Genomic DNA, 72,089 nt, shown 5'->3' with positions numbered 1-72,089 from the left:
ATTATAAAAAAAAATATGTCAACAAGTATGTTTTGCCGCACAAACAGCATGTAGGCCTTTCTTACAACGAGTGCAAATAATTCGGGATCGCTTAATACTCCCTGTTTTGCTACACACCATGCACTGGCGTAAGCTACGTCCAGGCAATTTTTCCAGAGCAAATTTTTGGGTTGATGAGCATGGTTGTGTTGACACGCTATTTTTATGATTCATCCACTCTTTTTCGATAGCTTCGATAATTTCCGATGTGAATTGAAGCCGAGTAATTTGTTTTACAGTTGTATTTGAGACATATAAAATATAAGAGTTCAGCACCATTCTTCCAAATATATTGAATACTACTTTCTTCCAATATTTTAGGGTTCTTCGCTCGTCCAAATATACATATAACATTTTGTCCGACTCATCCACACCTCCCATGTATTTATTATAGTCATCAATCATGCTCGGTTTCACCTTTTCGTATTCAAAATTTCTTTTCTTTTTCTTGATCGTCACGTTATCAGTATCTGTATTGGATGAGATCAATATGACTGGATTTGGTTTGGACTTTTTGTCTCTAAAAGAACACATCAAAATATCTTTATGTGCTAAGTATTTGGCTTCTCCTACGGTTGCTTTCTTAGCTTCTGGAGGAATCTCTTTTCGATTGCGTCTTATTGTTCCAGTTAGGTATGTATTCTGTTTCAATAGGGATTTGGCCAGATGTAAGCTTGTGAAAAAATTATCTGTAAACAAATGGTAACCTTTGTTTAGATAATTTCCCATCAAAAGCAATTTTTCCACTACTGTAAATCCAAGACCATATTTTTCCACAGAATCTTTATCGTCTGTGCTTTTAGCTCCCTTGTAGCAGTAAAATCCCAAGCAATATTTAGAAACCGAATCGCAAAGCATCCAAAATTTGATCCCCCATTTATGATGTTTTTTGTTTGGGATGTATTGTTTTATGGCACTTTGGCAGTGAGTACCAACTAACGACTCATCGATAGATAATTGTTGGTTCGGTATATAATGTCGCTGGAATACAGTATTTGCGTGTTTGACAAGCACATCAAACCTGCCACATGGGTCATAATTTGGATGGCTTGGTTCAAATAATAAACTATTGTCAACCAAGTGAAAAAACTTCAAAATCAGCTGAAATCGATCCCTTGAAAACATTTTTCCAAACCATTGTATGTATCGGGAATTTTTTGTCCAATAACTATAGACTGTTGGCCTTCTCGTAATCCCCATTTCCAGTAATACTGCAATAAAGGCTTTTATTTCGAGTACTGTAGTCGGTTTCCACTTTTTTATTCGAGAATTGGCAGAAACTGCATGTGAAGCAAAAAACTGGGTAGCATTTCGATTTGTTTCCTTTACGATGGTTTCGAGCAATGGCGTAGTAAAAAATAAATTAAAATAGGTTATTGGTTTGGCATCAGGAGGAGGTGCCCATTTAGGTCCCGGAGTCTCGAAAAAATTATTTGTTGCTTTGGAAAACACTTTTGTCAAGGGAAAATTGCTGAAAGTTGGTGTGTCGTCTGTTTCTGAAGATGAATTTGAATTTGAAGTAGAAGACTCACTTACAATCCTCAATCTTCTTCTTCGGTGAAGTATTATACTGCTATCATCACTGTCCGTTGTTTCAATCTCCATACAATCAATTGAGATCGAATCATCATTCGAATTAGAAGCACGTGACATGGTTATTTATTGATAAATAATTTAAAATAACTGTAAAAACTTATTTTAAAAATTATAAGAAGACACTCACTCTTTGAATGGTACTTGACGACTAAAAAAGTAGAGCACAAAACAAAATAATAACAAATTGTAATCAAACGGATAAGGGAAAAGTAGAGCACAAAACAAATCACAAAAACTTAATATTTACTCTTAACTTATTACTCTCACGGAGCATCAAAAGCACACTAAAGAGCGCAGCAGTTTTGCGCCGCTTAGCATTTTTCGACACAAACTCTAAAGTCAGTTTTGCGCCGCTTAGCACTCTAACGGTTAATAATTTGAATACAGGTTTAATCAAACCTCTGGATATATCGATTTTTGTGTCCATTTCTGAATCGTTCGAACTCCAGGTAGCAGAAAATCTTTTTTGTACATTAATCGATATGCTTTTGGACTTGTTGCGCACAATATGATGGAATTGGCGATGTCTTCTTAAGCCCAGGTAGGTTTTTTGATATTATATTTTAGATTCGCAACCAGGTCCTTCCTGAACATGGTCTCTAGCTTCTTCTCCATGTTTTTAGACGTTGTTGCTCTATCTCGTAGACGTTCTTCTTGTTTTGTTTGTTGCAGCGCTTAACATAATTCACAGGTGTTATTGTATCAAAGTTGGTGAGCTTCGAGCAAACGCTATTGTCTACCCACTTAACTGCGAGGATATCGTTGGAAGTATCGTAACGATAATCGTAAGTTCCACGGGAACGCTTTTTGAAAATCTTGTTAACATCAAGCTTGCAATTTGAAATTCTGTTTTCGCAAACGGTACCAGTTGCTTTGAACTTCATGTTTGCTAGCTGTCTCATCAGGGAATGGGTGGTAAAATAGTTGTCGAAAAAAATTGCATGTCTCTCGGGATCTAGTGTTGAGTCTATCACTGCAGCTGATGCAGAGGCCGTCGATTTATTGCAATCAATCATATCCTCAACAATGTCTAGTTCAATATGTCCGGGCACATCTGTCGGCATCATATTGTCGTCTAAATTATCTTCATCAAACTCTTCCGTGTCAGTTAGTTGGTCTAGCTCCGGAGGAATGATGACCAAATCCGGAATGATATCATCATCACACACCTCTTAAAAGATCAAAACTTTTTGTAACTGAGTGACTTTGACGTATCACAAATGACACAATGTCAGTCCAATAACGGTAAAAAAAATTAATGGCTTAGATTGGACTATCAACTAACCACAGGATTGCCAACTTGATCGAAATCGATTAAAGTGTGTCCTAAAAAAATCTCGGAAAAAATCCCAATTTGCTGTACTTTATAAAGTACATCCGGCGGGAATGGGTTAACATCGAAATTTCCTGACCACCAACGAAACAATCTATAAGTTCATTCGACCTTCCAATGGTGTCATCTGATACTTTAAAACAATCAAATTCATTAAGTCTGCTATGATCGCAATGCGGTTTACATTCTTCGGCAACGAAGTGGATTTTGTTCGCGTCATTTCTTTTCCTCTTTACATTATTGCCGTTTTCATCATTTTGTTTCCGTTTGTGAGCCCTTGTCTTGCACATTCTAGCAAAATGGCCTACAAAATTACATTTGTTACATTTAACTTTTTTGGCTGGACACCCAACGCTGTCATTCATATGCCCTTGTCGACCACACCTGCTACATTCTGCATCCGTTTTCTTATCTGGGACCACCGGAGTAATTTTGTTAATGCTTTCTGGTTGCGAAGGCAATACCATAGTTTCTGATTGGGTTTTAATCTGCTTATACACCTGGCACATGCCAATTATTTCATCCAAAGAATACTCCTTTTCTAGCAGCCGTTTCCTAAGCTCAGTTGTCGTCCACGCGTCTATTAGTTTATCTTTCAAGTTAATTTGAACTACCTCTTCTTTCGCTTCCCCAAATTGACACTTAGCGGTTTGATTTCGTAGTCTGAGTATAAATTTGCTAAGATTCTCTCCCTCCTCAGGCTTTAGCGCCCGGAATAAGTGGCGTTCAAAGGTGGAGTTCCTCTTAGGAGAGAAATGCTGGTGCAATTTGTCAACTAAAATTTTAAACACATCGATCCCCTCCTTAGAATCTACAAGCGCACCAGGTATATTGTAAACCACTTCTTGAAGTTGCATTCCCCCTAAATGTAAGAGCTTGTTCTTCCTTTTCACGGGATCTTGGATGTCTTCGGCTTCCAGGTATAAACAGAAAGCGCGGTGCCACTTTTCCCATTCCGATCTGATGAGTGCTTTGTCAATTGCATTGCACAAAAATGGTGTTATTCCAGTTGCGTTCATCATTTTGCATTTTTCCAATATGCTTGGGTACTTAAATCACTGTATTGCTATGCTGCAAATTCCCATTTCTGCCGATAGAAGAAAGCAAATATTATTTCCCTTTCTAGTAGCAGATAACGCATGTTTATTACAATTCTAATTTAATCTTCTCTCATTCTTTTTCTTTTCCCCTTTTCCCCTTTTTTTTTAATAAACATTTATTTCTTATCCCGTTCAATTACATTCGTTCTCCCTCTTACAATCCCACTTACACTGCTTTGCTCCCGCTGCTGTCAGAACCAACCGCGTTTCTGTCAGAGCCAACTGCGTTGCCAGATCTCCACAAAAATTATGATGAGTCTATACATATGTATTGTCTTAGCCTAGTAGATTGTGATATTTTCTATTTCGGATTTCAATGCGTTATTGACAATGTTGATCCTCTCGATTTTACTACAGTCTAGGGCAGAAGCTCTTGGTGCTGATACTTTTTTTAATGGGTAAATTTACAGCATGTGTTCGGTATTATAATTAGGCCTCTTTATTTGCGGGTTGTGTGACCGAAGAATGAATGAAGCTCTCCATATTTCTAATACCTCCTCTTTTTGAGATTTATAACAGTAATTTCTACAGTTAATGGTAGCTGGATTGCTTCTTTGGCTTTAAGATCGGCTTGTCCGTTTCCTTTGATTCCTACGTGGCCTGGAATCCAAATAATTTTGATTATTTGGTCTTCATCATCAGCTGTTGGGATATTTGGTCCATTATAATCAGTCGTGCCAATGTATTTAATGGTACTCTGGCTGTCGCAACAAATTAACGTTTTTACCCTTGATTCAGCTGCGTATATATGTACAGTGGAAAGCAAAACTGTCCGGATGTTTTGCATTAAGAAAGAAAGGAAATGCAAACAATACAAATATAGGCATATTATTAAATATAAATATGTATTTTTTCATTTAATTGAACATTATTTTAAATTATAAAGCACAGACACTTATATATTAGCTTCAAGAAAAATAGAAAAAAAACAACAATCCCTTTATTCGGACAAACGAATAACTTCTCACTCAATAGTAAGATGTATGGCTTTTTTCAATTTGCAATATTTGCATTAAGTGAAACATATTTACTCAATTCTTCGCAACGCATACACGTATACCTATGTTAGTTCATAATTTTATATAAAACAAAACAGGTTTTCCGAAAAGTGTGTATAAATATTATTGTTTCAACTTTTTAACACACTCTAGACATTTTCTTAAACAGCATAAATATAAATATTATAATTTCCATAGCTTACATACATATTTCCTTAAAAGTTACAATATTAATTAAAAAAAAAAAAAATTAAAATTAACATATTTTTTAGAATTATTTGTGATTATTGCGTTTAATGCTCTTAAATAACTGTACTTAACTTGTTTAGTAAATTTTTGTATACTTACATATTATATATAATGTTCGCAATACATGCCCTGTGAGATTTTTCGTAACAACTGTATAAGTCTATGACTAGGAAAGTAAATAAACAAAAAATTTAAGAAAAATAAAAAATAAAAATAAAAAATAAGTAAAAATGAAAAATATATTCACCTGCAATAGATTGAAAAAAAATGCACGATTTCTTATCAAAACAATGTATGTAAGATAAAAAATTAACATTAAGAAAAATCAGTGTTAGTAGTTCGTTGAAAGTTGCATGCCTAAACTAAGAGAATCAAAGTGAATAAATAAAGAGCTAAGAAGAATTTTTAAAATACCAACACACAGAAAAATTAATGTGTACAATAGCCTATCTGGGCGCTTTTGACGAAAAAAACTTTTAACAGATTAATTATACTTAATAAGTAATTCTGAGTGAATTCTTATTAAAATAGTTTTGCAAGCTTCCAGCTGGGAATAATTAATAGTATAAACACAGCATTGGAATCCAATCGTTTGGTTCTTAGTAGAGAGGAAGCCGCCATTTTGTTTTGTCAAAAGTCCACAGATTAGGAGCAAAGGTTCTACAAAGTGGCGCAAAATTAATCACCCTCTAGGAATATTCACAATTTTTGCCAATGGCGTCAATGTACGCCAATCATATTTGACACTTGTGAACTAAACAGCTGCAGTATTCAAACAAAAAGCAATGGAGCAGCGCGTAATGTCATCACTCAAAATGATTTTCTTTTATCTAGTAAAAAAGTTATGTAAAAAAGTTAGGCAAAAACAAAATTGGATGATTAATTTTGCGCCACCTTGTATAATAGACTTCCAGCGAACGAACAGAGGCGATATGCTTGTACTGAACTCGGGTGAATATACACAAGTTTATACATAATATTGACATATGGACTACTTATATTTAAGATATGTAAATTGAAGAGATGTAATAAACATAAGTTAAGTGTACCAAAAAATATCGGATGTTTTTTGTTTGCTGTATGAGAGCTACTGATGTCGGTTACTATGGTTTGACAGCGGAGAATCGCAATCTGTATTTGTGGAACGTACATCCTCTTGTAGTCAACTCAAATCAAGCAAACAAAAATTTTTCATTAAAATAAGTTATTCCGCTTGCACTTACCTTTTTAACAAAAAAAAAATAAAATTAAAATTTGAAATGAAAAAGAAAAATAAATTACACGTTTTTATAAAGAAATTGATGAAAACAATATTTTTAGTGATAATTAATAAAAATTTTGAGATACATGCAAAGGTCAATATGTAAAGGAATATCGCTGTAAAATTTGAAGTTGATATCTTAATTACTTTTTGAGTTATATTCGACAGCACGAAAAAAAATGTATTTCGAGAAAAACGCGATTACAGTTTTTGTTCTAACTCATCTTTCGTTCGACGCTCATCACTTCACTGACTTTATAAGGACTTTTTAGACTGTCTGTTAAGTTTAAAACATTGAAAATATATTCCTTAGATTGTAAATTAATTTTTAAAGCAAAAAAAAAGAAAAACAAAATTTTAAATGTGAAAGTGCTGGAGGAGCTGTCCTCTTAATCAGCTAAAAATCGCCGACATTTTTAGCGCTTAAACAAATGCCACATTCAACAAATAAATGCTATGAAATTATCTACCAGATAATAATATTAAAAAATTTAATTCAACAACATTTTAAGTTCTCAAGCTCTCAAAAAAACACCCGATATTTCGATATTTCCGACAAAAAACACATGAAATTGGTTATCCTTATTTTTTGGGTGTAAAGCAAAAATGCATGAAACCCTTAATAACGCCGAAATATAAAAATTAGAAATATTAAAAATAAGCAAAATAGCCGAATAACTGAAAATTGTGAAGATCTCAAAAAAATTTACCTATTGCTAGTTTGCTGGAAAAACGTCATAATCAAAACCAAAAAAATAATAAAAAAAACAATAAAAAAATAATAAAAAAAACAGAAAAAACTAAAATAAAAGAAAAAAATAAATAAATATAAAAAAAAAACAAAAAAAAAAAAATAAATATAAAAAAAACAAAAAAAAACAAACAACAACAAAAAATTAAACAAAAAACAACAACAAAAATAATAAAAAACAACAACAAAAGTAATAAAAAACAACAACAAAAATCAATAAAAGAACAAAACAAAAAATTTTTTTCCAGAAATGTCCGTGGCTCTTTACTTCATTTCGTGTCAAATGTCATAGCGGCCTTTGCCAACACTATAACGTATAAAAAAAGAAAAGAAAATCTATTATTAATTAGAAAGCCATTTTAAGTATTTTTGAGTTACGGCGTTTTTCCAACAAACGAACAATATATTTATTTTATTTTGAATCGATCTATTGTGTGGATTTAGAACAAAATTTGGATTAGATACATCAAATTATTATATTAGATATATACATTTTTGTAAATTCAGCACTCAAACGTAACTATGGATAATACGATATTAACCTGAATAAAAACAGAAAATTGTAACTTAGCGAGTATGAAATAATCAAAGACCTACATATATTCATACATATGTATATATACTTAGTATATATATTTATACATGCATACATATACATATAAATGTATATGCTAAATCTCTTACGGCAACAATAATGCAATTAAGTATCTGCACCTAAATACACTCACTGAGTCACTCACATACTTACATAGTAATGTATATTAGACTTAAGAAAGTCATATGTTTATAAAATTATAATACAACAAGAAAAAGCAACAAAATACTCGTAATTTACTAAGAATGTATACACTTACATATATACATATAAGATATTTTGCAATTAAAATCATATGAAATATCTTTCAAATAAAAATGAAACTGTCACCTAAACCGATTGCTTTATTTGTTCTTGTTTTACAGCAAATTGATAATCAAGGTGAGTACAGGGTGAACGATATGAAGTGTTACCTATTGTAAAATTGTTCAAAAATGATTACGATTTTAACATATATTCACTTTAGCTCGATATGACCACCTTTTGCCTTGACTATAGCCTTCAAACGGTCAAAAAGTGGGTTGTATGCTGCACGAATGTTCGTTCATCCTGTATAAGTATATGTACCAGGTTGTTCAATAAGTTTTGCGGCACGATAAAAGAGGGCATTGCTACTTGCCAAGTTATTTTGGCGTAGTCAGAAATAAGAAAATATTCAGTAACGGACCAACTGTTAAGAAATTAATTAATAAAAGAAAAAGTAAACGCTTTATTACTGTTCGCAAAGCCCCCAGAATATGAAGAATTTAAGGAGAGTGCCCAAGTGTAAAGGTTTTGTTCGAAACCATTATTTAAATGCCAAATTACGTACGTACCTTCTGTCAAAAAAGTACGGGGAGTTGTTTCTCCTTCTACTCAAATAGGAACGAGACGTTATCAATAAAACGGTCCGCGGATGACATATGGCAAAAATAAATTTTTTGTTTTTTGGTAGGACTGTTATAAGCTTACATGGCAAATTTCAGCGTGATATGTCACATAGTTTGTTTTCTGTGCTACTGTAAACAAGTTAAGCTCGAGTGTGTTCTTCGAATTCTCGTTTATGACTTCAATTGTCTCAAAATGTTTTCCAACTTGCAACTTGAGCTTGGGAAACAGGAAAAAGTCACATGGAGCCATATCAGGCGAATACGGTGCTTGCGGAACGATATTCACATTATTTTTGTTCAAATAATCGCGAACAAGACGTGATGTATGAGCTGGTGCATTATCGTGATGCAAGAACCATGACTTGTTGTCCCACAATTCCTTCCCTTTAAGACGAATGTTCTCGCGCAAACGCTTTAAAACGTCTAAGCAATATTCAGCGTTAACCGATCGGCCTTGCGGAAGGAACTCCGAGTGCACCACACCTTCGTAATCGAAAAAAAACAGTCAGCATAACCTTAATTTTTGAGCGACTTTGGCGTGGTTTTTTGGGTTGGGATGTACGGCTCTCTTTGAACGATTTGTACCCATAGGTTGTCTGCAACATTTTTAAGGCGTCTGAAGACGAAATTTTGTTGGAATAACAAAATTTCAAACAAATTCTTTGTTCAACTTGAATTTCAATCGTTAAATTCGAAGAACACACTCGAGCTTGACTTGTTTACAGTAGCACAGAAAACAAACTATGTGACATATCACGCTGAAATTTGCCATGTAAGCTTATAACAGTCCTACCAAAAAACAAAAAATTTATTTTTGCCATATGTCATCCGCGGACCGTTTTATTGATAACGTCTCGTTCCTATTTGAGTAGAAGGTACACATATGTGTAACGCTCGTTTTTTAAATGAACAATTCCCGATATTTTTTGAACAGAATGTACATACATTTGTGTTTAAGGTATCTGATAAATTTAAAGTTTTGCATTTCAAAGAAATTACGAAATTTAACGAGAAAATGAAACCGCTTTGTTCTTCAGCTAAAACAGGTAGCCCAGTTCTTCCGCTGGAGCAATGGCTACTTGTAACTATTTGGACGCTTGCCAATCAAGACAGTTTTCGAGAACTGAGCTACAGATTTAATATGGAACAGGATGCTGCTGTGTACTCCGTGTTCATCAAGACAATATTAATTTTGTCAAGCCTAAATCCTCAAGTAATTGAATTAATCGGAAACGCAGAGCAACGAAAATTTGTGATGGAGGGCTTTAAATTTTTGAGGTTTCAACCTTTCCGTTTGTGCTGGAATGCTTAGATGGCAACCATGTTAAAATATAATATCTCAACGCACCAAATATGGCAGAAACTTTTACAATTGTAAGGGCGCACATCATATTCAGTCTCCACTTGACAGCGATCTGGTTGAAAAATCAACACGCTTGATACTGAAGCGTTCAAGATAATGCTTCAAAACGCTTTCTGCTCGGGTTTCGCCAACAACATGGCTAAATGCGTAATGAAGAGTATTACAGCGGCCTGTGATGCACCGATGAATAGAAAAACTGCATATAAATCGCAAAGTGCTGTTCACTGGTGGAATGAGAGAATTTGCATGCTACGTAAGGAATGCCTAAAGGCAAGAAGGTAATTCCAAAGGTCTATAGGGGGAATAAACTTTCTAAAACGTATGGAAAATTCTAAAGCAGCAAAAATGTGTTGTGTTTCAAAACGCTATAAAAGAAAGCAAGCGAAACAGCTTTTTGGAATTTTACGATGACGCCCTTTGGGTTCCGCTTACAGGATAGTAGTCAAAAAGCTTAAGAGCAACAAAACCGCAGTATCTACGTGCTCGACTTTCATGTCTAAACTCGTGGATACGCTATTTCCGAAACATAAACGTTTGGTGTCCCCAATCAACAGTACTAAGTTAAGCGAATTCGATTTCATTACAGCAGAATTCGTCTCGCTACAGACCAATATGTCTACCCGACTCTACAGGTAAGGTACTCGAACGTTTTTTATTAGATCGACTAGACGCGGAAGTCAGATCAAAGAGATGCCTGTCCGAAAATCAATTCGGATTTTGAAAGGGGAAGTCAACACTAGATGCAGTCTCTACAACAATCCAGCTTGCAACGAATGCCATCAGCGGTACCCGCTGGCTAAATGATACGAAAAAGTACTGCCTGATTATCACTCTAGACGTCAGAAATGCATTTAACTCTCCAAACTGGGCGAAGATTTTAGACGAATTGGGGTCTCCATGCACCTAAGCAGGATATTGCGCAGTTACTTTGATGGCCGAGTTCTATGGTACTGTACATCAAAGGGACGAAAAAAGGTTAAAATAACATGTGGCGTTCCACAGGGTTCGGTTCTCGAGGCATTGTTGTGGAATATAATGTACGAAGGTGTTCTCTGTGTCAAGATTCCAGAGGGAACTTGCCTCTGCCGACGACATTGCCGTTGCAATAACGGCCAAAAATATAGGCAATATCCGCAACAATGCGATCCATGCGTGCGATACAAAGTAATCTAGAATTAGCGCAGCAAAAGACCAAAGCAGTCCTTGTATCCAGCAGAAAAAAGCCCGGGGAGATTACTTTTAGAATCTTACACTTCAACATATCGACTGCTCCCGCAATCAAATACTTGAGAATAATGGTGGATAAAAGGCTGTCTTTCTAAGCACACTTCGAGTACGCCAAAGAAAAAGCATCCGCCACTACGACGGCACCGTCAAGGACGTACAAGGACCAAAACAAAATCGCCGTCAGTTCTCTGCTAATGTCGTGAAAAGCCAAATTTTGTATGGTGCATCAATTTGGGCGAATAAAACGCATCATGTACAATATTTTCGAGGTCTATGGTCTATCGACCAGTTGTGCGCACTAAGCGTATTAGCGCATTTAAAACGGTGCCCGACGATGCAGCCTTAATCATATCTCGCATGTTTCCGCTAGGCATATTAGCAATGGAAGCTGCCCAAATAGCGAGAGCACAGAGGTCTATAAGCTCGTACACTCGTGCGGCGTTACGAGAGAATTGTATCGATGAATGGCAAACAGGGTGGGATAACTCCGTAAAGGGGCGTTGGATGCATAAATATCATACATTCCCAATCTAAATATTTGGTTAACGAGGCCACTTGGAGATGTGGATTTTTATCTGACCCAGCGGCGAGAGGTGATGGAAATAAACAGGCTCAGCCTGGTTTCAGAAGGACACTTGGTAGCGTGCTACCACAACGCCTATGAACACAAAAAAAACACCCTATCATAACTGAAGTGCGTTATGTTACCTTAAAACCTAGTGCATTTTTTGAATTCAAAATTTAGGCAATTCGGCTATGGCGGTCGCCATGCTAGAGGAAATAGGATACCTTAATCGAAAACTTTACGGAACAGCCGCTAGGTGGCGCTCTAAGTAAACTCATTTTAGTTCTGTTTTTCTTTGTTAGGTTTCTACATCTGTGATTAACATTCATACCAAAATTTGATCGCCATTGCTTGACATTTGTAGAAGTTACGCCGTCTTGAGTAAATCTACCTTTGCGCGTGTTTTTGCGTTTTTACAGTTTTAAAAATGGATTTGAGTTTGCAACAGCAAGTTTGTATAAAATTTTGGGTTAAAAGTGGATTCAATGGTGCGAAAACCTTAGATATGTTGAGAAACTGTTTCGGTAACGATAATCTATTGTAAAGAAAATAGTCGTTTACGAGTGACATCAATGCTTCAGAAGAGATCGTGAGTCCATCGAGGATGACGGGCGTTGTGGCAGGGGCAAGGGGAGAGCTCCGAAGGAATCACTACCAAAAAAACAACGTAGTTTTCAGTCAAAAAAAAAACCGAATGCTCATGGATAAGAACGGTATTGTACTCAACGAATTTATGCCAGAAGGTCATGCAGTTAGTTTCTACTATTCCATGTGCGTTATGACAGGTTTACGTGAAGCAATTCGCCAAAAGAGAAAGGATTTGTGGGAAAACCATTTGTGGTTTTACACCATCACCGAATACCATCTAACAGGCATCGAATTCTTCTTCTACTGCTCTCTGCAATTTGTTTCTGTTTGATCGCATCAAAAAACTATTCCGCTGGCATAAGTGCGTTGCAGTTGATGGCGTGTACTTTGAAGGCGTAACTCGATTTATTTAAAAATGCAAAGAATGTTTGCCAAGGTTTGCCTTCGAGCTTGTGAGCTCTTCGTTCGCAAAGGGCGAGTCGGCAACAAATGTTGGGAGATTCTGCAGGTGTTGACATTACGACATCTTTCATTCGCTGCTCTTACAATTTTCTCAGAAAAAAAGAAGCTTTCAAGTCTGTAAGTCATCGGTAAATTTGGTGCCGAGTTTCGCTAGTTCATCAAATCTGCAGTTACCCTCAATGTCACATTTGTCAGGAACCCATGTTGCCTTTGGGTGTAGTGACTCAGCCATTTTATTAAGAGATGTGCGATAGGTGGTCGACTTCTTTTGAGGGATTTTTTTCTCGCCTGACTATTAGTGAAAATAATTATGTTATAGATATCGCACAATATCCACTAGTGGCACGTCTCTTTTATTGCCAAGTGAGCTTTACAGATGAGATCGATTTGAAAAAGAATGCACCAGATCTTATTTTAATAACTCCAAAATTAATTCTTATATATAGTTGCAACATTTAGCTTATGAGTTTTTGTATTAAGTAATTAATTAAATTTACAATTTTCACACTTCTTTCTAACTCTTTAGAATATCACGTCCCATTCAAAATTACTGCTGCAGGGCTGTAGCAGGTTATCAGCTAGCCAACAGCAGCTGTATTCTTTTGTAACCGACCTGCAAAAGAATATTAGGCAATTTAGCGAATTACGGAGAATGCAACAACTCTTTTGAATTGAAAAGATTTAACTATTTGCGACCTCAGTAATGGGTGTTGTAAAGTAAAAAATAGGGGAAATACTTGGGAATTTCCAGCTGAACGTCAAACTGCCGGAAACACAAATAAAACGGAACAAAATGGAGCAACTAAGTAAACTTGCGAAAAAGGTATAACACCAATGATATTCTATAGTATTTAAATTAAAAAAAAACAGGGTTCTTGGGATTAGATTATAATTTGAAGCTTAGGAATTTGAGTTGGATCCTCCTTTGATTATAACTTGTTGAAGTCATCGAGGCATCGATTTGATTTTTTTTTTATGATATTTTGATACATTTTTGACCATCCCACAATAATCGTACTGCTAAAGGTTTTAGCGCTATCAAACTGTCCTCCGATCTTGAACACCGATTAAGTCAAGGTTGCAGTCAGGCCATTCTGGTTGGTTGGTTGGTTAAAGTGGTGATTCTTCCAGAATCCAACTAGCGCTTCCGCGCCATTCTGTTGCCACATCCTCGGTACCAACTTGTTTATCGGTTATTTACAGCATAACTATATCCAGTCTGTGCGGTTAAGGAACCTTATTAGATTGTTAATGTCTAAGCCAGATAGTTGTTCGAGATTCTCGAGCAGCGGTTGGCCCAGGGTTAACATTCTGTCCTTTCATAGGGCAGGGCATTCACAGAGGAAATGGAAGATTGTCTCCTTTTTCTCCGGTTGTTTGCAACTGTATGTGTTGTGAGGGATGCCCATTTTGGCGGCTTGTTCTCCGATAGACCAAAAGCCAGTTATGAATGCCGTTAGTCTCCAGGCGTCCCGTCGTTTCATTCTTATTAATGCCGACGATTGCTTGAGGTTGTAGGTGGGCCATAACGTTCTGCTAATTTTGCATTTCGTCTGGACTTTCCACCTACAGTCCGCGATTCGGAGGTATTTTTGGGAAATTGTACTCTTGACTGCACCTAATGGTGTGAGTACCGATTCTGCAAGAGCGTTATTCATGACAGATCCCCCTCTTGCCAGTTCATCTGCTTTTTCGTTACCTTCAATGTTCCGATGTCCCGAGACCCAGATTAAGGTAACTTTATGGTTTTCACTCAAGATGGTGAGGCTATTCTCACTTTGTTCCACCACTTTAGAGGTTGTTTTAGCCGAACCCAGTGCCTAGATTGCAGCTTGGCTATCCGAGAGAATAGCGATATTAACCTTAAAAGAGAAATCTGCGATTAGTAGCCTACAGGCTTCCCCAATTGCCAGTACTTCCGCCTGGAAGACACTGCTGGTATTAGGGAGACGCACAGATTTCTCAATTTTAAGTCTGTGAGAATATATACCAGCTCCAACCCCGCAGCCTATTATACTTCCATCCGTATAGACTGTAGTGTCGAAGTTGTTTAGAGAGAATCCCTTATTCCATTCTTCCTTAGATGGAAAGAGAGTGGCAAAATTCCTATTGAAAGTTACCGTCGGGACGATGTCAGTTCTCACCGAGATTAACTGAGTTTGTCGCAACAATAGACTAGCGTGACCATAAGTTTTTTCTTTCCAGCGACCCGCTTCATTAAACTAAGTGCACTCATGGTTGCCGTCTTCTTTATATGTAGGTCTATTGCAATAACGTGTGTCAGTGCATTGAGAGCCTCTTCAGGACATGATCTGATTGCACCGACCGTTATTGCACATGCTGATCTTTGTATTCTGCCAAGTAATTTGGTATTGTACTCTTTCTTTAGAGCTTTCCACCAAACTATAGAATCATACCATAAAATAGGTCGTATAACCGTCTTATATAGCCATAATGTATGCTTAGGTTGAAGACCCCATCTTCTTCCAAGCATACGTTTACAGTTTCAGCCTTCCTTACCCGTTCTTCAACATTTAATTTCCAGCTTAGTTTGGAGTCCAGAATTACCCCTAAGTACTTTGCGCTGGGTGATAGTGAGAGATTTTGACCGTTAATATTTGGTAGGGTAAAAGTTGGTACCTTATATCTGGTGGTGAAAAGCATAAGTTCTGTTTTACGTGGGTTTAAACCTAGGCCACAGCCTTTGGCCCAAGAATTAAGCTCGCCTAACGCCCTTTGGATGATCCCACTGATCGTATTAGGACACAGTCCTGTCGCCATTAACACCACATCATCAGCGTACGCCACCACTTCTCCATTCCATGCTAAAATTGATATTTTTTTTGCTACCAGAAACTTTTTTGTTGCTTTGCAAGCATCAACGGCTGTGTTGTCATGCTGGGAAATCCACTTTTCATCGCAATTATCATCAAAAAAGTAATAAATACTTGGTTAAGTAGTTCTATATACTTGAATAGCGTCATTTTTGTGGATATGAAACATACGAGGTGTTTTGCCCTTGGCACTAATAACTGCCCACACCGTGACAGAACCCCCTCCGAAATTACGAGCCATTCTCTCCCCTTCCCCTTTTTCTTCCGTTTATCATGCCAATACATATGGAAATCATCTGATCCGTTCATACTAAATTTGTATTCAGCGTAAAAATTACGCGTTCCCATTAATTTTTCCAAAATTGGTACTTTTCTGCAAATGTCAATCTGTTTAAATTTAAACAAATTCAGGCTTTTAGAAGGAATGTTGGCAATCAAAAGACTTAAGGTGCGAACTTTTGTTTCTTATGCATCTAGTGTTCCAAAATATCTCTATCACGTCGAGGGCAATTATAAAGTCAGTGGATATTTTGATAGGCGATAGAACGCATTAAAGAAGACAGATATAGAATTAATTGAGTCTTCAAAAAAGTTTAAATTGGTGCTCATTTGATATAGTTCGAAATGCCAACTTCCTCACTCGCCGCTTGCCGAAGAGATTTTCTTGAGGTACACGAGCGCACGCAATAAAATAAATAGATTACGCACCATCTATATTAGCAACACATTTCTGAGAGAAGAAATAGGATTTAGTGCATTTTAAAAGAGTGGAGTGAAACACTGTAGCGCTCAATTTGGAAATTAAAACCGTGTGATTAACCTTATCACATATGCAATCTATCTTACTAATTTACTTACCTGATAACAATCAATTTGAAGCATATGCTTCACTTGCTTCAATAAAATGAACCTTCCTTACAGAATAAAGCGAATATGCTTTGTTTTCACCATTCTCTTTATTGCTTTGACTTTTTTTACACAACTTAAATATACTTTTTCATATGAATAGCGTGTATGTCTAGGTAGGTAATATAGTATTTTTCATTTTGCATATACATAGTATTAAAACTCATAACAAGTCAGTACACAATTGGGGTATTCACAGGCTCGAATTGTTGTTTGTCATAAACTTTAAATGGCTAAAAATATATTAAGGGGCTTGTAAGGTACCGTACAAGTCATAGTATGAATCGTCACACAATTAAAAAAATATATACAATGTGGCGCAAAATTAATCATCCGATTTTGTTTTTGCATAACTTTTTTACTAAATAAGAAAATAAAAAAAACGTGATTTTAAGTGATAGCAATCTCTATTGTGATCTTCACGTGCTCCATTGCTTGACTGTTTATGTACTGCAGCTGTTTGACGTACGACACCATTTGCAAAAATTATAAATCTTCCGATAGGTTGATTAATTTTGTGCCACCCTGTAGTTGGTTGTGGTTTTGATTCCACTGAATATTTGCTTAACCGTTAGAAACTCTACCACATAAGTCAACGTTGGATACTTACGACGCCTAAGTGAATCACCTAAACTTTTATAAATGCATATGTATGTATGTATGTAAAAAAAGGGCGTTCCTTTTATTGAAAAAAGAAACAAAAATGTTATGGAACTCATCTTCAGAAAAGGACATCTATTAATTTCAACTGTGAAAAAAAAAATCATTTCAAAAGCTAATTATAAACCGAATTCTACATTTTTATTTGGGTAATATTCGTTTGGGCGAAAAGGAATCCATTATTTTTGCGTAAAATTTTGGAGCAAATGGTTTAAAACTGTTTTATAGTCGATCGTTAGCTCTCGGGCGCTGCTACGACTACTAACGTGCCCGTAAGCATTGATTATTTCTTTGATTTGAACGACATTTTCGACATTATCGACATTTTCTTTAACATCAGAAATGCCGGAACGAAATCGGCGATATCAAAATTGGACGTAATTAGCTGCTAGAGTATCGGCACGATAAACACCATACACATTTTCAGCGACCCGGCTTGCATTTCCACTTTTATCAAAGGAAAAGTGTAAAATGTACCGAATTTCCTCTTTGTTGACTTCCATTGTGGTGTAGCTCAGAAATGAATGACACAAACAAAGAGCAGCAAAATATTTTTTTTAGTGTGAAATTTCACCTTGACAACGGTCATGAACTTTTAAATTGTTTGATCGATACTTTAAGAGAAATCGATCACTACGGAGAAAATAACGGGTTTATTTTTCCCCAAACTAATATTTCGGAATTTTCGGTTGCGTATGAATAATGAGCCATTTACATTACCATTTCTTTGGCCTGCAACTGCCTCTGTTGCGTGTGTCTGCACTACGAGAGTTAAAAATTATATGCCGACTAAAAGCAGACGTTTTTATAATACAGCTTTTCGTCCATATTTTACCTGTAATTGTATGCACCCGGGTTAAACCTGGAATAAGCAGATAAGTGCGAAGCAAGATGTAAAAGTAAAAAGATGTCGATATTCATAGTCTTGAAGTTAACTTTTTATTTATTCTATTGGGTGCTTTTTGGTTGCATGGGCTCTGTCGTTATCGATAACTATGCTTTGATAAGGTTTGGTAAGTCATCATGAATAATTCACGCTTCCAAATTATTCTAGAGTGAAGTGTTGAAGTAGAGGCCGAAATGTCAATTCGTCGTCCCTCTCAACTTGTTGGCCTTTGTTCTTCGACTACGCGGAAAATTTGAGGCAAGGATCATGGCTTACGTGCCTATAAAACACAGCTCGTGCAAGAATTTAAGCTAAACGACCATCGTTTGCGCCGAATTTTTACTGATTGGGCTCATTTAGATTTATTGGAAAAAGTAGTCGAAAATTTAACTGATCGAATAGACCATGTAGCTCGTAGCCAGAGCAGACATATGACGGATATCGGATTAAAAAAAATAAATGCTATGAAATGATCCACCAGATTATGAAAAAAAATAATATAAAAACAATTAATTCCACCAATATTTCTGCTTTGTATTTTCATTTCAAGTGGTTAAACTCTTAAAAGCTCTCAAAAGCACCCAATAAAAAAGAAAAGTGCGAATAAATAAAATGAAATCTTGATCATTGCTGACACTTCACCAACTCTAACGCGCAGCAGTAGATCTCGCGCGCAACGGGAAAACATCGATATAACCGCCGTTGTAAAATTATCGAACCACCCCACATATTGGCAAGTTTTCACTATTTTTTAATTTTTTATTTCAGTTAATTTTTTTTTACAAAACCACAGTTCATAAGAAAAACCAAATCAGTGTCCACGCTATAAAAATTTTATACAGAATTATTAAAACGAAATTAGGTGCACAGCTTTGTAACCCTTAAATTTTAGCATAATAAATTGCAAGTTTCTAATGGCTCAAATTTTCGTTGGTTAGGTTAGGTTGGCTGGCAGAAAGCCATCACATAGACCTATTGGCCCTTAGAGGTACCAGATGGAGCTTGACCCTTACGTTTCCTTTTAGTAGGCTTCTTGTAATAAGCCTGGGTCTTTTGCGAATCTAAGTAAACTCTGAAGCTCTAACCCTGACAGACATTCTAACATCTCATATCGAAGAGCTCCTAAACATTTTATTCGGGTTCTAGCTAATGCAGGGCAAGAACATAGAAGGTATTCAAGAGTTTCGCTCTCTTCTAGTTCATTCCAAGATCTGCAGGTATCACAAAAAAAATTCTTGTTTATTTTTGCTAATTTTTTTTTTGCCCTGACGGTATTACGCATTTTCTCCACATAACGAATGCGTGGCAACTTTTTTTTACAAAAGTAGAAGCAAAAACAGGGAATACTGTCAGCGAAGAAGAAAGTCAAAAGATAACGCGATTTTAAAGTCGCTTTAACTTGCACTTTAATGCATTAAAATTCAATGGACTTATAACTGCATGCTTGAAAATTTTTTAGAAATGCTGATTAAAAATATTAAAATTTTATGAAACTTTTGTTTGAGTTTTAGAAAGTTTGAAACTTTTTTATATGAGTTTTTCAGAAAATGAACTATATTTTTATAAAAAGAAAAAAATTAAAATAAATAAGAAAAAAATTGTAAATGTCAAAACTGTGTGTTTCTATAATTCTGCAACGGAATAGGGATATCATCATAAGTTAGATACCAAGGCACGGCCAGGGTAGCTGCTGCAGTAGAGCAAGAACAATAATGGGAATTAAGTACCAATTTCTTGTATTGCTTTAATTTTTTCATTGACGTTCACTTCGAATTTTTATTTATTTTTTAGATAATCGGCTAGTACTGCGTTTATGCATTTAATTTAATTTAAACTAATTTATTACATTTATTTTTCTTTCATTTTTAAATCATTACAAATAAATAAAATAAGTTTTACGTAAAACCAATTTTTCTAATAGTGGTTTCTCCTCCGCTAGCAATAGGAAACTTCTGACAGCATCTCTGCAATGAAAAAGCTTCTCTCTCAGATGGGACATAAAACTGTAGCTCTCTCGATATGTGGAACAACATTAAAGCGCACAGCAGAGAGTGATGAACGCGCCAATCAGTACTAACTGTTGATACTCAGTATTATCGAGGATATTAACGAAATAAATTCACAAAAGTTTGAAAGCAGCAGCGCAATTTTCGTTACTACTAAAGCTGTTTCACGCTAATAAATACATACACACACATATAAATATCTACATTTCCTTGGGCTTTAAGTACAATTTGGTAAGTTCATTTTCATTTTGATTACATTTTGTGTTTTGTTCGAAATCCCATTTCCTTAAATATATGTTATCTTGTATTTTTTGTATGTTTTCTTATTATCTACTTATTTAGTATTTAGTTACATTGCTTTAGTTGAAAAAATTAGTTAAGGATTTCGATTAAAATACTGTGAACCACAACTTTAAAGAGCAGCAATAAAATAATATTACACATACATAGACATATAAGTATATGGACTCGTATGTACATACAGCGTGCGAAAAAACTATGACTACACAACTTTTTTATCAGTTTTGACTAAGTTGTTGTTTTACAATTATTGCTTTAATAAACTACAGCTCATTGTTTAACAGAAATCATATAAATCCAAATTTCAAACTTTATACAAAAATTAAACAGATCCATAAACTTTGTTTTAATTCGAATTTCTAGAAAAACATTTGGTATGCAGTTTTATAACTTCTTAAATTTTATTACAAGAAAGTGCAAGTTTGAAGTTGCTGTGAAGGCTAGTTGATTTTTTATAATGTTTTTCGTTGTTCGTGCTGTGAACGTTTTTTTTTTAATGGAGAAGGCGCAACACTATTAGAGGGAAAACAGAATTTTCAAAAACCAACGACAATTTTGAGTCATTGACAACAATGTCCGAGCTCTTAGCAATACCGCTAATGTGAGAGACACAAACAGAGCATACGGCAAATTCCGCAGTCGGCAAATTATTCCTTTTATTAGTAACAGCAGCAGCAGCAGCAACAAAAGTAAGAAAGCCACTTGTACTAACAGCATTAGCAGGAGATGTTGTGTGCATAATATCAGCAGTAAAAGCACGAGCAGCTACAAATAAAAACTTTCCTGCACAAAGTGGAGAAGAGTTATTACCGCTCCCCGTCTGACTCTCAACATTAGGCTGTAGATTCACACATGTGCAATTGCAGTTCTTTACAGCATTTTCTCGAAAGCAATTAACTTTCGCAGTAAGAAGAGTAATTGCCGAAGTCAACTTATTCATACGAAGCTTACTTACTCTGCAGTGAGTGAATTTCCAACTGATGAAATTCAGTTTTGCTTGTTAAGCGCTCTTTATCTTTACGCAGTGCATTGATCACGTCAAACACATGCGCAGTATCAGCTCTAAGAGCAGCAATTTCCTTTATCATTGACTGCAACAATGGTTGTTGTTGTGCAGCAAATATTTTTGGCGTAGGCAAATTGATGTTTTCGAGTTGCTTGCTCTGGCTTCGCACTCTCATTTAATGCAATTGGAGGAAGAGTGAGCGAATAGATTTGCGCCGAATAGCGGCACTAGAAGAACAAAATCGTTGTTCAGAGTGATAAAAAACACGTGCGCAGGTTGATATGCAGACTACACATTAAATATGCACCCAATCGCAATATGTCTAATAATTGCAAATGGCGTCGTACGTCAATCATATTTGACACTTGTGGGCTAAAGGGCTGCAGTATTAAAACAGACAAGCAATGGAGCGCGCAAAGGTCACAATAGAGATATCAATTACTCAAAATCAGTTTTTTATATAGTAAAAAAGTTATTCAAATACGAAATTGGATGATTAATTTTGCGCCATCTTGTACTAAAATTTAATAGCTACTAAATTATGTACTTAAATTATTTTTTTAATTCCGATTAATAAATTTTGAAATATTGTTAAAAAATTGTCGAATTTTTAAGAATGTTTAAAACTTGGATTAATATGTCCTTTGTTATAGAATAAACTAAATTTTTATAAACAAACAAAAACTGAAAAAAATTAAAAAAAGAGCTTGTCGCTAGAATTGACGACTTTTGCTTGAGTGTTGGCGACAAAAAAAAAAGTTTTGACGACAAAAATGATTTAGCGACTTATCTGGCGACTTTTGGAGAACAAATCAAAACCGTTTTAATCAATAAATACTTTTCTGTCAATTTGGTTACCCGTGAATGTCCCTTACCTTCCATACTCTAGAGTAACAATTTACTGACTATAGATAAAATAAAGCACTGCCTATTGGTGTGTTATCGTTGATAAATTATCGATCTATAATTGAAATTTTAAATTTATTTTTACCTTAAAATTTTTATGAAATTAAAAAAATCATACGTTGTATTAAGAAATAATAAAATATATTCCAATTCAATTACACCTTGTTTCACACAATTGTAATGAGTAACCAAATTATTTTTACCACTGATCACATAAGAGCAATGCGGTCGGGGAATCCCCGGATTTTATTATGTTCTGTACGTGAAACAATTGAATTGATATCGGCTCAGTTGATTGTTTACTATCCTCTAGCTTATTTACTTCTTAATTCATTTTAAGTAAATATAAAATATTTAAATTTATCTCGAGGTTGCTTAAATAATGGATTTACCTTTACTTTAAAAAAGCAGTATTTTAGGAGATTGAAACTAACTTCCGTTGATCTCAAATTTCAGTAGAGTTGGTATTACTGGTTTAATTATTATTCATCTAAAAATTTTAAGCCCGCAGCTGGCCTCTTGTGCACCTCTCAGAATGAAATTTAGGATCCGCCCCTGAGGGAGTTATCGACTTTCTAGCGACTTTTGATATTGGCCCTAGCGACTCAGATTTATTGGCGTTGGCAACACTGGTCAGAGCTTGTCAAAATGTGAGAGTTACCATAATTTTTTCGCAGGCTGCATAAGTACTATCCACATAGCTGACATTTTAGTGGCACTTAAATAATATAATAAGTACAATTATCCACAAAACTCATGTGCGTAGATGATTTTCTTGCAAATATATTTTTTTTCGGCAACGAAATCAACTGAATTAGCTAATTTATTAAAATAATTTATTTGATTTTTATTGACGAACTAAAACTATGCAGCCAAATTAAATGCCTAAATTATTGACTAGAAATAAATATTATATAATTTTATAATTTATATAATTTATTTTAAAATCTAACGAAAATACAACTGCTCGTATATTAGCCTAGCCGTACAATACGAACGTGTCAAGGATGAAGTGGTAATACTAGGAAGTATGCACAATTTCAACGAATGCTGTTGCAAGCAAGTTTACAGTTATATGCATATCTATGAAATAAAAATTTAGTGAAAAAGTACTCACAGACATGAAGCTTTCCCCTAAGTGAAATATGGCCCAAGGCGAATTTATTACAGGTGATGGCATCCGCATTTAAGTAAAAACATACTTGCATTTTGTTTTTGCTTTTTGAGTTCTATCACCTCAAAATCCGCATGCTCTCCTCCACACTTGCCATTTCGGTTCCCCTCCAGGAATGCCAAAAAAGAGTGCTTTACCCCGCCTAACTTTTTTCAAGCGCAATAAACTTTCATGTTTTTTTTTTGTTGGAATATTTCAATTTACATTCTCAATGTACACAAAAGGCAAAGTAAACACACAGAACAACACAAATAATTTTAACGCTATTCACAGCTATGGCGAAAAAATCATCTGGGTGAATGCCATGATCTATAATACATCCGCCTTGATATGACCCATCTGCCAAACGCATGTTTCTTATATTAAAAGTTAGAGCTGTGAAATTTCATCAAATTCTTAAAAGGAGGTTTGAGCCTTTAAGCTTTCCTTCCTTCCTTACTGCACTCATGTTTACAATGCTTTTCCGTTGAACTGAGGACTAAGTGTGGAAAAATTTATCAAAATTGGAATAAGGCTTTCATTAGCCCTTTGAATCATAAGATCAAAGAAAAAATATTAACTCTCGCCCCAGTTTTGCTAATATTTTATCTCATGTAACTAATATTTTATGTTTCCTGAAGATGAATTAAATCGCACCATAAATACAATTCTTTAAAATCCCTTTATGGAGTGCTCATTCTACATATGTATAATATATAAATGGCATTCCAACAAAAAAATTATTTAATTCGATTGACCGTGCAGTAGAAAATACAACCCTTCTCAAGTATCAAAAAAATGTTGCTAGTGGCTACATTTCGATCCCTATTTATTGCTGAACGCTGGCTTTTCTCGAGTTGCATTTGACCTTAATTCGCTTCAAACAAATCGATAGCTTACTAGTCATAGACTAGTGTCACCGCAAATGAAGCAGTTTAGTTTAGTCAGGAAATAATATTCCTTTACTTGCCTAGGCTGTATGAGGAAATATTAAAGAAAAGCACTTAAAAAGGTGGCTTGGTAATCGTTCAAGAGCAAAAATTATAATCTAAAAAATCCAAAATTTCGAGGAAAAATTCTTCAACGCTTCCAATTTACTATGCCGCCTGTAAAAATAAATACTGGTTGTATGTCTGAGGCACTGTTAATTTTAACTAATGAGTTACCTGATATTACTATGTTTTTTTACATGGCATAAAAGAGGACTCTCGTCATTTTCGCATACCTATTCAACCATTTTTCTTTTTCGATTATTAAAATTTTTATAGGAAATGGTTGAAGTAGGCGCGACGTTTTACTTCACTGAAGTTGGAGGAAAGAGTTGACATTTGACTTTTAACCCTAAAGCGTTGTTTGTGTCAATTCTTAATAAACCGGCGCCTTTTTGTTGTTACAGCAACATAAATATTTCCTATACATGTACGTGGGATGCCGCTGGAATGACAGTCCTTGGGCGTATATAAACCCGGGTTCTTGCGCTAATATAGAACCGACTGGCTCGTCTTTTACCCTCCCATAATAATGGAATTTAATTACAGGTATTAACGACAGAATCCAGGCTGCAAATAAGGCCTATTATTCTAACATAAAACTATTTAAATCAAAATAATTGTCCAGAGCACAGAAAAAAAATGTACAAAATACTAATACGGCCAGTCCTTACATATGGCGCAGAAATATGAACGTTGAGAACAAATGATATTCATCAGTTGCTGTGCTTCGAAAGGCGCGTCATAATGAAAATGTATGGTCCGGTTAAAACAATAGACAACACCTAGCGCATTCGCTACAACAATGAAATCGAAGAAATTCGTCTAAGAAAAATTTGAATAGGTTTTATCAAAGCCCAACGGATTAGATGGATTGGGCACGTATTGCGCATGCCGAAGGAAATGCTAGGAAAGCTTTTGTTTTAACACTCATTGGAGGAAGAAAAAGAGGGCACCACGACAGAGACCGTTAGATGACGTCGAATAAGATCTTAAGGAAATGAACGTACACAACTGGAGAGACGAAGCCGTGGATAGCATACGAGGGCGGTTCAACAAGTACCCGTCTTTGATGACAGAAGGTGTTGCTGAAAAAGTTGGTGTTAGCATCGTCTGCTGCCATCTTTCAAATGACGGCAAAACAAATTTCAGACTGATTTGATAGCTAACTTATCACCCGGATTTAGCAGTTATTCGAGCAAGACGTGTTTCGTGATTTTCGCTAAGATGGAAAAAAGGGCAGTATCGTTCGGTAATTCGCTTTTTGTATTTCGATGGGGAAAATGCGAGAAGATAAAAGCAACGAATTAAAACGTGGGGGAATATCCGTTTTTGATGAGGAACGACCAGGACGCCCGGCAGACGTGGTTACGGAGGAAATCATTCAAAGAGTCCACGATGATTCTCGCTGATCGACGAACGAAAGTGCGCGAAGAAATAGAGGTCATAGGTGTGTCGACCGGAACCGCAATTAATATTTTACATCATAAGTTGACGATGAAAAAATTGTCAGCCCGATGGGTGTTGCGATTGCTCACGGTGGTCAAAGCAGTGTCTGAAGCAATTTTAGCGAGATCCGAAAGAATTTTTGCGTTGAGTTGTCACCGTTGATGAAGCCTGAATTCATCATTACACACCTGACACTAATCAATAATCAAAACAATGGATTTCTCCCGGTGAATCTGCACCAAAGAAGGCGAAGACAGTCTCATTGCCCAGAAAAGTCATGGCGATGATTCTTTGAGATGCGAACGGCGTCATCCTCATGATTTTTTTAGAAAAAAGAAAATCGATCACTGGACAATACTACAGTGAGTTATTGGACCGCTTTCATAAAAAATTGAAGAAGTAGAGACACGGCCACATTTGGCGAATAAGAAGGTACTGTTTCACCACGATAACGCACCAGCACTTTCATCCGGAGTTGTCGCCGCCAAACTACATGAATTGCGTTATGAATTGCTGCTACACCTCCCTCGAAAAATCCTATTTTTGGAGGTGTTAAAAAGTGGTTGGAGCGTGTTGAAAAATAAAATAAAAATGTTTGAAAAAAATGGTGTCTTCATTCCTAACACGGGTACTTATGAACCTCCCTCGTAAAGTGGAGAAAAATTGTTGATGAAGGTATGATCCAGCACGCACTGTGAATCTAAGAATAGAAGATTACAAGCATAGCTCTTTGGATTTGGCTGTAAATGGTGATTTTTGTGAAACCAATGCGTAAAATAATTAATAGCAACCGAAAATTTCTATAAAGCTCACATACAAATCAAGGTTTGTGGTTCAAAAGCTGCATTCAAAATAATCATTACATTTTGTTGCATGAGGTTTTCTTTGACTTGCTTTAACTCATCGAATCGCAACAATTCGATCTATTACGAGTATTAGTTATTTCTTTCAAATTACATAATTTATATCTGGTAACTGTATAAATGTATTCGTATTTCTATTTGTTTCCTTCTTTTACTTCTTAATTGGTATGTAAAAAATACTAGTGTAAATCAAGTCGGTGCACGTACACACATACATAGGTAATTTTCCAGCGCCCTCGAACGCTCTCAACTAAGGCAACCATTTTAGTTAAATTCATGCGCTTTTTTTGTTTTGATTTTCACCGTAGTTTCTCTTGATCTGTTTCTCTTTGAGCAAATCTGCATTATTTCTTACTTCTTTCTAATCTGTACCATTTCCTTCATTCCTCAAATCATTTGTTGTTACTATTCTAATTAATTCCACATAGTCCCATTTCCCCTCCTTTGCCTCTCAACGTCTCTCAGCGTTGTCACATTCTTCTATTCGCACGCAATTTTGCCATCAAAACTGCTCAACGCTATTGCAAAGGCTTGCAGTGCACACAATGGATAACGGTAATCCATGGTGAATACATCTTCGGAGGTACGTCCAAATTGCATGACTATATAATCGGGATCAGAATCGTGTACGAGTTGAAAATTTTTAACCGATGCCTGCGTAACGCGCCCATGAAAATTGAGTACATAAGACTGTGTTTCATCATTCCAGACGGGCGTCTTATTATGCAACTCCACTATTGTGTCCATGTTCTGGTAGGGGAAAGTAAAAAAGGAGACACGTAAATATATAATATGAAAGTAACATTAGATTCATAGAATAACTCACCTTTATTTTCCACAAATCAAGTATACCCTGTTGTTTGGGATCGGCTGAACTGATTTTTACGCGTTGATCTTCTTCCGTCATGCCGGGCAGTATTACTGTCATGTTGCGTGGACCTTTGAAACCTAAGATATTGGTATCCTGAAAAAGAAGGAAAGCGAAGCATGTAAATACCTGGTGTTTTTTGTTAGCTGCAAGAGATACATCGAGAACGTACTATGAAAAAAAAAATGATAGACCTCGACATGGTGCAATAAAGCGAAGCCGCACAGATCGAGACATAAGAAAACAAGCCTATACGAGGTAGCTGGCTACAAATATGATGGACCCAGACGTGGGTGGATAGAATTGTTCCTTTACGGATGCCCTTCTGGGCTCTACCGAAGTAATGCAGAAAGTAGTCCCGGGAAGGGTGTCTCTCCAGAAGGAGAGGAAGGGCTGTTTTAGTGGCCACACCACTCGACGTAGTAGACGATGGTCGCTGTAAGTGCGAAGCCATTTTGAACTCACACAGCTGAGAGTGACAAACTGTGTTGACATTTCAAGGTTTGGCAAGTCATCATGAATCGTTTAACGTCAGAAAAACGCTTCTAAATTGTGAAAATTTGCTTTAAAAAAAAGTAAATAAATCTGTTCGCAAACCCTTTATACGTTGGCGGCATCATCGGTCCTAATTTCTTCCGAATTAAGGAAGGAGCTATACTTGGCTATATTGGCTTTCTTCTTCTTGATTGGCTCGATAACCGCTTATGCGATTTAGGCCGGTTTTCTTTTTGGTGCTAACTGGCGTCAGTTGGAAACACCAACACTTTTCTCTTCCTCTGCTACCATCAGCTGGTACTGCATAGAGTACTTTCTCAGCGTTTTTATCCATTCAGGCGACATGACCCAGTCAACGTAGCCGCTGAATCTTTATTCGCTACGCTATGTCTATGGCGTCGTAATGCTCATACAATTCACCGTTCCATCGCCTGCGATACTCGCTGTCATCAACGTGCAGAGGTCCAAGAATCTTCCGCAGAATCTTTTTCTCATATGCAGGGATGATGGTTTCGTGTGTAGAAGTCCACACATGTGGGAAAAGTCCCTGATTGCCATTCATTTGAAAGTAGACAGGACGATTCTTCTGCATACGGTCGAACCAGCTCACAACTTCTGGGCTTTGCCCGACTATCCTCTGGGTAGCTCGCGAGCATCCGTTTGAGAAGGCGAAGAATCCCAGGATATCTGGTTGTGCGGTGGGTCTGGAAACCGCCACGTTAAACTCCTTCCCTAAAGAAAACCAGAACTTTATTGGTTTTGAAAGCTTAATCACCCGGAACACTGTCAAGTTAACCTCATTAATGCATCGGCAAGCCCACATTAATTGTAACAGCCGACTCCAGACCGAGTTCAACTAAGAGCGAGAGGAAACCGCTACTTAAAAACCAAATATTGCTGTTGTAGCCGAAAGTGTTGAAGAAAACCCAGGTTTCTCCAATCCTCGTCGTTCTTTGGAATTAGGCATTCAACAAAAGTCATTATACCGTATTTTGCATAAAGATTTGGGTCGTAAGGCTTATAAATTCCAGTTAACACAAGAGCTCAAGCTAGCCGATCATCAAAAACGTCGTGTCTTTGCTGATTAGGTCGTTGAAATTAATCGAAAAATCAACTTGAGCGATGAGTCCCATATCTACCTCGGTGGCTTCGTCAACAAGCAAAATTGTCGCATCTGGGGCTCAGAAAATCCAAGACTTATTGTTAAAAAGCCTCTCTATCCTCAACGTGTGACTGTTTGGTGCGGTTTATGGTCCGGCGGAGTCATGGGACCTTACTTTTTCGAAAATAAAGCTGGAGCAACAGTAACGGTGAATGGATTGCGCTATCGAGAGATGATTAACGATTTTTTATGGCCAGAGTTGGATGGTATTGATCTGAACAACGTTTATTTTCATCAAGACGGTGCTACGTGCCACACAAGCAACGAAACTATTGATCTTTTATGGGAAAATACCTCCAGTAACACCTCTTATTGGAAAACCCTTTAGTTGACGCCAAGTGGATAGATCAAGCGACCGCCAGCTGTTTAGCGTGAAGTCTTCTCTTCCTATTGCAGTCCTTATCGCTTCTGTAAAGATATTATGTAGTACAGTTACGGGCATGCTGCCTAGATAGGGCAATCTGGCGATGGATAGATCACACGCTTAGAAAACCACCAGATAGCATCACGAAAATGGCTCTGGACTGGAACCCGCAAGGGAGCAGTGGTCGCGGTCGGCCCAAGATCACTTGGCGAAGCTCGATATTCTACGAACTGGCCCAGAACCGTGTACGATGGAAGAGTCTTGTTGAGACCCTATGCCCCCGAGCGGAGGGAAAACGGATATAAAAGAAGATAGTGCATACATCAAATTCATTGATTTCATCTGTGTGCATGAAACTCCAATACCAGCAGCGTGTGAAATATCAATATTTTTATTAGAGATTGCGATTCTGAAAATATGCTAAAAGTTGGTCTGTGGATGACTGAAAACGTGATGGTCCTATGAATCTAAGTTCAATGGTTTCTGGTCTGATGAAAAATAATATTATTGGCATCGTCCGAACGAAAGTTTCTAGTTGAATGAAGTCAAACAAACCATGAGACACGCCGGAGAAAGCATGGGTATTTTACTTGGTAGAATGACGGTGCTTTTACAACCAACTGCATTTACAAACAAATTTAACTAAGTTTGTGGATAAGTGTGCATATCCTGTTGATTACATGATTTTTCAGTAAAACGGGTATCCCAACTACGATTTTTTGGAATGGATATTGGCGGAGTGGGGGAAGCACCTCCCAAAAAACAAATAAATCAATGATTGTCCAGGGTCGCCCTTGTCTTCGAGGTCAGAAATGAATAGCAGCTTTGAAAAAAATTGGTACTCTGATTCGATTTGACAACTCCTCAGAGTTTCTGAAAGTCAAACCATTACTCAACGTTGCTATCCTTACGTTATAGTTAAAATCGTGAATAGTCTAGTACAGCATCCCACTGTTAGAACATCCACCTTTTCGCCGACTTTTCATCCATTTCCTAATGAGAAATTTGGATTTAAAGAAGCAAGATTTGTTAAACGAAAAACGGAAAAGACAACGCTACGCGGCCTGAAGTAGCTGGTACTGGAAAAAAAGAAGTATTTGCAACATCTTTTACTCAAACACCTGAAGATCGCCTTAGCGGATTTGCGCCTAAGAAATATATCTATGCATACTCGCTTAGTAATTGCTTAGTTCTTCCAAAATATACTGGTATTGTAATAGATCCAAATGCTGATGCTCAGGTAAACGGAAACCCTCTACTCCTTACTTACTTATATGGGCTGATCAAGGATCACACCCCGTTACCGGATTGAGGCCGACTGTAACAAGTCTCGCCAGGCGTCTCTGCTTTGCGCGCCTTGTCCAATTTGTTACACCAAGTGGTGATAGGGTTCTCTCGACTTCTGCATCTATACGTTCGACGTGGCACAGCCAGCGCCAGCGCTGAATATTGATGTGCCTCACTATGTCCACATCGTCTTAGAGCTCGTACAGCTCGGGGTTTATTCGGCGGTAGTTATCGCCAACACGAAGAGAACCGAATATTTTCCAAAGTATTTTTCTCGCGAATACCCCAAGAGCTGCTGCATTAGTCTGCGACACAACCCATGCTTCAGCGCCATAGAGTATCGCGGACGAGATGAGCGTCTTGTATAGTGTTAGTTTTATCGGGCGAGAGAGAGTGCTTACTGAAACCATAATAACACCTATTAGCAAGCGTGATTCGTCGGTTTATCTCCACGCTTTGTTTGTTGTTGTGACGGCGCTACCAAGATACATTAGTTCTGGATCCAAAACGCATTGTGCTCAGCATATTTTTCGTCTTGCCCTCATTAACCGCCAAACTCAGTCGATAGCGAAAAATGCTGCGGTAACATCTCGCTTGCAGCCCCCCATGATGTCAATGTCATTAGCAAATGCAAGGAGCTGGACACTTTTGGTGAAAATAATGCCATTTCGATGAACACCGGCTCTCCGCAGTACGCCTTATATTAGGAAGTTAAGAGATCGCACAATAGTGGATCGCTTTGTCTGAAACCTCGCTCGGTATTGAAAGGTTCGGGGAGGTCTTTTCCGACCTTGACACAGATGGACGTGTTGCTCAATGTCATTTTGCAAAGTCGAATTAATTTTGCGGGAATACCGAACTCAGACTCATAATGGACAAAGAGATGATGAATTTGGCGTAATGTGAAAATCAGGCCCATGATGGACTTTCCTGGTAGTCGGCGCATATGGTAGGGTCGCCTTTCTTCAACACAGGGAAAAGCACACAGAGATTCAAAGTTCAAACAGCCTATGATCAAGTACCAGCAGGGCAGCAATTACCTATTCATTGTGGGGCGAACTAATGCTGGAGGTACTCTGACGTATTTGGCTTAAATGTTCAGCATCATTTTTTGAACAAAGAGCAGTAAAGGACTTGGAAACCACTACTTAAGAACTACTTGTTATCAAAACCCTTGGGTACATGAAATCTCGAATGTTTCATCTTAAGAAAAGATAAACTTTAAGATGTGAGGGTCTGAATCTCTTGAGTGATGGATCGGTAAAAAATTTTCGCTTAAGCATCTTCGTAGGCTTTGTGTATCGCTGCAATTCGGTTGGTTTCCGTTTCGAAGCCTTATTTCAAAATGAAGCATCAAATATAGAAAAATAGATAGAAAACGGGGTTTTTTAATATCTCTATAGCCAATATGGAACCTTCGAGTACATTTTTTATAAAAATCATTTGCTATTCGAATTGCTATGAAATTGTAGTTCCTTGTATTTATGGAACAAAATCAAGTTCGACCAAATAGCTAACAAACACTCGTCCTATGAGTTTGTTTTTTACAAAGCTTTTCCTAGACAGTTTCTCCAATCTTCGTACCGTACAGCATCCTAAACTTTACTTACGTAGATTATAACCCCCAAATCAAGTCGTGGATTCTCCGTGCTGTCCTTGCTGCCATTATCGAACACTGTAAAGGAGGTGCCGAACACATTGGAACGCAATTTGCCGCAGAAGCCCTCCGCGTTGCGAGATAAGTCCGTAGGATCGCAGCTGATAATATAATTGGATGTTTTACTCTTCTTCCGTTTGCGTCCTTTAAGAATTGAAGCGTTATGAAATCTTACACCAACTGCCATTTATTTACTCTACTCACCACCCAAGAGAAATATTTTCTTTCCATAATCCCGCTCCAAATGCAAATAGTAGATCGGAAAAAGGCCACGATCCATACCTTTCCGGTCGCGTGTTATGCGACATTTGAAGAGCACACCCTGTGCCGCTGGTTGTATAACGAATTGGTCGATGTTGCCGATGAGGTCACCTTCCGGTTCGCCGCTGGCGTCCGCCATCGAGGACGTTTGTTGCGCACTATTCGAGGTATTGGCAGTGTTGTTGGCAGAACCAGCGGATTGAGCCGATGAGCTGCGTGCACTGGTGGCTGCGACGATGGTAGTGCTGTTCGTATGTGCTATGCTATGATTTAATGGCATTACAGGTGCTGCTTCCTCGATATTGCGATTCACATAATCGTCTTCGTCCAGTGTGCTGCTATCCTGGTCGTGACTGTAGGAGTGTTGTTGATGCTGTTGCAATTGTTGTTGTTGGCGTTGTCTTTGCCTTTGTCCATTGGTGGCCACATGGTTGACCGGACTACTTTCGTCGTCTTCGAGCTCATGGGAGGATATTTCCTCAATTAAATCTGGAAGCACAAAATGCAACGGAAGAAACAATACTTACATATACATTCACATACACAGTAAGTAATACAGAAAGAAAGGAAAATGTTAAATAATGTAACTCAACGCGCTTACCCTCTTGATTGATGATGTGACTCGTCATATGAGCTGTTCGCGGACGTATATTGTTCGAATTACTGCCGCGTTCTCGCCCATTCGAGATGACCATGTTGCTGCTGGGGATAACGGTGGTATTCGTTGGCGTTGTGTTGGTAGTGGTATTACTTAATAATTGATCGGGGTTGTGTGGCGAGCTGATGAACTGCATTGGACCGTCGTAAGCGTGCAACTCGCGGCTATTAGCCGTTGTTGTGCGCAGCCCGGACATAGGACGGGTTATTTGTAAGTCACTGGCCTGCACCATGCCAGGAGAAGCACGCTTTTGTCGTATGTACGCCTCCATTAGCAGGCGCTGTAAGGAAAGAAAGAAGGACAGTTTAAATATAAGATAAACAATCAGTGAGAAAGTGGACGAAGGGCAAAGAGGTTGGTATAGTGAATGAGATTTCTGTGCCCTCGTCAATTACTTTACGATTAGCGAATACATTTTAGTTTGGTAATTTAAAACTGTTTTCACTTGGAGCTTACTATTATAATTATTTTTATGTCCTTTTTTCTCATAGCAAAGCTTAAAGGAAATAAATGTAAAATGTTACACCAAAAACTCAAGATTCCATTTTCGCATCTCTGATTGTGACAGCTTAACAGCTGATATCTGTGTGCCAACTGCTGTTTGAAAAATTTAATATTTCAATGATAACCTACTGGATATTGAATTACCCACTGTAGCACGGACACTCTCTGAGTAAGATGAATGAGTTAACAGTTGTTTATTCGCATCAACGCTACATTGGTGTTATGAAGGCGAGTTTGCTCCGCAGAGTATCCAAACCAGCTGTCTAAATAATAAGCGGTTCAATACTGATAGACTTACTAGCTTTTGAGAGGGAAAAGTTGTGGGGTTTAAAGAAAGAGGGAATGCAAGAAAGAGTTAGCAAACCTGCAGGGCGCGAAATAGGATGAAACACTAATGGCCAGACCGCTGGATTAACGAAACACGCGGCAGGTGGACGGCTAGGCTTATAAAAAACGTCGCCACATGGAATAGCAGGAACTACGGTGAAGACAGTTTTTATACAACCCAAATGCTTTCGAGGCACGGCTATTTCCGGAAATACCTGTTCAAAATACCGAAACTCGAACACCCCACATGTATTATATATACGAGGATGGCGCTGAAGATGACGCTGAATACACATTCTTCCAATGCATACGTGAGAACAAGAACGTTGAATGCTGGAGAATGCAGTCGGCCATATAACCACTGAAAATGTAATCGACAAGATGCTAAGAGGGAACATTGACGATCATCAGTTGTTTTGCGATAAAAATTCTCCGGATAAGAAAGCGCAGGCACATGGGCAAAGACCTTTGTAATGAAGAAGATGAAACGCCACTCTGAAGTAATAAGAAAGCGGTTCCAGGCTGGGCGTCGGTTCCAAACGAGGGGGAGTTTTTTAGTCTCCGGACATACCCTTGCTGCGATATATATATATATATATAATTGGCGCGTACACCCTTTTTGGGTGTTTGGCCGAGCTCCTCCTCCTATTTGTGGTGTGCATCCTGATGTTGTTCCACAAATGGAGGGACCTACAGTTTCAAGCCGACTCCGAACGGCAGATATTTTTATGAGGAACTTTTTCATGGCAGAAATACACTCGGAGGTTTGCCATTGCCTGCCGAGGGGCGACCGCTATTAGAAAAATGTTTTTTCTTCATTTTTGGTGTTTCGCCGAGTTTCGAACCTACGTTCTCTCTGTGAATTCCGAATGGTAGTCATGCACCAACCCATTCGGCTACGGCGGCCGATGAATTAGGCATCTTAAATCCCCTCATAATGGAATGGAATAAAAGGTAATGACCGGAAATTTTCCAAATATCTCAATCAGGCAATATTGCCTAGTATGCTTCGGCTTAGAGATAGGATTTAAAACATAGAGAAAACCACGTGAGAGGGAATTCATTACTGATCTGAAAACTTCTCGGTTACTTTTATGAATCATATCAGTTTGTCGAGGGAAAGAGAATGCAGCTCGTACTTTTTTAATGTATCCGACCCAAAGGCGTACCATTTAAGTTTTGCGCAAACCTGGCAGAAGGGGAGTAAATGCTTGGTACTATCCTCAAACTCCAAACAAGATGTACACAGATGTGAGCATATGTTGTTCTCATGGATTTTGCTTCGTAATTAGTTCTACCAATGTTCGTAGCTCACTTCTACTCTGCATGTGAAAGAATTCTGTTACCACCCTATCCACATTTTTCGGAAAAAACTTGGCTGCTTTGTTTTCATCAGCTTTATTGTTGAACATCTTAATGTGCCGGGACTAATTCCTCTTTGCTTGGCCCTAAAATTGGCTCCGATCCAATTGGGCGCTTTCAACAACTTCTTACACTCCTTAGCATAGTTAATGATTTTCAAGGCCAGTTGAAGTTGAGCGTCGTTTTAAGCCCCAGAGGGAACCAGGTAGGGGTTTTTTATTATTAGTTGCTCTTGCGTCGACTTTGGGTGAATCATGCAGGGTATTTGAAATGTTCTAATCACTTCATCACTTCGCATTTGGTATAACTTGGCAAGCTTCCACAATGAAGTTGGGCTATATGTTTGAGTTGTAGGAGACCTCTCAAGCTGTAAGAGATCAAAGTACGTTTCTCACAGGTCGAACCGCTTTCGCTGCGACGTAGAAGCGCCTAGAGTGGCGCGATTGAAAGGCCTCATTAGCTCATGACCCTCATCTGGGTGAAAGGTGTGTATGGACCACAAACTAAACATATTATCGGTTTCTACTGGAATTCCCGAGTTGTAAATAAGAAACTTAACTGCTACACTTCTCGTTACTCACGAATCAATCTCATCTTAGGCCTCAACCAGCTTATTCTCCAGATTTAACTCCGTCTGACTATTTACTCTTTCCAAATATGAAGAAATGCTCTGAAATTAAAATTTGAAAAGTCGATTCAAGAAGCACCGAGATATTTGGTATCTCCTAAAACACTTGGGCTAAAAAGCCCATTGTATTTAAAGCTCTGGAAAGTGAAAGGCTAGACAATCAAGGAAGAAAGGAGAGAAATAACAGAAGGGAAAATAAAGGATAGAATAGAGACATAGAGGTAGTTAGACCTGTGCAAATTTTCCAGGTTCTTTGGGAAATCTGAAAATATTCAGTTTGAGAGAACGAATATTACTCGTTCTCATGACATTGGAACCCGAAAGTCGTAGCCTTGCTCTAGAAAATGCAGGACACTCACAAAGAAAATGTTCAGTGCTATCCGTCTCCTCTAAGCAAGACAGGCGAATGGTGTCCTCAATGATTCCAATGGTGGTCATATGTTGACCCCATGGATTGTGCCCTGTATTAATACCGACCGTCAACCGAACGTCTTTTCTTCCAAGTTTTAGAAGAAAGTCCGACAGTTTTGTGAGCGGGCTTGCCACAAAATACTTTGAAGCTCTGCAGCGTTCTAGTTCTGCATAATCGCTGATCCACTTCTTGATTCCTGTATTTCGATTATTGGCTTTGCTCTCTGTGGGGGAATCGCTGGTCCATAGTTGGATAATTCATCGGCAATTCCATTCCCTTGAACCAAGACTCCAAAGAACTGTTCTACATAATAAACAGGTTATCGTCTATTTGGAGGGCTTGGTATTATTTAGAGAACATACCAAAAATTGGAAAAGTGTTGGATGAAGTGTACATACATAATAAATAAATAAAACGTGTTCCTTATTTCATTTTAGAGGGAATCATTCAATTTTGCCATCAATCTCGAAAATAATGCATGCCCTCACTTTCACCTTCATTCGAGAGAAAAGTGTGTGCGGTGTGAGTGCGGTTGTAATTGCGGCAACGATTAACCATAACAGTGGCTAAAATTTTATTACATTGAGATTTATTTATTTTTTATTTATTTATTTAAAAGAGTAATAACTAATTAATAATTATTACACTTATAATATTACATCGCTGGCTACTAGGACCCTCGGCTTATTGCTAAAAGGGGAAAAATAGTCTAATAGAATTTACAAATATATAAAGTTATTGGCAAATGCATGACTCATGGTACTCATGGTCATTCGTACTAACATGTGTGAGTATGTACGATTAAGCGCATAGATGTACGCCCGTATATTCATTAACGAACATTTGTACCATGCCCAACAAGGATTATTTACATACATATATTAAAGGTAATATATACAAGAAAAAATAATGGTTAAATAGGTATCTTACACCGATAAATAAATTGAGATTTCAAAAGACGTAATGAGTACTTCGTGCTCGTTTTAGCAGTTCATCAAGCCTTCCCGGTACGGTGTATCCACCGGCGGTCATCGTCTATCGCATCTACGGTATGCTCAAGAAATATGCTGTTTCGAGTGTGAGAAACAGTGAGAGGAGTGTTAGGTGAGAGGGTTTAAGGGAAATATGAAAAGGTGGTTAGTATAGTGCGGGATACCGGCACATGCCGGATATATGTTTTGTATGACGGGGTCAAGTCTGCTACAATTTGCTCCTGAACGTAATTGTGCTAAGACTAAGCGGGTCTCAGGTGGCATTTGCAGGCTGTAAAGTAGCCCTGTCTGGTGCGCTGCAGCTCCAGCAGCACTCATCCGTAATGCTTGCTGGGTAAGTCTAGTTTCATTGCATGTGTGGTGGTGCACACTGACATACTCAGTGATATGAGAAGCCAACAATTGCATATTATGGGAATCGTTGATTAACGAGTACAAATGGAATATAGGCGAGGTGAAACTTTAGTGGCTTCGTGTCAGATTTCATGGGGGAAACAATCGACAATTCGGTTTGGCAAATGCGCTGCAGGTGCAACACAACAAAACAATTAGCAATGTTGCACAACAATTTTCACATGGCATTGAAAATTGTTAAATAAATCTTAAAAAAAAAAAACACTCAAAAAAAAATAACAGAAAAGCACAGATTTTATAATTTTAGTTCCATTTATTTTTCCAGTTTCTGCGCTTTTCGCATAACACTGATTGTAGTGAATGCTTAATGGAAATGTGCAAATTTCAAGTTCAAGTGTGGGGTGCCAGCAATGTTGGCGGCATATCACTCATTACCCACGTTGAGTCCGATACAACCGTTTCGCGCTATATTTCGACAGAAGTTTTTTTGATGCCGGAACAATGACATGCACAGACAGACAAGCATACGTTAAGTGTATTAAACGTCATATGCTAGTATTCATATGGATACACATACATACGTATATATACGTATTTGAATATCAGCGAAAAGCTTTCATTCACAAAATGTTGTGTGCAGTGATGTTTTTGCATTGCTATTGCTTTTATTGTTATTGTTATTGTAGCAAGTTGAGGCAAGTGGTAAATTACTGTCGATGTCAACATCAATTTTTTTACTTGCTTCTGACATGATTTCGTCATTTGCGGATTTCGAATATAATTTGCTTGCGCTCAGGGGCGCTTGTCCTCATATGTATGCATTAAGGGCTGACTGGAGATGAGATGTTCATGACACCAAGCCCGGAATTCGCTTTAAAGGTTAATATTGCAAAGTTTCTCCTATGCATTTCACGTAAACGTGACAGGTTCTCTAAAGCGAAAAATCAAATTATTCAGTAAGCCTAGTGCGTGAACTGGTATGTGTTGGAAAAAGTCATACTAGTTCAAGAGTGATTAAAATTGTACCAATTGCGAAATGACTAATTTGAGATGTACGCAAAGGAAATATTCCTCTATACCTCCCATATCTCACTCAAAACTGCACCAAATTTCATGATTCAAACGACATTTGGAAGCTAAAACTCACCGCTTTTATTATATTTGTACAACCGCATGTAATTTAATTATTGAAACTTAAATATTTGAATAGGGTTGTCACATGTCAAAAAAATTAGTGAATTAAATATGTAAGTAAAGTAAAATATCGCAGTTGGAAAGGAAAGTCTTTTAAATGCACTTTGACCCAGAAGTAAAATTTTGAACAGGGTTGTCATCTACCTAAAAATTTCAATTAAATGTATGCTTTTTCTTTAAAAATATCAGGTATTTGTGTAAATTTTAGTTCAATAAAATTTTCGAAGCCACCTACCTAAAATATTTAGCTGATTTAAATATATAAGTTACGATAATCAGTTGAGTGAAAATACGTTTCTCTATGGAACTACTGTAATAAACTAATATGATCTATATATAGTAATTTTGCTCAACAAGTTTCGTCTAATTCAATTCTACTTAGACCTGCCTTTTACAAGTTAAGTCCGTTATAGATATGAAATTATAATACTTTTTTCAATGAAGTTAGTTTTACTTAACTATGTAAATTATAAAAAATAAAAATGTTTAATTTTCATTCGAAATGATCACCATTTGCTTTTACTCAAAGCTTGAAACGATTAAACCATTCAGCTATTGCGGCACACATGGTTCCCATGGATATTGACGTCGCTACTCGAACCAAAGATTGTTTCAGACTCTCCAAATTTCTATCGACCCATGTTCTCCAATTCTGACCACAAACTGTAGTACAGTGGATTCAGAGCTGGACCTCGAGGAATATTGTTTTTAAGCCACTGCTGGGTGGTTTTTGCCTTATGGGCTGGAACGAAATCTTGCTGGAACATCCCACGCTCTGCATTGCTTCACCACGCCTTCTAAGAATCCGTTTGGTACACTTCGCCGCCACTTGCTTTCACAAGACACTCCCCACCAAACCATTACGGAGGCTGCATGGTGGTCACGCTGAGTCTATAGAACAACATTTTTTGTGTCTTTAGATGTTTTAGCATAGATTTTCTCGTTTTGCTTATTAAAAACTTCTTCAGCAGGTAAAATTTTCTTATCTGTGAAAAGAATATTTTCATGGTCAATCACCGCGTGACACCGCAGAAGCTGCTTGCAGCTGTCGAGTCTAATTTTCTTTAAGCTCGTTGTCAAAAGATGGCTAGTTGAGCGACGGGAGGCTTTCATCTGGAGATCAAATCTAAGTAGTCTTAACTTGAATCTGCTCGATACATTTATTTCCCTGGACATGAATTTCTGCTTTCTAAGGAGATTTCTGCGAATTCTTTTTTGAACGGCTTTTATGGCTAAAAAAATACTTTATGTAAGGTGGTTTTCAGGGTAGTCCACTTAGTTTTTGTAATATTAAATTTGCCAATATATGGGCACGCATTCTTTGATTTTGCAGAAGAGTGGGGTCTTTCCACTCATATTATAACACAAAACGACTTTGGAGACCAGAATAGATCCTTCAAACTATTATGCATTTGCATGATTTGCGCCAGAAAACGCAGTTGTGAAGAAGTTGGATGGATGTAAGATTTCTCATAACAGGCGACAACCCACTCCGAATTGTGTAACGTCATTTCACAATTTATAAACGATAGCAGTAGGTCTACTGCAAATTCATGAAATGGGTTTCCTCGGCAACTGACAATAAAATTTCAGTAAAAAAATATAAAAGTGCATTTAGATTCAAAAAACAAAATATCATAGAATGGAATTGGGAAATGGGAGTAGGAGTTCGACGAGTACCTGTGGTAGACGCGCTCTCTTACCCCAGCACAAACTTGCACGGCTACTATTTGCAGAAAAGTACAAATTTTGCGATCAGGAATCGAAAATGGCTGTGCTCACGGAGAAGTAGACGTTCAATGTGGATGGTTCGGTTGTGGGCGCTCGGGTATTGGCGCACTGAAAACGATCAGAAAATAGTGCACGAGCTGGACAATTTTTCGCTTATTGTCTGGGCAGGAATTGGCTGCAACCCGTATAAACTTCGTTAGCCTCAAAATGGGCTCTTTTTAATGTGCACAATTGCTAGTTGACAGTTGGTGAACATTGCGAAATAGTTATGCTAGAATTTATTTTCCAGCCAGAACAAGGAATCCCAACATTCTATTGACGAGCGCAAAGTTCTAGCTCGATCCCCTCAGGAACTTTTGGTGCATGTTATCAACTAAAATTTTCTGCCATGGCTGTCGATTTATGAATGTAAGGCAACTCACAGAGGCACTTTAAGAAGAGTGAGTGAAAATACCATAGATCCCATGCATATCCAATATCTTATTAACTCCTCGCCAAGGCGTCTGGAAGAAGTCGTGAGTATGAATGGAGGCTATTAAATTTTTTTTTTAAATACATATTATTGATGGCTTTTATTATTATTTCGCAACTTTTGTTACTTCAGGGAAATTTTAGGGAAATAATTCAACCGAATTGAATAACATATTTTTATATTTAGCTAAAATGATTTGATTAAGTTTTCTTCAAAATTTGCGCAGAAAATTTCGGATGGCTTAGCTCCTACGAAAAGAAAATGTTTATGAATTAAAGCATTAAAAGACTTGCGTGACTTGCAATTATTCCAACATCGACCAGTTCTACCGATTATCTGATGGACTTTGCAATAAAGTTAATAAAAGTAAAAAAAAAAAACTGTTAGACTGAGAAAAGGCAAGAAAGTCTGCTGACATTAAAAGTAAATCTTATCCCTACAAGCTGCCGTATGTGCTTGGCACGTTCGCATGTATGCATGTGTTTACGTCTATATCAGTAGTATTTAGTAATACAACGCGAGCTAAAGTAATAATCCGCAAAATAATAACAAGAATTCCAACACGTGATGATCACTCCTGAGCAAACAGCTGATAATGCGCAAATGTAAACAAATCGTTAATGGGAGAATTGAAAATGAAATCGAAAAGTCGACAACAAAGAAAAACAATAAAAAAACAACATTAATGCTATTAAGTAGAGCTAATTAATTTACGGTTATCACTAATGAACATTTATAGTAATGCGTTAAGAGCGATGTGTGGGTAGATTTGTGGGTAGATTTGCGTATACAAGTAGAAGTGTGTGTTTTATTATCGCATCTACGAAAAAGAGCCACAAGTGTTGGCACCAATAAACATAAGGTGGCACAAAATAAATCACCCTATCGGAGAATTTATAATTTTACAAATGGCTTGGTACGTCAATCATATTTGACACTTGTAAACTAGACAGCTGTAGTTCATAAACATATAAGCAATGCACGTAAAGGTCAAAATAAAGATTTCCATCACTGAAAGTTATTTTTGTTATTTGGTAAAAAATTATCCGAAAGCTAATTTCGCACCACCTTGGGTGAGCTCATTTTTTGCAAGAGTGTCATAATCCCAAAGATATCGAGAGAAACGGCTTCACATTTCTGCGATCTAAAGGGTGGTTAAGTTTCAAGGGCCGGTGTTGATTTTGATTAAAATACATTTTGTTTAGGAAATTATTGTCATTTCTCTTTATTATCATAATATTAGTATGGCTCAATTACGTATGGAACAAAATATTGGCCGAATGGCCGCTGTGGCCTCGGCGGCACACCTCCTTCCGATGGTCCAAATTTTCGATGACGCTGAGGCATAATTGAGCTTCTATGCCATTAATGTGCCGAATTATGTCATCCTTTAGCTCTTGAATTGTTGCTGGCTTATCGACGTACACCTTTTATTTCAAAAAACCCTAAAGAAAGAAGTCCAACGGTGTCAAATCACATGATCTTGGCGGCCAATTGACATCGCCGCGACGTGAGATTATTCGGCCTTCAAATTTTTCGCGCAAAAGAGCCATTGTTTCGTTAGCTGTGTGACAATTGGCACCGTCCTGTTGAAAACACATATCGTCCACATCCATATCTTCAAATTCGGGCCATAAAAAGTTCGTTATCATCTCATGATAGCGAACACTATTCACAGTAACTGCCTGACCGGCCTCATTTTGGAAAAAATACGGCCCAATGATGCCGCCGGCCCATAAACCGCACCAAACAGTCACTCTTTGTGGGTTCATTGGTTTTTCGGCAATCACTCTTGGATTATCATTCGCCCAAATGCGGCAATTTTGCTTATTGACGAATGCCTCATCACTGAAGATGTGCCTCATCACTGCAGATGATTTTCATCGAAAATTGGTCATTCACTGTTTCCATTTCCTGACACCACTTTAACTCGTAGCTCGATTGTGCATCTTTCCATGGTTCAAATTGAATTAGTCTGAAATTGAAAAATGTCAAATGAAATGCAAAAAAAACTTGACGTTTAGGTCTGGTTCAGATTCAACATCGGCCCTTGAAATTTTATTTAATTTACTTCAACTTATTTTATTGTACTTACTTCTAAAAAAAATATTTTCGGGGTTATGAAACGTCTGCAACAAATGAACGATAAGTTAGGTTAGGTTGAAGCGGTTGTCTATTCTGGGACACACTCAGGCTCATTGCCCATTGTGATGCAGGATTCATAGAAATTGTTACAGTCCAGGCCAGGCTCCCTTTTTCCAAATTTAAAGTAGAAATTACGAAAATGAAGCGTTTCGAACGACAGTGGGACAGTAGAAAACCATATGGAAGACAAATCTAAAAAATTATTTTTCAAACTAATTTTTTTTCATATATTCTTTAATAATTAATTTTCAATTTTAAGCATTAAAACTGAAAAACTTAAATTTATTGAATAAAAAAATCGCATGAAATTTCAAGCATAATTCGAACAGGAAGTTTACTGCTTCATAAGCCGTAGCAATTATACAGGCTTAATGCACTAATAACCGTGAGCTTATGCCTGTATATTTAGGCTATGACACTGTCACACTCGGTTGACAGATGTCGCCACTCTCAAGGTAAGTAGCAAAGTGGTTCGCTATTGGAAAACGTGCTAGTTTTGAACTGGAAGTTTTCTGGCTTTCCCTGCAGGGGTTTGTCTTGTTTGAACAGGTAATGCTAGTCATTTAGTTGGTTTTAAAACAAATACACAACACATACATTTCCATACATATGCATTTGTGGGTAATCGCATGCCATAATGCTTGTGTATCAACCCATACTCAGTTGCTGGAACGGAAGCAGTGGGTAGATTTAGGCAACTAGGCCAGCCAGGCGACTTGTTGCTAAACACTGATCTGCAAGTATAGCTGGGCGTGGGACACGAGACGTGGGCAGTGCACCCATTAATAGATGTATGTATGCAGCTCGCCAGCTGTATCGCGGTACACGTGATCATAATCGGCATACAAATTGAATGATTATTTCACTTGTTCTGCGAATTGGGGTTTATGAACTCATAAATCTTTAATTAAGTACATTTAGCTAGGGGGAGAAGCGTGGACGGTTGCTGTACATAGCAATGGCATGTAATCAGCTATAACTTACCCGATTATTATGTAATTAATTCGCACTAATTTAGGTCTGAACCTAATTGTGGCAACTACAATTTTTTTGGCGGATGCTATTAGGGTTATATGGTAATTCCCACCATAGTCAAATCTACATTGTCGGAATGGTTTGGATATGTGGTATATGGCTAAGAAAGCGAGCAGACTACAATCCACAAAAAAAAAATAGTTGACTATTTAATTTTTTGATCCTTTGTTAACAAGTAACCATTTTTTTTGGCTATACGAGGTTCGCTCAAAAAGTGGTCAGCCTTCAAAAATGTCTTCCAAAAAGCGTCGCTGGCGACACCGATTCTGGGACTCACAGGTATATGAAATCAAAAAGACAAAAAGGTTCTTATTCGGTATGAATGTCGTTATCGTGTGAACTACGATCTTATAAAAAAAAATGAAAACCCGTTCAAAAATGAAAAACCGTTGTTTGGAGTTCTTTTACTTTAAAGGCCCGAAAAAGATACTAAAATTTCTTGTTCCAAATGATCGTACTTCACACAATAACGACATCAATTCTATGTCACTTAAATTTTATTTCATCAAAATCGGTTTAGGAGAACTGGCTATATCTGTGTCCATTGTTCATATGAATACCATTTTTTGAAGGCTGACAACTTTTTGAGTGATTTATTTAAAAAAATGGATAAAATATAAAGTACTGAAAATAAAAATAAAAAGTCTTAAAGAAACACCCAAAAAACTACATTTGAAACGAGTGCCTCAAGCGATTTGGCTGAGTCGTTTCTTTCTCGTGCTAATCGGCGCCAGTTGGACACACGAAGTGAAGCCAAACCCTTCTCCACCTGATCTTTTCAACGAAAAGGGCGTCTTGGTCTTCCTCTGCTATCACAAGTTGGTACCGCATCAAATACTTCCAAAGCTGGTGCTCTAGTATCTATTCGGACGACATGATCTAGCCAGCGGAGCTGTTGAGTGTCTATTCGCTGCACTATGTTTAAGCTTACACAGTTTTTTATTCCATCCTCTGCGATATTCGCCGTCTCCAATGTGCAAAAACACAGAAATCTTCCGCAGAATCTCTTTCTCGAATACTCCAAGGGACACGTCATCGAATATTGTCTTCGCCCAAGCCTCTGCGCCATATAATAGGACGCTATACAAACTAATTGGGTAAAATAAGAATTAAATTGGATCCAATGAGATTTTCAATGAGCAAAATCAGGCGTTAGCTACACCCACCTTCCACATAACGGTAATTTCCAAAAATGTAAAAAATACCACATTTCAGTTAGTAGTAAAGTAAATGCGTAACTATGTTGAAAAAAAATGGGCGTGTTATCGCTATGCAATTTGTTCATGAAGCTCTGCTAAACTTTATTTTGCTCTAATCAACTATTTTATTTATTTATTTATTTAACAAATTGATTATTACAATAAAAACATGAACAGATTTTGTATAGTAAAGGGTGGTCAGATTGGAGACAGTTTTTCCAATGCACGGAGATTCGAACTTGGAGACTCCCGAATGATAGCCGACCGTCGCCCGTTGTTTGAATGCATTGTAAAAATATGTTGTTTTTTGCGTTTAAGATATTAATTTGTCACGGCTTCATTCCGCGTAGATCTGCCGTTTCAAACTTCTTCTTTTTTCTCAGAAGATTGCATATCAGCTTTTCAAAAAGGTTTCCAGGCTGATCTTGTACTTATGTATATATACGGATTTCCCTAAGGTTTTGGACAGAGTTACTCATGCAATCCCTTTTAAGAAAACGCTTCGTAATTTAGACTTTTTTCATATTGGTTCTATAAGAACTCTGCATGCAAGGAATGCACTGCCATAATTAATTGAATTATAATGTTTTGCAATATGTTCTTCCGACTTATTAAGATTGATATTAAAATCTTTATTTGAAACTTCTGTATTAGTCTGTAAGTGAATTTGTTTTAGTTAATTAATAAAAAATTTAAATAAATAAATACACAAAAAGAGAAATTCCTATATAGTACCAGTTAATATCAGAAATGATACCGCCTTTTTATCCAGTACATCCGGCCAGTGTTTAAAAATTTTTGGGAATATAAAAATAAGTAAACTTTTGTCTAGTGAGTAAAATTGTGTCCTAGTCTTGCTGGCTTTTGTTTGGTTCCCATAAGTCTCGGTTTCATCAAGCCGATTGTATTGTTGTAAACACTTGCCATTCGTTGGAAGTTTCGTGGAATGAAGTGGACTATTTTTTATAGGCCAGCATCTACTTCCATTCGTGACATAGGATTCTAAATGCCACAAAAATCAGTGAAGTTTCAATTGATATGAAGGAAGTTATTACAAAATTTCACAAAGGTTATAAATCTGCGCGGGAAATCGGAAAAATCGTTTAAAAAGCTCTTACACCGTAAAAAAAATCATAAAAGAATTATAAAATAGTCTGCTTAATTGAAAAAGCAAAGACTGTTACGACACCTAATAAAGCTTAGCTGATCATAAAGAACAGAAAGGTGCAACGAAAAGTGATCCCAAAATAAAAACCGAACATAAATTTAGAATAGGCTGTAATTTTCAAACCATTCGCCTTCTACAAGGTGGTGCGTGATTAGTAGTGCCATCTAAAGATTGATAATTTTTGCAAATGACGGTGTTCGTAAATCCCATTTGGTACCTGTGGGCTAAAGGCTGCAGTATATCAACAAACAAGCAATGGAGTCCGTAAAGCTCAAAATAAAGATTTCTATCACTAAAACTATTTTTTTTTATTTCGAAAAAAAACTATTTTTTTATTTAAAATATTTAAAAATAAATTATTAGAAAAAAATGGATGATTAATTTTGCGCCACCCTGTACCCTGTATATGTAGGATTTTATTGCCGTAAAATACGAAAGAAGCGATATGTGAATTCACAAAAAGCCAACAAAAGTGTAATGAAAATTCTGTCAATGCAATTTTTTCCGTTTTCATTATATCAAAATTACGCAAAACTATGGAAAAAAAAATAATTAAGAGCTAATTCCTAGAAATAAGACTGGTTCGGTAAACGTGACGGTTCTGTAATGGTTTGGGGATCTATGGCGGCAATTGTTGTGGCGAATTTGGTATTTTAAAGAAAATTTTAAGCGCCATCAATTGCGTGTTGTTGAGAATTACAGGCAAGTGCTGGGTGAACGAAATAGCAAGCAAATATCATTTCTCTGTTAAGCAAAATTTCTGTTGTAAAATAATGGGACAGTTATTTCTAAACCGCCTAGTCATTTATGTTGGCCACTGTACTCAAATTTTATAAGAATTTTGGGTTAAATAGAGTGCGGAATGGTTGAAGGTTGACATTGAATTTTTTTACAAAACTGATATGCGCATTAACGGCGATTAGCGCACACACAGGTGTGTACAGTAATGGGAATGCAAACATGATATGTTTATTGGTATTGAAATGGGCATGAGTTGACGTCTACTTATTTATACTAATTCCTGTTGAATGCGGTCTTTTGGCGGCCAATTGCTCGATGGTTGATTGCGCACTGAAACTCACTGGAATTCACTTTTTTGAATAAAACTATTGCTTTTGTTTTAGAATTTTCGCGCTGATAAGCTGTAAATTGTTGGTGGATTGGCTACTGCTGGTGGTGGGTTGTTGCTAGATAGTTTCATGCATGTGGGAAGCTTGAAAGCGATCAGTGCATTTTTTGACGCTCAACGGGTACGACGAAACGCTGCAAAATCGCGCGAGTGATAAGCATTGAAAACAAACAATAAAAAATAATATTAATTAAATAAGGAAAAAAAAAATAAAAAAATTGCTCTCAGTGGTTACTTGCAATTACCATTCGATAGTCTCCAAAAATCTTTAACTCTTCAACCCTAAACTATGAAAAGTGCAAATATTTCTAGTGTTTATTAATGTGTCTTATTAATAAATATTTATGATGTTTTGTTGCCGATTGTACAAAGCCATTTTGTATTAAATCAGAATGATTTATAAATCATCGAGAACATATTAACTTTTCACACGATAAGCCAGCTTAACTAATCTACTACGATAAGCATTTAGCCATTTAGCAGAAAACTTATTATTTTACGCTGAAAAATGAATAAAATTGTAGTGAATCCGCAAACAGTGCGCGATTAAGTGATCAGTTAGCTGAGCGATCGTTAGCATATTCCGTAAAAAACAGAAAGCTCATCAAAGGACATTCTGCAGCGCTGCGCGTTAAGAGTATTGTAAGCTTCTGAAAGTTGCCTATTGGCAGCATCGATACGTGAGTGAGCTCTTCCAGTAGAAACTTCAACGCAATGTTCTCGCTAACTAAGCTGTTCACGCTTTGCGCGGTGCTTAGCATTTTCGCCGGTTTGCCACGCGCCGCACAGTGCGACTCTTCCTACTATGAGAAGTACTATACAGCACGTCGCTTCGTACCACTCAAGCGCAACTCGCTGATCCCCTTTAACTTCACGGTTTCGCTCAGCGACCAGCCCATTGCCAGTTACGAGCTTGTCGCTATGGTTGGCGACATCAAGCAGTTGGGTGCATGGCGCGCCGATAAGGCGATATTGCTAAATCGTACACAGGATCACAAGGTGTGGACCGCCAGCGTAGCATTGCCTGTAAATACGACCGTCAACTATCGCTACTTCATTGCTGCTATCGACAATGAGACAGGTGTGGTGAATGTACGCCGTTGGGAAACGCACATCAATGCGCGCAACTTTCGTGTGGGCACCGTGTCTGGCAATCGCACTGACGTCTGTGGCTGGATTGATCCAAAGCAAAAGGAACTGCAGCGTGGCTGGCTTAATGCTGGTAATATTGTGCAGTTTAAACTATTTCGTAACCCCTTGAATGTGAATGAGTCGCGTGCGGGAAATGAGGAGCTGCGCTTGAAGTTGCAACCGGTGGAGCCGCGTCGCTTGTCTGCCATTCTGCCCTCGTCTAAGGCACACACGGAGTATGTGCGCATGGTGTACGGTGATAGTTATCTGCGCACGCAGCCTGAGTTTGGTGTACCCTACAAACCCAATGACATTCTAATATTCCATTCGACGGTGTCGCAACTGGATAAAGTGGCGTATCTGCTGAAGTTGTACGCGACGCAAAACGGCAATGAGCTGGTGCGGCTGGTGGGTTATCAATACATATATCCGGATCATTTGCAGGGCACTGAAGGCAACTTCACAATAAATCTTTTGTCACCTGTGTGGTTAAATGCCATTGGCAGTTTGAAGGTGCAATATTTAGTGATAAAGCCGCTGCCTAATTCCACAGTCGATTTCCATACTTCCTTTGTGGATTATTGGCGTAGCAATTGGACGGCACTAGATGCGGGTCATCGCGGCTTGGGTAAAAGTCTGCAGCAGGCGACTAATGCACCAGCAATTATTGAGAACACCGTAGCTTCTATGAAAGCTTCGGCAGCATTGGGTGCCGATTTTGTTGAATTCGACGTGATGCTTACAAGCGATTTGGTGCCGGTTATCTATCATGACTACTACATCTACGTGTGCATGGACCCCAAAACACCCACCAGCAAAGATGACCTCACCAAAGTGCTCATTAAGGATGTCACGTATGAACAGTTGAAAAATTTGAAGACCTATCAGGTGGTAGGAAATAAGATAATCGAATATCCAGCACACAACAATGTAGAACAGGAGGATCAACGCCTCTTTCCGCTCTTCGAAGATTTCCTCACCAAGGTGAACAAGTCGGTGGGCTTCGATATTGAAATCAAATGGCCACAGTTGATATTGACTGGTACGTTGGAGAGCGTACAGACAATCGATAAGAACACTTATGTCGATCGTATACTGGATGTAATGTTACGTCATGGTTGTGGCCGCTTGAGTTTCTTCACAAGTTTTGATGCTGATATTTGTACATTGCTGCGCTTCAAGCAAAACCTCTATCCGGTTATGTTCCTCTCCTCGACCGTACTGGGCGTGTACGCAGATCCCCGTTCCGATTCGATCTACGATACAGTGAATAACGCGCAAGCTTTTGATTTGGCGGGCATAGTGCCGAATGCGGTGCACATAAAAAGCAATCCCAGCTGGATTGAGGTAGCGGCGAAACAGGGGAAAAAAGTGTTCCTGTGGGGTGATACGCTCAAGGATACCGAATCGATTGCTTGGTTTAAAGCACAAGGTCCAACTGGTGTAATCTACGATCGTTTGGATCTATGGCTGCCATCGAATAAGCAAAGCGCTTTCGAACTCGAATACGATTTGCCAGCGTTCTTCCAATTGCAATGTTCGGCGAACCAAAAGAAGATACCGGTAAATTCAACAATCGAGAGTATACTAAGTAATGTGAATTTACTGTAGAGGCTGTGTAGTGAATTATGTATTTGTTGTAAGGCAATAATAACTTGCGCCAAATGTTCCTTATTCTCTTGAGAGAAAATGTTTATGCTTTCTCATTTGCTCGATGGTGGTTGGGGTTATAGAAGAAATGGGTTTATGTATGTAAGTAATTCAGTTTTTGAAAAAAAAAATCAGCAAAACACGCAAATACAAAAGGTAAAAAAGGTAGCAAATTGTTATAATTAACGAAAATTCAACACAGAACGCGTCACTTTTTCATTGGCAGGATTATAATCCACAGCAAAAGGTATGCAACGTCCGACTAATTCAAACTTTTTTACATCCAAAATAAAGCCATGCAGAGAAAAGAGTGCAATATTAGAGCTGAACTGCAGTAAATCTATTCAGATTTTTTTCTTTAAAGATTGAAAATTGTATCTCAGATATCCCAGATCCGAAAAATTATTATAAATCAAAAAACTAGATGACATTCGGAATTCAATTGAAAGAAGATACATAAAAAGTGTTTTTCCTTCAGGTGGCCCAGAATTAATCATCCATTTTCGATTTGGGATAACTTTTATCGGTGGGACTACGTAACAACATAAAGGAATCGAGATAGATTTATACATATAAAGGTTGATCAGATTAGAGGTACTTTTTCCAGTAGGGTTTTTTGACAGATCACGCATGACGACTATGAAACTAAATAGGTAATTTTTTTCAGTATTCATTGACATTTCATCATGGAAAGACTTAAGCCTAAACAACGTTTACAAATCGTACAATCGTATTACGAAAATCGAAGCTCTGTGAAAAGAGTCCATCGCGCGCTCATGCCAACATATGCTGTTCACCGATCAGGTCCATTTTGAGTTTAAAGGTTTCGCCGCCAATAAACAAATTTGCCATACTTGGGCTGAAGAGCAACCCAAAGCCATTCAAGAACAGCCAGTACATCCTTTGAAAATAACTGTTAGGTGCGGGCTATAGACTGGAGGAATCATCGGCCCATATTTCTTCAAAGACGAGGCTGGTGATAATTTGACAGTGACTGGCGAACGATATTGCGCCATGATAAACGACTTTTTGATAGCGGAAATTAAAGCCCTTGATCGCCACAACATTTGGGTCCAACAAGACAGCGCTTCTTGCCATACACCCCGTGAAACAATAGATTTACTTCGCCGTCGTTTTGGTGAGCAATTTATCTCTCGTCGCGGACCAGTATATTGACCTTGGTGGAGTATGATATCACACCTTTGGACATTTATTTGTGGGGGTATGTAAAGTCGAAATGATCTGTGGATAAACAAAATTCGATTGGAGCATTGGAAGCCAACATTACCAAAGTTATTCTCGAGATATCGACCGAACTCATCCAGCGCGTCATTCAGAATTGGTGTTCATAGATGGCTGAATTACGGCGCAGTTGCGGTCAACAATTGAAAAGGATTATCTTTAAAAAATGAATGTCATGAATAGCTCTACACAAAAATAATAAAGATTTCCTAATCAATTTGAATTGTTGGGAGAAAGAGGGAATGAAAGAAAGAGCTAACAAAAAGGAAGGCTAAGGCTATGGCAAGACCGTTGGATTAACGAAACACGCGTCAGATGGACGGCTAGGCCTATAAAAGACGTCACCTCATGGAAGAGCAGGGACTTCTGCGAAGTCAATTGTACTCACTGAAAATGTAATCGACAAGATGCTATGGAGCGAGGAAAGGTGGGAGGGGGATCATCAGTGATTTCGCGGAAAGATCTTTCCGTATAAAAAAGCGGGAACTGGTCGCAGGCACATAGGCATAGACCTTTGAATGTAGAAGACGGAACGCCACTCTGCAGTAATGCGAAAACGGTTCCAGAGTGGGCGACGGTTTCAAAGGAAGGGGGCTATTTTAGTCTCGGATATTCTACTGCTGCGACGGCAGCTTTGATGATGCATTAGGCATTTTAAACCACCTCATCCGCAAAAAAAAACTTGTTAGTGCAAGCTAGCATTTCAAGCTGTCGCTTTCGTTCTTCTGTTTAAAAGTTTGATTATTTTTCATTCACAATAGATATGAACTGTCATTTTTCGGCAATGTTGCCATCGAAAATTCCCCTAACCCGATTGACTTATGAGAATTAAGTCATTGGTCATTTGCATGAGTTGGTTAACCCGTTTAACGCCACCATCTGTCTAGGCTCTAAGTTGCCAGCCGAGGTGTCGCTCTTCTTGCGCTTTGAGAGTGATGTGACGAAAAAAAAGTAATATTTTTAATTGATTACAACCAGATCCAGTTTCCTTGTGTTTTGTCTGTAGTGACAGTTTGTAACTTTTCTAAAAGCTTGAATTATTTCCATTACTTTTGTTCTATTTTGGACTGTTCGAAAGTACCGTTATTTATGTATATTGAGAACCAAATAAATGATTTGCCCTTGTACTTTATTTTTATACAGTACAGGGTGCCATACTTTGTTTTTTCGCTCACATTTGTTTCTGTATTTTACTTTTGTACTTTGGCACCCTGTACCTGTCACCTTCATATGAATTGTTTTCTTTTTGAAAAGGTGATCGGCGGTCGACTTCTTGAATAAACACTGGGTAGTAGGTTTCGCTGTGTGCCCATCTGTACCATCCTTCAGATTTTTATTTTTCTAGGCAAAGTCAATGTGCACATTAACGCGCAAAAGGGGGTGAATGGCCATTATCGTCATTTGCAATCGGTGTCTGGTAGCGTCAAAAAACGCAGTAAGACTTGCCCAATTAATTGTATATAATAGGTGGCGCTAAAGTAATCCTCCTATCAGAAAATGCTATAAATTTTGCGATTGGCCCCTAATGTCAGTTCTGTTTTGACATTTGTGTAGTAAACACATGCGAAATACAAGTTAATAAACAATGTTACGCTACACTGCTCCAGAACGCGGAATATTGCTGACTATTTATTTGACCAATAATCGGTCGGTAACTTTGGCACAACGTGAATTTCGTCGCAGATTTCCTCGCCGTCCAACGTCTACTGGTAAAACACTGCGACGTTTAGCCGCTCGCCCCGAAGAGCCAACAATACGAGATGCTGCCAGGCGTGGCAGACCCCAGAGTAGCCGTTCTGCAGAGAATATTGCTGCTGAAGCCGAGGATATCGTGGAAGCGCCGTCGACATCGACCAGACGACGTGCCACGCAAATGGGTATCAGTCTACGGTCTTTACAGCGAATTTTGGTACAAGATTTGAAGATGTTTCCGTACAAAGTCCAGACGGTGCATCACCACCAAGAGGAAGATGATTTTTCATCAAAAATAATCATGAGTGATGAGGCCCATTTCCATCTTAGCGGGTACATAAATAAGCAAAATTTACGCTTCTGGGGCACTGAAAATCCGCGTGTAACCCACGAAGAGCCATTACACCCGCTCAAAGTCACTGTATGGTGTGCTGTTTTCGTTGGAGGAGTCATCGGACCTTTTTTCTTCGAAGACGTCGCGGGCCAAACGGTTACTGTGAATGGAGAGCGCTACAGAGCAATGATCAACGAGTTCTTTTTGCCGCAACTTGATGAATTGGGATTGGAAAACATGTGGTTCCAACAGGACGGTGCAACGGCACACACTGTACGTGCCACAACCGATATGTTGAAGTATGCATTTCCCGGGCGCCTAATCTCCCGTTTTGGCGATTTGCACTGGCCAGCAAGATCGCCTGATTTGACCGCTCCAGACTTCTTTTTGTGGGGCTTTTTGAAGTCGCGGGTTTATGTCAACAAGCCTCAGACTCTTGCAGCTCTTAAAGACACTATCCGTCAAGAATGTGAGGACCTATCGCCGGAAATTTTGGCCAAAGTGATGGAAAATGCCATAAAAAGGGCTCAAATGGCAATCAACTGTGGCGGCGGCCGTTTACATGACATCATATTCTCGACTTGATGTAAAAAAAATTAAAAGACCAAATAAAAATAATCCACAAGAAGAATCAAAGTTTTTTATTTTTTTTTAATTACAGCCAAAAAACATCGCAAGGTTACTTTTGCGCCAGTTGCAAATCGAGTTATGGCCGAAATGAAATTGGATTAAGAAAATGTCCTTGCAAGGAAGGCGACAACAACAATTGATTTCAAGCATATTCAAGAAGTGTCCAACCTTTTTCTACCATTCATACTCCATAATACTCATATAATATATTCATATAAGAATACTGGTAAACAAATAATTTATCTTTGATATTTTCCTGCACTTCAGTAGTTTCATGAAAATTCACCATCTATTATGCGCAGCATTGCAATAGTAAAAGTAGGTGACTGTGATTACAATGCTCTTGAGATATGAATTGCGGAACAACTGCCACAGCAGCAGTTGATTTAAGTTGACAGCAGAAAATAACTGGCATTATAAATGACTGCATTAAAATTCTATCAACAGCTTTTATTCGCTGAAAGTTATTGAAATTGTTTGATATGTCAATTGAGAGTATTTGTGGTGAATATTAAATGAAATGGCCGTGCACAATACGTCAACGGTATTCAATAGGTGCTTGAATGGGGATGTATTAAATGGAATTCAGGGCATGTATAATGAGTATATGCAAATAGCATGAAAAATACACAATTGAATGAAAATGCAGTGATTCTTAGCTGCTTGTGATAAATTACTACTTGTACACAGCTTGCAAACGTTCAATGTGCACTCACCTTTATGGAATGTGTACACAATGAAATTGGCAATCCAAATTGGCAATGCAACAATAAAAAGATTTTATTTCTATTTATACATTTTTTCGAATTTTCAGTATCTTTCGTTTCGATCTGCCAATGCGTTAGCTTCTCGACGATCACTTGGGGATTTTCCGATACGCAGATGTGTCAGTTAAAGAAATGCTAACTTTCTGTCAAAATTTCCAGCGAAAAGAGCGGTAAGAGCTTTCACTGTGAGAATAGCATAAAATAAAATATAAAAAAAAACATTATACGGAATACCCTGTATACTCAACATGTTTCGAATGTCATTGCGTATCTTAGAGAAGTTTTGCAATTTCTGTAGTAGAATCGACACTGAATCGGTATTGGCTTAATATGTTGAGACGACGCACAGTTCTCTGAACATGGGCAAAAATGCAAAAAAGGCGAAAGTCTTGAAACTCGGATTTTTGGTATCATTATAAAACTAAAACTCCAATTAAGAAAATTGTCTAACCTATTTTGTATATTAATAAAATAGACTCTAAGCTTTATACATCTCCACAAATTAACATGAATTGTACACATCATTTGCCTTCCACGCTTTGCATATCAACAAGATGTAATGCTGTTCTGTATGTCCCATGAAAAAAAAATTAAAAAAATATATTATTTTTGAATATGAAAAAATTGGGGAAATTTAGGGGCAAAAAGAAAGAACTCCTAAAATTGTGTTATGGTTTATGGCAATTTGTACCCTCTATAACTGGGTAAGTGGGGTAAGTAATATTTTTTTCGTATTTCTCCGCCTCGTGAAAATATTTTATTTTGAAAAAGTGCCTTCATGCTGTTTTTTCGTAGGTGTTTTAGCTTCTCTATATTTCTCACTAGCGGGAGTACCCCTAGTGAGTTCTATAAATTTTATTTATCGTTAAACCATTATTTAAAAAAGTATTAGTCTATAAAGCCATAAATTATTTTTGGTAAATTTTTGGAGTTTAATTTTAAACTGACTGGGTTTTCCCACACAGATAGTCAGTTTTGTGCACATCTTACTTTGCATCCCCTAGCTATCAGAAAATTCGCGTGTAGTGACAAAAATTAACACTTCCATTATTTGTATGTCTCAAAACATAAATATATGGAAACAAATACTGATACGCATAAGCATTATTTGTGAATGTCATCAGAGACCTGCATTGCTTGTTCGATTATTATTTATTTTTGGAAGTTAGAACTCGATTTAGCGGTACAGGGTGATTCGAAATTTGATGAAATGAAAAAAGACTCCATGAGAGATTACTCTTCACGGTTAGATGGATTTAGAAGAAATTTGATACACGGATCGCTTATAACTCTGACCAGCCTTTGGAATATACTTTAGGTTTTGAAAGAGGGTTGTCATCTGTTAGAAAAGTCAAATTTCACTTAACTCATCAGTTAATTGAAAATCATATGTATCACAATATGGGTATCAAACGGAATAGGTTTAAGAAGAGTTTTAAAAAAGCTTTAAAGATTACTCGTATGGATAAATCTTTGATGTACAATTTTTCTCTATTTCTAAAAGTCTTGTGGAAAACAAATAAAAATCTATGAGAATAGTTAATAAAAACAAACACAAAAAACAAAAATAAAATTATTTTCGTTTTATTTTTTAATTTTAGGAAAACTTTGTTACGTACGTAGGTAGGTTAAATGGCGAGAGTACCACAGGTAGACTTCAAAGTAACCGTTTTGATACCATAATGTGGACTACTACCTGCGAAAAAATTTAGAGAAGAGAAAATCATCTACAGCCATCCAAGTCCGTTGAGAAAAGGGATCTCGGCTGTAGAATTTCCTCAAGCCATCCCCAAAGGGCACGCTAAGGAATCTCAAGCGCCTAGCAGCCAGAGCCGGACATGTGCAGAGCAAGTGCTCAACAGTCTCTATCGCTGCAGGATCCCCACAGCTTCTGTAATATGAGTTGTACGGAAGTCCAAGTTTCTCCGCATGAGTTCCAATCACCCAGTGACCAGTGAACACCGCAATGAGTTTGGAAATTGATTGGCGCGGAATTCCCATCACCTTAAACGTTCTGTTTTTATCGTATTGAGGTCATAGTGTTTTAGAAATAGCACACGATGAGACATCTGTCCATCAATCCATCTCCATCTGTCTTGCGCTTTTTTGAGAAAGAAATTGTGCAGTTTCCCTTTAACAACGGTCGAGGGGACACCGATGTCTGAGAAGGGGACAACTGAAACCAGTTCTGTCGACCCGTTCCTGGCAAGCTCATCGGCAATTTCATTTCCCTCTATATTCCTGTGCCCAGGAACCTAGATAAGGGAAATGTTTCCTGCAAGTTCGAGACGTTTGAGTTCCTCCTTGCAGGAGTCAACCAGAAGAGAGCTGCAATACGGCGCTGACCGCAGCTTGACTATCGAAAAAATATTAGTGTCTCCCTCCCAACAGCGACTCCTAAGCATTTTGTTATTTTATTTGCTATTTTCTGTAGACTTTTTATAAATGTCAACAATTATGCCTTATTTCACCTCCATATCGAAAAGTAAAGCTCTGTTGTTTTTTTTTCAAAATTGGTTAGGAAAAACCGATTTCATTTTTGAGATTAGTGTGAGGTAATCATTTCATGAGTAGAGTTTCCACATTGATTGTGTGGATTCGAAGCGCTGTGCGACGCCGACAATTTATCGATAAGTTTAACAAAACGACAAGACTGACATTAGTTTTCAATTTAAAATATTTAAGTTGTAAGCTTTGTACAAAAATTTATATTCTTTTGGATTCAGTTTCAAGTGATAAAGACTGCAGTGCTTAGTTAAAAATTCAAAGGGAAATTGGAAAACAAAGATCGGTTATCCTAAATTTACCAGATAGCACGTAAATGTTAAAATTTTAATTTGTGGATAAGTGCTGCTCATTTCGCATTGTGGACTTTTTATATTACAGTTGGCCAACATTTTATTTTATTTCAGATTGCAAGTCGATTTTCGACTTAACAAAACTACATTCGAATATGAAAAATGGAACATCTGCCTCCAAAATTATAAAATTGTTAGCTATATTGCGATTTCTGTGACAGGATACTTCCTTATCCGACAAGTGTTGGAAACGACTTCCTCCTGGGATATTTCAGCCAGATAATAGCTTAGTCCTGCCAGAAACATTCGACGTTTTAGAAGCAGTCCTATGCTCTCTAAAAAACAAATTTCATATCTCAAATGCAGAAAAAACAGAAGCCAGATAGTATTTTTTTAAAATAGATTTTCCTGGTATTGTTGGATGTTTTTACGGAATGCACATTAAAATTTTGGCTGCCAAGAAACAAGATCCGCATTTATCTAGACTACAATCGAAAAGGATTTTATTGATTAAATGGTATGATTGTAAGAACAGGCCAACTTTTACTCTACGTTTTAAAGCATACAAATTTCTTTAAGAGATTTGCGATCAGAAACAGTAATACGAAATTCCGAATACGGAATTTTGATGTTTTTTATACAGGTTCAGCGCATGATTCTCTAATTTGAATTATTCGCCATATGAGAAGAATTTGTAATTTAATTTTATAGTAAAAAAATATAAGCTTCATCGCTATTTCTTAATGGTGACCCAAGGGCATTCAATTTATTGCTGATTGTTTCCCATTGCTGTTTAAAATTAACTGGAGACGTTTTTTTTTGAGAACGCTTTGCTAGGAAAGGGTTTTTTTAACTCAGCCACACGAGCTTCAAATTGTTCTGCGCACGTAATTTTAATTTTTAATATCTAAATCAACGCAGCTATATTCAAAAAAACTTCCTTGTCGATAGAAGAGTTGCCGCTTGAACTCAACGATGATAGCAGCTTTGCTTAGCCAGTGCCAGTAGTACCAATAATAGTCTATGTTATCGATAGCGCCTACCGATTTCGAGAAGTCCACGTGCTTTAACCGTAATAGGGCTGCATGTGCTTCGTAAAACATTAAAGCCAGTATTGGCTCCATTTAATTCTCCATATCTGTATGGAATTTGTCTTTAATAGATATACATCGTTTCAATTTTTGCAACGCATCTTTTTTTTTTGGGTGGAAAATAAGGCACAGTCAATCGAAAAGCTTTTCGAGAAGTGTAATAAAATGCCTGACTGCCAGGCGCAGTTGACAACCACTTGCATGCAATATTGGCCTTTGAGCTGGAAGGGATTGTACATTGGGCTTCGTGGCATCGTGGCATGGGACGTGGCTTTGTACAACACAATCCGGCAAATGTGACAGAGAATACCGTCAGCTCAATCAAGCAAGCATTCAAAGTTGGTGCAGATATGGTAAAATTTGATGAGACGCTTCCAAAGTATATGGTGCCATGATTTTTGCATAAATTTTCTTCAAATTCAGAATCGTCCGGCAGCCAATATTGTCTTGTTGTTATTGTCTGCGTGCCGATAACAAGTTTGACCTACGCTACCGATTGCGAAGAACATGGGCCGCTTTTTCCGATTTTGCAAGATTTCTTCATAAAAGCCAACAGGGTGCTGGGCTTCAACATCGAAGTGAAATGGCCACAAGAGTTGTATACAGGCGGTGAAAAATGTTTACATCACATGGATAAGAATAAATACGTGGATGCCGTACTCAGTGAAATTAAACGCTAAACCTGGGGTCGTCTTGGCTTAGGTAAAGGTTTCAACTGGTTAGAGGAGCAAAAAATGATTATAATTTTTTTAATTGCTATATATTTTGAGTAATTATTTGTTATCTTGTTTGGACTAATTTATACAAAAGAATATTACATTCCCCACAAATAGTTTTTGTTCTTCCTTAACCCTGCACTTGCGCACAATTAGGACATTGCCCTCTTATAGTACCCCATACGGGAACATGGAAGAAACGAAGAGACATGTCGCTATATGTGCAAATCGCACCGATTTAAAAATCTGTAATTTTTTTAAGTTCGCCCGTTCGCCCCTGGACTACTACGTATGGGACGTACTTGAACGTGAAACCAATAAATACAATAATACAGTTTCTTCTCTGAGGACTTCAATTAATGCCGTTATGGCCAATATGAATAAGAAGCATTTGATTAGAGCATACAATTGTTTCCGAGCTTCCTTCCGCCGAGCTCCTTCTCCTATTTGTGGTATGTGTTTTGATGTTTTTTATGAAGAGTTTTTCATGACAAAAATGCACTCGGAGGTTTGTCATTGCTGCCGAGGAGCGTCCGCTAGAAAAAACGTATTCTATAATTTGATGTTTCATGCACGTATATTCGAACTTGTGCGCTTCCGAATGGTAGTCACGCACCAACTCAGTCGGCAACAGCAGTATAATTTTATAAAATTCTGGTGGCCTGAAAACTTATAAGTCTGCAACATATGCGAAGTATTCGGTACGAAAGGGTTAAAGAAAAAATAACTTGCCTGTATTTAAACTCAAAATAAATTCATTTTCGTGTTTTTTCAATTTTTTGTTTGAAAGTCAATTTTTGTATAATATGACCGATCGTCTTTCCAAACATGCCTGCGTTGTCAAAATTTGTATGCCGTAAATTAACATGCCGTGGAAATTTTAAAAATTTGTTTCTAAATTCTTGTGTACATTTCGCTAAAAATCATCGGTCGTTGTTGGTTAATTTAATGAAATTCCAAACAACTTCAACAATGACTGCCGAACCAGCAGCGAGTGTAAATTTTACGGTGAATTTGTCTGGGATCCGCATAGCGCTCCATGAAGTTGTCGGTGTGATGGGCAATCAAGAGGCGCTTGGCGACTGGGATATACAGTTGGCGCCACTCTTAAAGCGCTCCGAAGATGATTATAACGAATGGTCTGGTGTGGTTGAGTTGTCGCTTCAGAAGTTGATACGTTATCGCTACTTTATCGCCGCCGTGGACAAAGCGACGCGTGCTGTACAAGTGCGACGTTGGGAGGCGCACGAGCGCGCGCGGGAAATCATGTTGCAATGCACGGAAGATAAATGTGTCGATAGGTTTGGCTGCATGTGTCCCAATAAACCGAAAGTGCGTAAAGCTTGGCTAAATACAGGGCATGTGGTGCTCTTCAAATTATTCCATGCATTGGAGTTCAAAGAGAACTTCCCATTGCTGTCGGACGAGGAAGTGCGTATCAAATTGGAACCTGTTCATCCGGAATTCATGCTGCCCCTTCTGCCATCTGCGCGTGCTTATGTTCAATACTCCAGTATGCTATATGGTGGCAGCCAAATGAAAGATCAGCCCGATTTGGGAGTAGTGTTCAAAAACGATACATTGTTGTTTCAAGTAATAACGGTGGACAAAGCGCTGGTGGGCTACTTGATGAAGTTGAATTTGTCGAATGAGTCGACTGGTTGCGTACAGTTTCTGGGCCAGCAATACATTTCGCCTGAGGCATTGAATACCAGTGAGGGTCAATTTACAGTAAGTTTTAATGGAATCTCGAATGGTTTGGAAGTGGCTAAGTTACAAATCAATTACTTGGTTGTGAATGCCATGCCCGAGTGGAAGGTGCAATTGAACACAACCTTCTTGCAGTATTGGCCGAACCGTTGGAAAGGATTGGACATTGGACATCGCGGCATGGGACGTAGTTTCATTGCGAACAACCCAGCGCCAATCACCGAGAATACGTTGCTTTCTATGAATGGAGCTTTCAAAGCAGGCGCAGACATGGTCGAATTCGATGTGATGCTTACCAGAGATATGGTGCCTATCATCTTTCATGACTTTGATGTACTTACATGTACGAAGTTGGAAGCCCCGATTACCAAAGATGACCTTTCATTGAAAGCAATCAAGGACTTTACTTATGAGGAGTTGCAGCATTTGACAACTTATCAAATCGTAAATGATGAAATCGTGGAATATGCTGCGCCCAACAGCTTATGTGACGAGAATGAGCGTCTCTTTCCAACACTAAAAGAGTTCTTCGCTAAGACAAACAGATTTCTTGGTTGTAACATGGACATCAAGTGGCCGCAAGCGGTCTACAAAGGCGGCGTGGAGAGCATACAGACCATCGATAAGAACGACTTCGTCGAAGCTATACTGCAGGTGGTGAAAGAAGCCAGTTGGGGGCGCGTTTGTTGTTTCAGTTCTTTTGACGCGGACATTTGCATTATGCTTCGCTTCAAGCAAAATATGTATCCAGTATTCTTATTGGTGTCGAAAATTTTGCCTGGGTATTTGGACCCACGCACACATTGTCTACATCCGGCTGTGAGTACCGCACAGGCATTTGATTTGAATGGCATTGTGCCGGCAGCGAGTATTTTCAAAACTCATCCAGACGCAGTGGCTTTGGCCAACCGTCAGAATAAGTGGGTTATGTTGTGGGACGACGAGTTACGTGATCGCGCTTCCGTTGATTGGTACAAGCAGCAGGGCGTACATGGTGTAATATACGATCGCATTGAATCAATCTTGGACAACGATAAGCGGAATATTTTCGCACAGGATGAAAAATTGCAAAGGCTTTTCGGTCTACAACTCAGCTGTGTTTGCCGTTAAAGTTTTTTTGTGCAAGACCACCAGTTTACTTTTTAATTGTTTGTTATACAAATTTTACCGAATTTTGTAGAATTAGATTTTTAAATATTTAAAGATGATAAATGGGAAATCATTGCATATAGTAAATTTCTTAAAAACATAAGTATTACTCAAAAAAGGAATTATTTCAGGATGCGCCAGAAAAATTAGCTCGAGCGAAGGTCGCTATCTGACGACGAGAACGGGTTAGCTCTATTGGGACGAGCGTGCACGATGCGTCGCAGGGAACGGTGACCGAATGGTTTGTTGATGCTTTTGTATTGGTGTAGCTGGTGTAATTGGCTTTTTGTAATTGGTGTTCAGCTAAATCATATTTCATACCAGCGATTGAAGTGGACCAACTATTTATCCCTATACCGTTCTGCCTTCTTTTGAAATTTTGTTCAGAAGGAACTATCGTGAACATAGATGGGGCTTTTAATCTTTAATGTGGGTATGAGTAGTTGGCCAATCATTTCAAGTTTCTCATCTGTCTCATAATTTATAGATTCAGCGATCGTCGGGATCATTTGGGAACAGGACTAAATTGATATTATAAATTGTAACCCATCAATATAGCGCGACTTTCTCTAGTCTAGAAACAAAAAACAAACAGAAAAGTTTGCTTTTTCAGAAGGGTCCATGCTCTTATTAAAATAGCAGTAATGAGTTATTAGAAAAGATTCTGCGGGAGATTTTTGAACCTTTGCACACTGGCGACGGCAAGTATCGCAGGGGATGGAACAACGGGTTGTATGAGCTTTACGGCTACATGAACATAGTGAATAAAATCCCGCGGCTGGGTATTGTTCGAATGGATGCATACATACGCTCCGGTTCTGAAAGTATTTCAGCTGGTGAGAGCAGAGGAAAAGGAAGGACTCGTTTGGATTGGAAAGATCAGCTGGAGGAAGACTTGGCTTCAGTTGGGCTAGCACGAGATGAGAAAGGACTCGGTTCTTCGTTAACAAAATTCGCTAAAAATATACCACAACATATTTCAGCTGCAAAAATTAAAATACCACGTTTCGTAAGCGAACGCTTTATTCTCTCTGAATTTTACAGAGTTCTATTTTTAATAATTTCCCACGGACAAAAATTAGATTGTAACGTAGGTACAAAGAGTACATCCGATAGCATAATATCCGATAGCATACTACCTTATTAGCGTGTGCTCTCTGTATGTAGTGAATGCATTTTTGTTGTTGAGGATATGTGACGATGCTCCGCTGTCCAAAATCCACCTGTTGTTCTTGTCTGCTAAAACACTATCATACGAATCAAACACGACTTCAGAATTCGTTGTCTTGCTGCATTGGGCTCGCGCATGACCCTTCCTTCCAATTTCATGAATGGCAACTTCGATTTCGTATTTTAATGCATCAATCGTCTCTGGATGATTCGCATAGAATTTGTCCTTAACGGCTCTCCACAAAAAATAGTCCAACGGGCTTAAGTGACAGCTCCGAGGCGGCCAATTGATATCGGAATTCAAAAACGGTAGCCAAAAGTTCGAGTGACAAGTTGCACCGTCCTGTTGAAACCAAATGTCCTCCATGTCATCTTCCTCAATTTTCGGAAACAAAAATTCGTTGAGCATGTCACGGTAACGCTCGCCATTTACTGTAACCGCGGAAGAAGACTCACTACTTTGGAAAAAGGTTCCCAATATTTCCCAATTTTGTTCAAGCGTATAGCGTCCCATTTCGTAAATGTCAAACCTTTAAGTAAATTATGAACACATTTGACATTTGTGTTACCAATCTCAAAAAAATAGGTGGTTCAAAAAGCAAACGCTATATGGCCCACCCTGTACAACCTGTTCACCTTCACCGACCTTCCTTTCGCGTCGTTCTTCTTCTTCAAAAATCTTCATCTTTAAACTTTCAATCTTGGGTAACTCATCACGGCTCTCAATGGCCACAACGAAGTTCTCCATGCTATCTGGCAGGCTACAAAGGAGCATAATACTGAGTATGTCACAAGGAATATATATGTCAATCTCCTTAAGGCTTTCCGCGATGGAACAAAAATGGTTAATTTGACTATTGCAACATAAGCTGCGTTGATACTAAAAACGTATTTGTAATCTTATGGAATAGATTCACAGATTCGCTCCAGTAGATCAATTGACCAGATGGGTGGCATGACACATTATCTTGCAAGAACTACAAATCATTGATATTAAACTCATCCAATTTTAATCAAAAACACTATTTCAGCATGGCAGAATACCCATGGACCGTTGGTTGGTTGGCTGATTGAAGTGGTGATTCACCAAGAATCCAATTAGTGCTTTATTCGTTCACGACTATATCCAGTCTGTGCGACTAAGTAACCTTATATGGCTCTCTACGTCTATACCGGCCAGTTTTGGGTTTTCAAAAAGCGGAGTATCAAGGGTTAACATCCTCGCCTTCTATAGAGCAGGATTTGTTGCTGCCTAATAACTCAGCTTTTTGACCGGCTTCATGCAGCCAAAAATGTGTTTCATTGCCGAAGTTTTGGAAGATGTACCAAATTTTCTTGAAATAAATTAACCGGAAAAGTGCAGATACTTCAGTTAATTCATTTTATAGGGTTGTATGAAAGTCTGCCAATCGATTGATCTGGCTCATTTGGAATAGAAGATGTTATATATTCGAAAGATCGGTCGATGAATTGCTTCGCTGGCACAAGCGCATTCAGTAGAGAATGTTTCATGTCATTAGTAGCCAGTAGGGCTTTATATCTAGGTAATCGGATTCAATCGAGATGGTAGTCAGACATGTCTCGTGGAGTTTTTAACGCAACTTAAGTGAGTCCAGGGTACCAATTGCTTAGTTGTAGGAATATGTAGATGTTTATTTCTATTATAGACGATAGTAAACATAAGTTTGGTGGGGTGCTTCTTGCCGAAACTCCTCCCCTAATTTTACCGTCTAACTGCAAACCATCCGTAAAGAGGCTCATCGAGCACAATCATCAGATGTACACCTCGTCCGTTATGGACATATGGATGGAGAAGATTGCTTGCACGAATGGTGGACATGCGCTGGTCAGAAACCGCGGATTTGAGTCCAAAGTTTCGGGGAATCCTAGAGCGTCCATAGTTTAAGTAAAATGCTTAACCCATGCTTCGTAGCCAGATTGTAACGACGCTTTCACCTATGATGTCTGTGAATACAATATTTGGTATTGCGTTAAAGGCTGATGTTTTCCAGCGAGTACCATGAAATGTCCTCAAGAGCCTTCCGGTCGTCCGACGACCAAGCTGCTTTCTGTTCTGCGGATGGTGTGCTGCTACAACATAATGTTTCAACCACGTTTCAATGATTCGAATGTTTCCAATGTCAACAATAAACTTTTGATTTGGATAGACTAAACTGCATAGTTTTCACCATCCAATTTTTCCATTTCTGCAATTGCATTGCATTTGCATTCCATTTTATCGGCCAACGATAAAAACTTTTAATTTACAGACCAGGTGAATTATATGATGGAGCCTAACTCTGGACCCATAGCCAATATTAGCGAAATAGAGTGTCAAAAGTATAAAATATCCAACCATCTCGTTTAAGCAAATTTAATTGTATGAATCTAATATTTTCAAAGGACAAATACAATAGGAATACTTGGAGCGAATATTATCTATTTCGCTAATATAACCAAATGTGCTAATAAAATTTCGAGCTGGAGAATTATTGCTGATTTTTCTGGCACTAGTAAAATACAATAGTAATTATGCATTTCAAGGTCAATTGAATACATTCAGACCTAAACTTTCCATGTACATTCAGGTTTTAAAGTTACGCCATAAAGCTTTAGATGGCACTGATGTATGCGATTTATATAAAACTAGCTTTAACCCGCAGCCCCGCTCGCGTAGGAGTAGTTTTGAGGGATTTAGGATATGTATATAAAAGAATTACAAACAATAATTTCATAGAAAATAATTTTTTATTAATAACCAATATATTATATTACAATACCCGGCATCCGTTGTTATGCCTCGTTAATAAAATCAAAACAACCAATCAGATAAATATCAAGCAAAATTATTTTTATTAATTTTCTATCTCAAACCGTTTTTGAACTTTGCATTTGGGTCATAGTTGAACAGCTTATGCGGATTATGAAGTCTAGAGTGTGCTATAAATAGTGGGAAATAGGAAAAACTAAGATTTTTTAGATTAAATTTACGCAAATATTCGATTATTAGTGACGAATGAGAGTGGTGGCGCGGCCTGGGGGCTGTGGGAAGGGAGTTCCATCATAAAAACATGCCTATAACCCATGATTCAATTATTAAAGGTTTGCTCACTTGTGACATTAGAATTTTGACACTCCTTACAAAATGTCGCATTTAAGAAGGATGAAGAAAATGGAAAAATGAAATACCTTTTTGGTAAAAATGGTAGCAAAAAATGTTTTGTTTTTACTTAAATTATAAATGGTACAAGCAGAAATGGCAAGGAATGATATTAGAAAAAGAGGTTATTAAGTTAAACCCAGATTATATTTTGTGAATTAATTTTTAAATTGGAAACTGATCAGGAAGTTGGCAATTTTTGCTAATATGACGCTATAATTTTACCTAAGCATTATGGCCCTAATGAAAGCCTTTCAGAGAAGAAGCGAACTCATCATAAATTTAATTGACTAACAACAAGCTGTGAACATACTCACGCCTTGCTTTACTATGCTATACCCACGTAAGTTTGGAGTTTTGACCCCCAAGTCGAGATTATTCTTACATTTCTAACTACTTGACAAACTACCCCGGGCATGAAACTCCAAATGACAGGCAATGGCATACCTCTGAGTGTATGTCTGCAATGAAAAACTCCTCATAAAAAACCATCTGCCATCAGGAGGCTGTGATTAGTTACATATTGCTAAATTAGCTCTTGTTGGTACCTTATGCATCTTTAAAGTAACCTAGTAAGTACTTTCCCAACCTGTATTTGAAAGGCATCGGACTCAAATAGTCAAAACGTCCATCCTTCACTTTCAATGCCCTAAAAATATACTTTATGATTTAAGCTGTATGCCAGTATGTTTTCCATATCGTTTTGGTTATTCACATACCGAGCAAGTGCTTGCACACGAAATGGTTTTCCAACAAATTTTACTTTTCTTCCGCTTTTGCGAAACATTTCTGGAGTTAGCAACCCAGTGTCTTGCTAAGGGAGCCGATTTGTCAAGAGGAAATGAGAAAGCTGCTTACTGAGCAAACCTTTTATTATTGAATCATGCCTATGGGTGAAAATATGAATGTATGCAAATTTTTACGTCATTTGGTGTTGTCGTTTCGTAGTGATGCGCGGACAACGTTCAGACATTTATAGTATAAGAAGAAGATAAGCTCTAGTGAAAAATTCTTTGATTTGGCACTCATGATGGAACAACGAAATCAGATCGCAAAGTAGCAATGACAAGAGGCAACTGGCTAAGATTCGACGACTGGTAGCTTAAGAAGAACAATAAGAAAATCCAAATGTAGACACAAGCTCTCAGCTACTAAAGAATTTGTATCTTCCCTGCTACAAGCTTTTCCATCACCTCACTAAGTTCCTCTCCAAAGTTCATCAGTGTCATATTCAATAAACCATTAACGGGAAACAAAGAACTCTTAACAAGCATTAATAGCGCAGCAGCAAGAGTAAGATATACAGCTATACAATATTTCTGACGAGTGTCAAATGTTGAAACCCCAAACTAGCTGCTGCTATCACCTTTTGCCTTTACTCTATAAAAATACCGATATACTTAGTAGAAAATGATATAGTTGAGTCCTTTACTAAACAGCAGCTCAAAAATGCCAAAGAGTCACACTCAGTTATCTGGAATTTGACTAAAGAGTACAAAGGTTATGGATGGAAATGCGGCGTAACCTTACTTCCAGCAACCGAATTCGTCTGTAGGTGTATACGCGCACACATTCGTAGGTCGGCGTGTGCATACAATCTCTTTGAGATATGACTTGCCTAAATTGATATCCATGATTCCAAAGCACTACTGACGTTTGTGAATTTGAAGAAAGCACAAAAAGAAAATTCTATGAAAAATATTTTAGTAGAGACGATTTACACAAAAAGAAAAAAAAAAGAACAAAAGGCAGCTGGATGATGTCGGTACGAATTGCATGTATTGTATGTACTCTGTCCAAAGGGAGGAAGTGTGCATATGCATGTTGTTATTGTAAAGAGGAAAATAAATAAATGAAAAATCACTTTGCATTGTTATATGGCACTTTAGCTGGAAATGCTACCTTGCAGTGGCTTTTCACTGGAAAAACACAACGCTGCCAAATACTTTCAACAGCTGTAAAGGGCCATGGAAGACAGAGGAGTATATGCAGCCTAAGACAAAGAGTATAATGAAAGTTTGAAGGTTCTAGGTGCGCATATTTTAAACTACATGGAGCTTTTAAGATCTTGCTTTTACTGATCCATATGAAATTGAAAAGAATTTAAAGAAAATTTTAACCGAAATCAAAGATGGCTGAGAAACTCTCAGTTTTTACATTAGGGCGACCTCTGCCGTCACTGATATTTGTAGCTGTTTACGCGACTTTCGCGTAACTTCCTTCCTGCCTTGAAGTATCCAGAAAGTTGCGCTTTTGCTTATCATTTCCTTTAAGGAGCAGATCGCTGCATCTCTCAACGGCCTTATGAAATGGTGGACCTTGAAAGTGTACACTGTGCAATTAATGTATTGTGAGTGGTTCATTCCAAAGTTTCACATTTATGAGAAGCTGACTAGCGACACCACAGAGCAGAGCAATCATTTCAGCAAGGGCTCATCTCGAACCTCAAAAAATGCACCAACGCGCCGGATAAAGAAGTGTTTCCACAAAAGAACAACTCTTTTCAAACACATCAGTGCCAAAGACCTCAAGCCTGATTCGAGCGAAGGCCGGGCAGACGCACAGAAAGTGGTCCACCGTCTCGTCCTCCTCTCCCCATGTTGGACAGAGTGCACTGTCTGAGATGCCTACCTTTTCCACGTGCTTCGCCCAATCCAACCAGCCGCTAATAGCCCTTTCTGCTTAATGACAGGAGGATCTGCGATAGTCGGTCAGACATGACAGGTAACATCATACCATTTGTTGTCTGCAGCCTCTCTTAACCCGTTTGCTAACCATGGTTTTGCTGGCTGCAGAAGGGAATGGCAGAACAGGATCAGGGTCAAAGAAGTTGGCCTCAGAGCCCATCCTAGCTAAAGATTCAGAGCTCTCGTCACCCGCGATATCCATATGTCCCGGAACCCATTTTAGCATCAGGGTATTATGTCTAACGGCATAGCTTAGCCGGGATATACAAGACTCAACTAGCCTTGAAGTGGTTGGAGAGCTATTCAAGGCCTTGAGCGCAGTTTCGCTGACAAATACAGATCAGCCTCTCCACCTGTTTTCCACAACAAAGTTCCGCTTGAAACACAGAAGCGTACGATGCTGGATTCCACGTAGACACCAGAGCTGGAACCATGCTCGGTCCTGGAGCCATCAGTGAAAATGCGAAAACAGTGTTTGTCGACCTCAATGTCAGAGTTTGATCACAATTGAGCCTCTGGCAGTGCACACTCTTATCTCTCTTCAAGTACGACTTCAATGGCAATGGAGAGTATCGGTGGATCGAAGCCCATGCTTGCTCTGTTGTCCAATGCCAGACAGAGGTCGTACTAATTCCCATTATGGTTCAGCCCGCAGATGGTCTTCAAGGTCTCTCCTTGGACGAAAACATGAACTGGTGGTAGGCTAACAAGAGCATCTAATGCCGGGCCTGAAGTGCTCGGAATGGCTCCGGTGCACCAGATGGCCACAGTGCGTTGTAGTCTCGATAAGGTCCTCCTGATTCCCACGAGTGACAGTCTACTCATATAGGCCACTGATGCATAGGTGATAATAGGTCTTATCATAGCTGTGTAGATCCATAGGATCCTGCTAGGAGAAAGACCCCTAACAAACCTTACGAGCTATCGAGCGCTGATACATAAATCGTTAAACGAGGTCACCCAGAAACTCTGCCTCCACCCTCGGTTCTCCCACTCTCTATATTCAGTTGACTAAAAACTATTTTGATTCGTGCTGCGCATGCCATTATACCGTTACACTTTATGCACTTGAAGATGTGCAATGTTGCAATCTTGCAATATTTTTCTGTCTGCAGTTATATTTATTACCCATAAAAGATACACGAAAAGTTCCAGACACACATTGCATTGTATTTCTAACTGCAACCACAAGGTCTGTAGCAACAATTTCCAATAATGAAATGATGTATGACACAGAAAATGTAAAGTGCAGCCAATTAATCTCATTAGGCATATCGGTACCTTTACTCCTTTTGCTGCTTTTCCAATACTTGCTTTGTTATGCTATTCCATACAAATGATGGCAAGGCATAAATGACCATAAATTGTAAATGACAAGTGTTTCGCTACCAAATGTTGCAGGTACTTAGTTTAAGGATAAGAATATGCCTGATAAATTACTGACCATGCAAAGCTATGAGAAGGAGCAAATTTTGCATTTGAAGTTATTGAAAAATTTGCGTACTTCAGGCCACTCGCCTGTATTTGCGTATAAACTATGTATATGTTTGAGAAATTTGAAATATTATTGTGTGCCTTTTGAACTGTGAAATGAATGGTAATTCATTTTGAACTTCATTTGCACATTTCAAATCGAGTAACTTACGGGATGCGTCTGGGTGTGATGATTTCACATAAATCACTTTTTTACAGAAACGGCAGACATCGATCGCGGAAGGCGGATGCGGGTGCGTGTGTTTTATGTCTTTTACTTACTATGTACATTCAAACATATGCATGTACACTTGTGCTGACATACGAGGGT

At 38.0% G+C, this 72,089-nt stretch overlaps 3 protein-coding genes across 3 annotated transcripts; 2 read left to right on the top strand and 1 right to left on the bottom strand.

The window, feature by feature from the left end:
- Positions 1-27,434: 27,434 nt before the first annotated feature.
- Positions 27,435-34,121, bottom strand: LOC129244253 (protein king tubby). Its single transcript, XM_054881870.1, has 6 exons — positions 34,107-34,121; positions 33,650-33,986; positions 32,992-33,537; positions 32,741-32,931; positions 27,781-27,918; positions 27,435-27,704 (listed from the first exon to the last, which is right to left on the bottom strand). The coding sequence occupies exons 1-6, from the start codon at positions 34,119-34,121 to the stop codon at positions 27,435-27,437; spliced, it is 1,497 nt and encodes a 498-aa protein (XP_054737845.1).
- Positions 34,122-48,432: 14,311 nt separating this feature from the next.
- LOC129245865 (glycerophosphocholine phosphodiesterase GPCPD1-like) lies at positions 48,433-51,179 on the top strand. Its single transcript, XM_054884292.1, has one exon. The coding sequence runs from the start codon at positions 49,073-49,075 to the stop codon at positions 51,098-51,100; it is 2,028 nt and encodes a 675-aa protein (XP_054740267.1). The 5' UTR covers positions 48,433-49,072; the 3' UTR covers positions 51,101-51,179.
- Positions 51,180-61,220: 10,041 nt separating this feature from the next.
- On the top strand, positions 61,221-63,346 carry LOC129246224 (putative glycerophosphocholine phosphodiesterase GPCPD1 homolog 2). The gene has a single exon (XM_054884862.1). It carries the CDS (start codon positions 61,238-61,240, stop codon positions 63,227-63,229), a length of 1,992 nt encoding a protein of 663 aa, XP_054740837.1. The 5' UTR covers positions 61,221-61,237; the 3' UTR covers positions 63,230-63,346.
- Positions 63,347-72,089: the final 8,743 nt, after the last annotated feature.

This window comes from Anastrepha obliqua, chromosome 4 (assembly GCF_027943255.1).
Source record: "Anastrepha obliqua isolate idAnaObli1 chromosome 4, idAnaObli1_1.0, whole genome shotgun sequence".
Lineage (NCBI taxonomy): Eukaryota > Metazoa > Arthropoda > Insecta > Diptera > Tephritidae > Anastrepha > Anastrepha obliqua.
The sequence above is the reverse complement of the archived record's forward strand: the minus strand, read 5'-3'. Positions and strand labels throughout refer to the sequence as shown.

Coding starts and splice junctions, on each gene's coding strand:
- LOC129244253 (XM_054881870.1), bottom strand. Junction 27,919..32,740: donor ATTTGGGGGTTATAATCTAC/GTAAGTAAAGTT, acceptor CTTCTTTTTCAG/GATACCAATATCTTAGGTTT. Junction 27,705..27,780: donor TTGATTTGTGGAAAATAAAG/GTGAGTTATTCT, acceptor TTCCCCTACCAG/AACATGGACACAATAGTGGA.
- LOC129245865 (XM_054884292.1), top strand. CDS start 49,073: ATGTTCTCGCTAACTAAGCTGTTCACGCTTTGCGCGGTGCTTAGCATT.
- LOC129246224 (XM_054884862.1), top strand. CDS start 61,238: ATGCCTGCGTTGTCAAAATTTGTATGCCGTAAATTAACATGCCGTGGA.